This window comes from Salvia hispanica, chromosome 4, assembly GCF_029641045.1.
Source record: "Salvia hispanica isolate PSC_SH4W2 chromosome 4, Shi_PSC_v1, whole genome shotgun sequence".
NCBI lineage: Eukaryota > Viridiplantae > Streptophyta > Magnoliopsida > Lamiales > Lamiaceae > Salvia > Salvia hispanica.
The window spans coordinates 53064663-53136751 of NC_142695.1; the positions used below are offsets into that span (position 1 = coordinate 53064663).

The window sequence follows — 72089 nt, forward strand, 5'->3', positions numbered from 1 at the left end:
TTCTAATTACATTTTTACATAGAATATTTATTCTAATTATAGTACGCATCTTTGATTCTGGTTTCATTGATCTTTCCTTGTTTATTATGTATTGTAGAGAGTATCTTCTTTTAGTAGATAGATATCTTATTTTCACCACTATTGCCTTTAATTTAATTGATATCTTCTTTCAAATATTCGCACATAAATTTGAGTATCCGAAGTTCCAAAACTTGACTTGCAACCATCTTCAATTTCATAAATAGTTTATAATCTTATTTAGAAGTTCTTCCATCTCTATTGAAAATTTAGATTCAGTTCATGGAATTGTTTCATTATTCATGTATAGATCTAAGAGCTTTTCATTGGTCATGGAAAGTTTAAATTTGTTTCAAGAAGCTCTTTTCGATATAAAGATGGAAATATTGTGAGTTTGTCTCTGAGATGGAAATATAAAGATGAAGAAGAAGGGGCTTGAGATTTTGGGGAAGTGTGAGGGTATTATAAAAGTAAGTAAAGAGAAAAGTCTATAGCAGAGTCTATATAAATTCTAGTGGATGTTTTTGTTCAATTCCCTTTCTCAAATAGTACGAATTATTAATAGGACTACTCTTCTAATACAATTTCTAGGGAGTACTATTAATAAGTTCAATCCATTTCTATATTGCGCACTTCCTATTTAAATATAATACAATTACAAATTACAGTAGCTTTCATTTACAAACTCATATTTATTAAAATAAAATTATACATGTGCTTATTTTTTAATTAAGTCAATGATCAAATATTTAAGGGAGTGAACTGACGAGACTCGATATGTTATTTATTTATTCAATCTAAAATTGTGTAGAAGTACTTATTCATTATGATAGTGATATGTGAATTATAATTTAATTTATTATTTTAGAGTTAAGTAAGGCACTTAGTTTTAAATTTGTGAATATGAATTTGAGAGTGAAGAATTATTGGATTTTTGTTTATTATAGATGTTATCTGCTCTCTAAAAAATAGAAATTTTTGAAACAATATAGGAGTATGTTTTAATGCTAAATTGATGAAGTTGGAGAGAGATAGAAATAAAAGTGTGTTAGTGAAAAATGAGTCTCACCTTTATATAAAGAGAAATTTCCTAAAATGAAAAGTTTCTACTATTCGGGAACGAATCAAAAAGGAAAGAATTTGTATTTTTAAGAGACGGATGGAGTATAAATATATTATACGGAGTATAAAAAATTAAATATTTTATTAAATTACAATAATTATTTAAAATAAATCAACCCGACTCATTTCAGTTTCTGGTTCGGTCACTGTAAATTGCATACGGATGAAGTTATTCACTATTCACCACGAGTTCTTTCTCCATGGCACTTGTATATCTCTTCCATTTCACTTCTTATTTCTCTAACAACACAAAGATCTCGGACTTAATGTAATCTCAAAATACAAAAAAGTAAAGTTGAATGGTTGTTAGCATTGAAGAAACTTCTGAGTACGGTATTTTATTCTGGATTTTGACGTATCGCGCTTTGAGGCTGCATATTCAGTGCTGTTTTGACGTATTGTTAGAGCATCTACAATGGTCGGCGAGCGATCGGCTAGCCGATTCCCAGCGCTGGCCGGTCCGCTCGCCAAACCATTGCAATCGGCGAGCATGGAATCGGCTAGAGAATCGGCGAGCGCTCGCAGATTCCTGGGCGCTAGCCGAAGCGCTCGCAGATCCGCTTGCCGCCATTGTAGGCTGGTGAGCGGCAAGCGATCGGCCAGCGCGCATTTTTTATTTTTAATTTCCGAAACACTATATATACGCGATTTGAACGTCATTTTCATTTGCACTTCTTGTGTTAACGAGCTATCTCTCTCTCTTAATTTCTGTACAAGAGCAACAACACAAAATGAGTAACGCGGGTGGTAGTAGTGATAGTAGTGATGAGGAGTACGAACGAAAAATGGACGAAGCATTGGAGGCTTATACGTCCGGTGAGATAGACCGACTAATACAAAGTGCTTTGCAGCCGGCGGTGCCTCGACCTCGACCCATTGTACACCGCCGAGCAGTGATTGCTCGGGATCACGTAGCTGCACATCAGTGGCTATATGACGACTACTTCGCAGAGCAGCTGCGGTTTAATGCCAACCTGTTCAGGTGGCGTTTTAGGATGCGCAAGGAGTTGTTTATGCGTATCGTTGACGTTTTAGAGTGTTGATATCTGTGTTTCTGCTTCAGGCACGATGCAGCCGGTAGACCCGGCCACACCCCTATTCAAAAGTGCACTGCGGCAATCAGGCAGTTGGCCTACGGAGGCGCGGCAAACATGTGGGACGAGTACCTCCACATAGGTGAGACGACTGCCCTGCAGTGTCTGAAGAATTTTTGTGAGGGCGTCGTTGAAATATTTCGGGATGAGTATCTTCGAAGCCCTAACCCCCAAGACTGTCAGGATCTGATGCAGATGCACGGGGAGAAGCATGGGTTCTCGGGGATGTTAGGCAGCATAGATTGTATGCATTGGGAGTGGAAGAACTGTCCCGCTGCGTGGAAGGGGTTCTACACCACCGGCTACAAGGGAAAGAATCCCACGATGATCCTCGAGGCCATAGCTGATTACCGGCTGTGGATTTAGCATGCGTATTTTGGGGTAGCCGGGTCGAACAACGACCTAAACGTCCTCAACTCGTCGCCCCTTTTCAACGAGCAGTGCCAGGACGTCGGTCCGACCATCAGTTTTGTCGCCAACGGCAACCGGCATGATATGGGCTACTACTTGGCGGATGGGATATACCCTAGGTTCTCGTCTTTGTGAAGACGATCAGATGCGCAAATGAGGACAGGAAGGCCTACTTTGCGGAACGACAGGAGTCGGCGCGCAAGGACGTGGAGCGCGCATTTGGTGTGCTCCAGGCTCGATGGGCGGCAATTAAGGGTCCAACGCGTTTGTGGCATGTCGACTGCATTGCTTCTATAATGTACGCCTGTATTATCATGCACAACATGATAGTCGAAGATGAAGGTGTACAGCTGACTAGTTGGGCCAATGACGATGAAGCCGGTCCAAGCCATGGCGTAGCCACCCCCAACGTACGAAGGGGTGTACCTCACGATGAAACGGGCTGCCTCCAGGCACATGCTGACATGCGCCAAGTGGATGCCCATATCCAATTCCAAAAGGATTTAATTGAAGAGTTGTGGGCGCGGAGGACTGCACGGCGATAGTTGTTTTTTGTTTTATTATGTATTTTTTTTAATCATGTAATTCTTTTTTGGACGCACTTTTTTTTTATTTAAATGAAATTATTGCATTTTCCCGTAGATGTGTCGTACATTTAATTCCGTATTTTGTGTTTAATTCCGTAAATTTAGTTGTCTTTTTTAATAGTGTTGATGATGTGGCTAGTCTATTGCTTGTCCAGTTGCTTGTCATGATGATGTGGCAGAAAAATTTTTAGTGCTGATGATGTGACAGGAGGAGTTTGTGGCTAGTCTCTAGCTGGCCTATGACTGGCCTAAAGCCATTGTGGATACTCTAACTGCATATTTTATAGAAACACTCTCAACCATACTAAAATTCATAGGATGTGTCATAAAAATAGCTTTGAGAGGAACCTCATTATTTCTACTACTCCCTTAGTCACATTAACACTTTTCTTTCTATCTCTATTGTATTATTAATTTTATATTAAAATCTGTGTCATTTCAAAAGCTATTATTCTCTTTGTTTCATAATTGGAGTCCTATTTAATTATAGCACGAATTTTAAAAAATGTAAAGAAAAGTAGATTGAATAAGTTAGTTGATTATGTGTCACACTTGATGGAATGTGAAACCTACTTATTATTTATGATAAAAGTGAAATAAGACTTTTATTGTGGAACGGATCGAAATAGTAAAACAAGACTCTTATTATGAAATGAAGGGAGTATTTTTAGAAGGCATGGGGAATATTTCATATAGTTTCTGCGTGTGGGTTTAAGCCAAAAAAATATATTTAAAGAAATCTAATCACTATAACTACACTCTAAATGGAAAATGTTGAACATTCTCGATAATATACTCCACTAATTAATTGGGTGGTTCCATGACTTAACGACAAAAAATAGAATTGTCAAATTTGTCCGGATTAAATATCAATTTGAAAATTAATATAAATAATATTTTGATAAAATGAAACCTAATAAAAGAATTGATTCTAATACGTTAGATTAGAATTTACCCTACAAGGGTATCAGTTTTAAATTTGCCAAATATGGATTTTGCATATCAAACATGATTAGGGCACAATAGATCCTTGCTAGACGAGGCGCATGAGGCAGCAAAACAACAACAATCCTCCATCGCAACGCCCTATCCAGCGCCGCGCTACCTCTAATCAGGGACGGATGTACATGCATCCTACAAGGGGCAAATGCCCCACCTTAAAAAAATTCATTAGTGCTATTTTGATCATTATTTTTAAATTTTTTTTGAAATACCATTATAAATGCCCCCTCTAAAATCCTTGAAATGTCTTTGTATGGAATTTTACCCTACCTATACAGAATTTCTGGCTCCGTTCCTGCCTCCAATGTAACTAAATAATCGCCTCGGAATAGTCATTTTATATCTCCAGCTGCGCCGCTACTACCTTTTATTTATCGAAGTGTTGCTATTAAATTTTGTATCTCAAACACACGTAATATAACTACTTCATATTTGAGATGCATGTGAAACTAATTAATTCTATTATCACTGACAATGACTTCAGTTTTCACCAGCAAAACGTGCGAATACGCATATAACATTATGTACCGTAATTAATTACTATAAGCTTATAATGACTTTGGAGTTTAGTTTCCTCGAAATTAAATTTTATCATGAGGGATAGATAATGGAATTTTCCGATTAATTAAAGTTTAAGCAGAATGATATATGAACAGTGATGTGTTTTGCAATTTAGGCTCATGTCTAAATGAGTCTATGAGATGTTCAAGTAATTGAAGCATGCCAAACCAGCATGCATGCGTCTCTATGGCAGTTGAGTTTTTTATTGGATATGAATTGATTGTAAGCACGGGTGAACGTAGAAAAAGAGAGAGATAGAGGCTATGTTTAAAATTTTGTATTGCAATTTAAATTTTTTTAGGTGATTAAAATTATTAGCAAGAGCTTTACATGATAATTTGCATAAAATTTGGATAAAATTGATATCGCTATAAAAAAAGATTAAAATTTAAATATTGTAGGGGCTTAAGCCCCTCTATCACCAAGTCTTGTGTTCGGCACTGATTATAAAAATTCATATTTCAAACATGCACCCAATTTTCTTCGGGCATACAAATTAATATACGTGGTCTCATGCTACACAACAAACTATGGGCCATGTGAGACAATGCAGTAAGAGTGTAAGAGTATCAGCATCCCATTCTCATTTAAAAACGAACCGCATGGAGTCACGGTACGACTGTGTTGCATGACTATGGAAATGTGGTGCCCGAGGTTTGCACCGTGGATAAGGTGTAAAATTGGGCGCATGACACGGTTAGGTGGTTACACGAGGTTTGCGTTTCACACAAGTTTTATTTTTTTTTCAGGATTTTATATACTTTTGTTACAAAAAAAGTTATTTTAATTTTTCAAAAACGTACTAAAATTTTAAAAGGACTCATACTTAAAATTTAGTCCACAAATTGGTATAACTACTTTCTTGCATGTGTTGTTTTATTTATTTTTTCAGATGTGGGATATAAGTCATTTTATAACTATTACTCCCTCTGTCTCAAGATAATATTAGACCTTTATTCCTTTTTGGGGTGTTCCAACATATTTGAGTCATTTCTATTTATGGTAAAAATTTACTTTACTACCAACTCCATTTACACCACTTTACACTATCTCCTAAATTCCTGTGCCCAAAAGAAAGAGTTCTAATATTTTGGGACGGAGGGAGTACATTTTATAATATTTGATGGTAAGAATTTAAATTGGAGTTGCATAGATTGAATATTTAGAGTTGCAGATAAGACGAAAATAGAGTTGCAGATGAGACGAAAGAAGAGGACGATGGCCTACCCTTTTTATTCTCTTACTTTTGTTTTGATGCAGCAGATGAGACAAAAGAAAAGGCTAAAATGGTTTAAATGTTTTGATTTTGTAAAAATTCATTTAAATTATTAGATAATTTTAATGTATGTAATTGATCAGTTCAATTAATAATTAAATTTATTTAATCAACTAAGAAATTAGTCCAAACACTTGACCATAATCAACCCGATTAGCCAATTATCGACAAAACACATCGGTTAATCGGTTTAAATAAGTAAAGCAATAAAATTTTAATACTAATTCATTTTAATGGCATTTCTCCCCATCTATAATTTCTATCTTAATGTTTTCATGCCTTGGGATACATCATACATGCATAAAACTTTTAGAAATTTATTCTTTACCATCAACAAATTAAATCCTATACTAATTCCAATATTTGTCTAGTTATCTCAAGTCTCAAGTTTAAGGACAACAAATAAATGCATAGCCCAGTCCTTTTTGTCTGCACATATCTATTTCAAATTCCTAAAGTGAGATGTGCTGAATAAAATTACATAATCAGCACAATTAATATTTTAAACGCATCACAAAATGACTGCACAGACGAAAATGTGCGTTTGTATAACAAGAGTGTTTGTCTAATAGCCAATCCGTCTAAGAATGTCAATTTAATCTTAAATGTGCGGATTGTTCTGAATAACCATGTAATTTTATTGGGATGTTAGGATTAAAATTTTATAATATGAAAATCATTCACAACCCAAACAACTTTGGCTCAAAATTAACATGGCCACGTACCAAAATGAGGTCATTTCATTATTTAAATTTTAATTTTATTGCTTTTATCAAACTTTTAGAAATTAATTAAATTATTATGTCGTTTTCAAATGTACGTGAAAATATATTTTATTTTATTATTTGGCATTAATATTCAAATTAAAAAGGAAAGTGTGACATCTTTTGTGTGACGGGTGGAGTATATAGTTAAGAATAGATGTTTAATTACAATAAGTATTCACAATATTTATTAATAATAGGAGTAACAAAAAAAGAAATGTACTCCTCCTAACCCACTCTAAATGAAACATTCATATTCGACAAATGAGTTACTAGTTCGAAAGATATAGTAGTACAAATAAAAGAAAATGTGCGACTAAATTTCAAAAAGGAAAAATCCAAGCATTGAATTATATAACTGTATATTTTTCAAATAATGAGTATTTTTAAAAATATTTAGAGAATATCAACTAATATAGGACTTTAAAGAGTTATCATATCAGGAGTCTGGATATTCCCAGTTGAAGCCCAATCTAAATTGTTGGTGGATCAATTATTTCAGTAAAAGAACATCATCTCTCTCTCTCTCCTTAGTCCTTAGAGTGTCCACTATAGTTGGCTGGGCCAAGCCACAAAGTGTGGCCATGCCACAAAATTGTGGTCGGGCCACCAATGCTCATGTTTCCCACTATAAAGGACATGGCCAAGCCACCAAATAATTTATTTTTTTCATTTTGTGTATATTTTAATTAAAAACATGTATATTTATAGAATTTGTGTAGGAATGAGGTAAAAAATGTGTATACTTATAGAATTAAAAAAAAAAAATTCAAAAAATATGAAGAGCCGCGGCTCGTGGCCAATACAATAGGAGGGCCACGGCTCCCGCCCAAGAGCCGCGGCCGGGCCACGATTGTGGCGCGCCCACGTCCAACCCCCCCGCCCCAGTCACTATAGGGAGCCTCGCGGCTCTCCCGTGGCCCGGCCGCGGCTCCCCTACTGTGGACACTCTTACTAATTCCATCCCATCCTCCTCCCTCTTTCTTCTCAAAATCCATAAATCAGAGGCTAAATTTCTCTTTCCCTTCTCTCTCTCGACAATTTGTTACTGAAGTTAGAGAACCAAAATTCCTTCTCCATTTTTTTCTCTCTCTTACATCCCTCTTTCTCCCAAATTAAATCAAAATTCCTAGAACAGAAGACTCCATCTACTCTCTTCTTCTTTCTCACACCGACAACACGCAGCACCGCCGCCGGAGAGCGCTTCTCGCTCCCTTTCTCTCGGCGATATTCCCCCAAATCGAGCAGCCTCCCTACTTGCACCTCTCGACCGAGAAACAAATTTGTGATAGATGGGTTCACCGCCTGCGTCGCTGACCACAAATTGTAAATAATTAAAATAAAATATAAATATTTTACAAAGAAAAGTATAGTTCTCTAACCGAGGTAAAAGAATTTGTATTTGAAATATGGTTCTTATATTGCTAACTCACCTTTAAATTGCTAACTACAACTAAATGATAGGCATTAGATTTTGAAATTAAAGGTGAAGATCATTCAATCCTGAATATTAATATTATGCACAAAAAATATCAATAAAGGTATTAATGTCAATTATTTACAAAATTAGTTATAACTAATTTTTAAAAGAAATCCCAAAACTTTAAATTCATATAATATATATCAAATTAAAGATAATTTATAAGGATTTCAACGATATCCTACATGCATATGTTCCGACGTCAAAATTTGAAAAAAAAATCGAAATTTTTTAATTTTTTCGTACCACAGAAATGTCAACATACTATATAAAATATGTCAATATAATACATGTAGAATGTCAATATAAGCAATGAGTTAACATTCTTAAAGCATTGTGTTGACATTCTCAAAACATTGTATTGATATTTTCGAAACACTATATTAACATTTTCATCCAAAATCCTAATTTGAAGTTTTTTTTTTATCTTTTTCAATTTAATTAATAAAAACAAAAATTACACGTGGCAAATTGTAGACCACACATTTTCTAAAATCCTATGACCTTAAATTAGTTCCTATGACCTTAAATTAGTTATAGTTAATAATTAAATGATGAGTTAACAATTCATCATTCCCCTGATTCTATAAAATATAGATTTGTGAATTTAGTAGTGAATAATAAAGTATTCCCTCCGTTTCCTCATAGTTGAGGCGGAACTTTTCGGCACGGAGTTTAGGAAATGAATGTTGAGTGTGTTAAATAATAGATAAAAATGTAAGAAAGAGAAAAAGGTATAGAGAATAAAGTAAAAAGTGAATAAAGTAGAGAGAATAAAGTAAGAGATAGTAAATTAAGAGAGATGAAAAAGTTACTATATATGGAAATGACTCAACTATGAGGAAACTTCCCGAAATAGAAAAATGACTCAACTATGAAGGAATGGAGGGAGTAACACAATATAATGAGGAGATAATGATTTTTATATTTAAGAAATTATGTGTTATTTAAAAAATATACAAAATCAGGAAAATGATATTTGAGGACAAAATAATATTAGAGATACTCAATACAAAAAAAAAAGGATTGCCTCTTCTATACCTCTTTTCATTCTTTGCGGTCGCAGGCTTCGTCGGTCGGCGGCCGCTCACCTTCACAAAATTCTGCGAATTAATTCACTCACAAGAAAGTCTTAATTCCAGCCCAAAATATTATCATCCTTTAATCCAAGCTGGCCCAACTACTCCCTTCGTCCCGACTAAGATGACACATTGCTTAGTCGGCACGGGATTTTAGGAGTTACTCCCTCCTTCCCCGATAATTCAATCCAGTATTCCATTTCAGGCTGTCCCACATAATTTGTCCCACTTCACTTTTATCATTTTTGGTAGTGGACCCCATATTCCACTAACTCATTCATACTCACATTTTATTATAAAACTAATACTTTAAAAGTAGGATCCACATTCCATCAACCTTTTCAACTCACTTTCCCAAAGATTTTTTAAAATCCGTGCCGAGTCAAAGTGTCCCAAATTATCTGGGACGGAGGGAGTATTTGTTAAAGTGTTTAATTTGAGAGAGAGAAGATGGGTGTAAGTATTAAAGTAGAGAGATAAAGAAAGATGGATATTTTAATAGGAGCGAGAAAAAGTGGTTGAGTGTATTAATTGGAGAGAGAAAGTTACCAAAAAAGGAAATGTGTCATCTTAGTTGGAACAAACTAAAAAAGAAAACGTGTCATCTTAAGCGGAACGGAGGGAGTACTAATTAAAAGAAAGTGGCCTCCTCTGACTCCACCATTGCTGCCTCCGTTCCTGGTCGGCCAATTTAATATAAAAAAAATTGAAGATCAAATTATATTTCGAAAATTCGTCAAAATTATATTGTAAAGATATTTATAAAAAATATGAGTATATGATAAGTTTAGTAAAAATATATACCCTTTAAGGTATTGACTATTAAGGGTATTTTCGTCCAGAAAAACTTAGAAATAATAAAAAAAATACTTCAAATGATATTAACTCATAGTTGATGGACTTCAAATAATATTTTCAAAATTCACGGGATCTAAAATGATACTTGGCAAAATTAGTAGACAAAAAAAAAAATTTCCCTCTTTTCTAAATGGTTATACGGTCGTTCTATGGGAGTAATAGCAATATTAATTCAGAATATTGTAAGTAAAGATATTGTCATACGGCTGTTGGCTTGTTGCTACAATATCATATTAAAGATGGCTGCTACAATAGATATTCAAAATTTGTGTATTGATTTTTCACTTTTTTGGGAACTATAAAAATTGTAATGAATGCATGTATCTTTAATTCAAATTTGAAAATAAAATGATGAGGATGCAGATTCAAAAAAAACGAAAATAAGGCAGAGGGTAATAAAGTCTTTTTATTTTTTCCACTAACTACAATTAATATTTAATTATATAATTAACACGTAAATTTATTTTTATACCCTTGTATGATTGTATATAATGTGGTTGTTTAGCATCACCCATAAAACCATATATATCGGTAGGGAGTGGTCGACTTCCACGTCATTTAGGAATTAGAAAAGAAAAATGAAACCCACGGTCTCTCTCTCTCTCTTCGATCAAGGTCCCTTTGAGGCCAACTACAGACCGCCTGGTCTTCCTCCCCGTTTATTACATCAGCCAATGAGATTGTGCCATTTGACACAATCTCATTCGTTGATAAATATTTTATTTTAAATTTAAATATCTTTTATATATTATGTCCAAAAATTATAAAAGTTATACCAAATTTTATAATTGTTAATCATCCACAAATAGAGACCACATTTGCTATAATTTTGAATAACAAAATATTATCTTTTCTCCTCCCATAATCCTTCTTTGATACAATTTCATGGAGTATTTTTTTTAGCTTTCTTTGCTAGTTTAGCACTAATTATGTATTTTAAATTTCATTTTTTAATTATTGTAGTTTATATTTTTTATTTGTTTATTTTATAATTTCTAATTTTTTATTTATTGTGTTTTTATATAAATTTTATTATGTAATAATAAATATTTTATATGTTAATATTATTATTATTAAATAATATAAAAATGATTATATATTGATGTGGTTGGGTGGTCATTGATAAATCATAAAAAAAAATGTGTGGTTGGGTTGGATGAATATTACTGATGTGGAGGAAATAGAAATTAATTAAATATTAAAAAAATGGATGGTTGGGTCGGATTGAGTGGTTGTTGATAAACATGGTCTAATAGTACTTGGACACCTAAATTAATTAAATACAATTAGTTTGCAGAGTTATTATTATGACGACACGATAACCTACCTCTTCAATATTGAGCACCATATTTGTCACAACACTTATTTAGTTTACTATGACAGTTCTGTATAAAAATTGGCTATTCCGTAATATTCAATAAAAATTGGCTATTATTATGACGACACGATAACCTACCTCTTCAATGTTAAGCACCATATTTGTCGCAACACTTATTTAGTTTACTATAACAATTCTGTATAAAAATTGGCTATTTCAAAATTGACATAAAAATTGGCTATTCCATAATATTCCATAATCTTGAGTACGAAGGGAAGCATAGAAAAGGTCAAAAGGCACAACAAGGAGTACTTAATTGAATAACGATATCATGAAAACTTGTTTATTCTAAATTATGTTTTTATATTTATTAGAGGTATTTTATGAAGTTACATTTAAGATGCACATAATACCTTTTTCAAGGGTAAATTGTAAAAAAATCCACAAATTTTGTTAATTTTCAGTCAATCCTTCAATCCAAAAAATTCCGCATCATACACGTCTTCAGTTTTTTATGTATTATCGGACTTTAGGCATTTTTTTATCAGGTTACCCAAAAATAGACTTACAATGCAAAATAAAGACACAAAATATGAATAAATCTACGACGTCATATATTTTGGCCATTGTACACTTTAAAAAGCGTTAGTTTGCAGAGTTTATTATTATGACGGCCAACCTTCCTCTTCAATTTGGAGCACCATATTTGTCAAATCATTTATTAAGTTTATAATGACAGTTTTGTATACAGTTATGACAGATTACCAATCAATGATTAATCTTGAGTGTGATCACTCACAAATTGGCTATTAGTAATTCTTTTGAGATAATTGGCTAATCAAGATAAGAGAGCATCAAAAAGGGCACAACATGGAGTACTTAAATTAAATTTTACGATATCAAAACTAACTTTCTTATTCCAATCTTATAGAGGTGCATTGTGGTCAGTTAGTGAAATCCTGTAAAAAATCAAAGTAAATCTAAGATCTTGAATCCTCAGGTTGGATGATTGTGTTAGTAATATCCGAGCTACATTATTACACTAATATCATTATATTATTAACCGAGCTACCTTGTTAGTCTACACAATGTAATACCCCGTTCTAATTACATATTTGATGCACTAATCTAGATGCATAAAATAACAAGTGGTATTTGAATGTTTACAATGATAAAAGAAAGTCCGACATCGCGAGCGATTAGTAACTCCTGCTTCCATTTTAGAAAAACCTCCTACATAAGAAAATGACCACGGTAATTAGTAAAATAAATATATATCTACCTATGGGAAAAAGAATAGGAAGTGGGGAAGAGATGAATAGTACCTAGACTTGACCTTCTTTACCACCTGCACCATCCCGGGAGCTCCGCCATCAAACAAGCTCCTTGACTCTACTTCTGCAAACGTGATGAAATTAAATAAAACAATGATGATGTTGGGATAATTTACCGAGAAAGACGCACAGCCATAACTTGTGTAGAGAATTAGAGTATAAAGGAAGGTATCAGCTTCCATTACCGACGCCTACCCAAAATTCTCTTTCACTTCCAAACTTTTATTTTCGAGCAAGTAGACGAAGAAGTTCCCAAGTGTTCAAATCTCTTTAGGAAGGAGGATTCCAAGTCTCGTCATAGAAATCTCTTATCATCCTCTCGAGGTAATGATTATCAAACCACGAGCTAAATCCTTTCAAGTTGTTATAAACATGTCATGTTAGCATGAATTCATATAGAACATAGAATCACAACCAAGCATGCTCCTAGATAACCAATCTTCAAATTCATGTGCCAATTCATGCTGAGCCTAAGTTACGTACTACTTGTGCAAAGTCTTGGAATCACATAAAAAGTAGGAAAAACTCCTAAATGTTTGACCAGCACCTTCGGAAGTTTATAACGAAAAATCTAACCGTTCAAATGAAATTTCCTTCGGTCATAATGAAGTTAGATAAGTTTTTTACCTTCCTTTAAAATTTCAGAACGATCGGACTACGTTTGAACCCCCGATCGTATAGAAAATCGACGCTGCTACTGTAGAAACCGACAGCCACTTCCGAAATTATTTCTGGAAAATCTAACCGTTAAAATTTGATCTCCTTCGGTAAGAATGATCCTTTATGAGTCTTCTACCTTTGGTTAAAATTTCGTGACAATCGGATGTTGTTTGAATTCCCGATCGTGAAGAAACTCGAGGCTGCACCTTGTGTGGCGAAAATTTAGAAAAGAAAAAGAAAGAGAGAGAGAGAGTTAGGAAGAGAATAGAGATAAATGATGATAAGAAAGAAGTTACGTATAGCAGCTAGTTTGACTCAGTAGATAATTGAAATAATGATTTTGCTTCCTTGACTTTTGGGCCTTTCAAATATCAAATGAGTGTTAGACTAAAATTAATTAGTCCTTATTTGGAATTCATTATTTATGATTGAATTAATCGCTCGAGATAAAATTCTCTTGAATTAATTTTGAGTAAGTGGGTTTGTATGTAAATCCTCAAGTTTATTAAATTAATTAATCTCTCGATTAATTAATACCAATAATTAAATCTACGGGTTTAATTAAAGTGAATGAGTTTATGAAAGAGAGAAGGAAAATAGGATGCATATCCTAAGAGCATATCATCCGCTATTGTTATTTCTTTGAAGCTAAATAGTTTATTATCTTTTATTGGACAAGGTCCATCGCAAGGAATTTAACTCCAAGTGGGTTAATATTGTCATACGGAGTAAGAAGCATACGAGGTGCACTTTCTTATCCTACAATGGATAAAAGTATAAAGTATTGTTTTATGATGATTAATTATGAAAATAATGTTGTCATGCCTTAAATGTTTTGTTTTATGTATGATGCCTATCTGTTTGGTTATACCGAATGTGCTATGCCAAATAAAGTAAGAAATCGAATTCGGGTCCTAGCAAGGGGAGAGTCCCTACTCGGACTAGTGTACACATGGACTGTGTGTCATCGAGAGGGTTGGCCGGTCCGGTGCTCGTGGAAAGTGGCCACTTTCCCGGCACCAGAAGAAAAGTTCAGATATGGCGAATTACAGAAGGAACTAAGACTGATCAGTCAACTTTTAAAGTAAAAGAATTTAGTAAGCTTGGGTCATTTTCAGAAAAACCCCGAGTATTACTTGTATGATGGCTTGACAATATTTGTTTTTATATATTGTATTTTTCGGCAACGTGTGCACTGAGTACCCCTGTACTCAGCCCTGCATGTATTTCTAAATGTGCAGGTTGAGCTCTGATGGAGTGGAGTGTGCTGAATCAACTATCTTATCCTACTACTGTATGCCGAATAAAGAAATCTACCCTACTAGTGTGTACTACTCTCGGAGGTTCATGTCTTCATACATGTAACCGCGTTCCAGTCGCTTCCGCTGTTTTATTCCATAAATTGAGATCCCTATTTCTAAAGAAACTCTGATGTGTGCTATGTTGTATTGTAAGAACCTTAACTCGATTTTGCATAATCGAGTATTGATTAAGCGAGTATTGTGTGTGAAAATCCTTTTTATCTAAAGATTGTCCTTCTATTCCATCCCAAGTCATAATCCAATGAGCTTAGTTATACTTAGCAAAGTTGGGTCGTGACAGAGTGGTATCAGAGCATGGTTGATTCTGCTCTGGACCCGAGAGTCTTCCTTGAACCCTAAGTCTAGACTTGTATCACTAGACCAAAATCCGATCACGTAAGAGATTCAGCACCCCATCTCATCGCGCTCAACCTTGAACGAGGTAACTTTTTTGAAAGTACAGTACGAAAGATAACTTGCTCTTTATGGCTTAACAGAATAAAAGACTAATATCTTTCAAGGGTGGAACCTTTGAAAGAGAAAAATAATCCAAGCAATACGAACCTAAGTAGTGATACTACTGTGCAGATAAGTTCTGTCTAGGAGTCTGGGTTTTAAGTGGGACCGCTTGTGACCCCTCCAGTTCGTCCTGGGAATTTATTTGGAATGGTAATTCTTCAAGTGGATTGTTGCAATCACCTTAAGAATTACTGAATCAGTTACTTCACTATAAAGATAATCCTCGATAATGCACAACGATTTCCCTGCTCGCCTTGACGATTAATGAAAACTTGAAAGCACGCCCCTCTAAAATGTCTTCCTCGAATTAGGGCTTCGTGATATAGTCTGATCGATTACCATCTTCTTGTAGATGGCACGTAACCGATCTACAACCGGAAGGAACAATGCCCCAAGGAGGACTCCTGAAAATATAATACGAGAATACGAGATGCACGCCCGTAACTGTGGTGAAGACTTGGGAAGTTTTCTCGCTCAGTCCCGTATATTTTGGGAAAGGGCAACCCGATATGGGGTATCCCATTACGAAGCGATAATACGTCTGATTGGATTACTGCCCAACAAATGGAAGACGTGGGCCATTCAGATTTCCCGAAACTACATCAACGACGCTGTGAATGGATTTCCTCGATTCCTAGGAGAGGTCCACTTTTGCCTTATTGTGTACCGGAATGTACCTCAAGGAACGTATCCAATATTGGGCAATCTGACCCCAACAAGGAGAACTCTACTAGGAGAACCCTCAATATCACGCTACACACAGTGGCGACGCACTCAAAATAGGGCAGGAGACACACTTAAAACAACAAAGGTGGTTGCATCAACAAAGTCCCCACCTGAAAAGAAGACAGAAGAACATTCTGGCAAAATTCGAAAGAGGTACCGAAAGGATAAGGCCCCAATGCAGGAAGAAGGAAATACACGAGATCGTGTCTACGTGGTCCCAGAGAAGAATTCTTATGAAGAATGGGGAGCGCGTCGAACTAGTGGGATATCCGAAGATCGATACCAGCCGGGTGAGGGTTCTCGCCTAAAAATATATGTAGAGAGCGATTCTGAAAACGATTCAGAAGAAGAACCAGAAGAAGAAAATAAGGAGAAGTCCAAGGAAAATCGCAACTCTCCATCTGACGCTAGTACCTCGTCCAAGTACTTCTTATAGATAAACCCCATGTGAACGCTTTGTTCTATTTTATCTTTGATTGTATCGTAGCTCTTGAAGCGTGGAACCTAAGTATCTGTATTCTGTACCCCTTAGTATAGACGGCATAGGCGTACTATGCATAGTCTTGTGTGCATGTGATCTGTAATAAAAGTCTTTTTCAAAGACAACCTTATGAATGATATCTATTATGTTTGTTCCTACTATCTTTAAGACATACCAGAATATTGTTATGTATATATGATTATACCTTAGATTGTGTCCTTTAAATCTCGACCACCTATCGTAAGAGAAACTAGTGCTTAAACGACCTTCTTGAACTAGCAGAATGCCTCCTATGAGAGCCAGACGTGGAAGGCCTAGAGGACCCCGAAGAATGCCTAGAAGAGAGCCACGAACTGTCCAAGGAGAACGTCAAGAGTGGCAAGGCATCACACCACCTCCATCACCTCCCCCACCGCCCCCTCCTGCGGGGATACCGGAACGAAGGATCGAAGAAGTCTTCCTAAGACAAAACCCACCGGTATTCAACGGAATGGGAGATCCTTCTGAGGCTGAAGTATGGATACGTGCACTAGAACGTATTTTTGACCTCTTGCACTGTACCGACAAGGAGCGGATGACTTGTGTGACTTTCCAGTTGACTGGATCAGCGGATTTCTGGTGGGAAGCACGGAGGAAGGTTTTGACTCCCGACCAACTGGCAAACATGACCTGGGAGCAATTCAAGACCAGTGTGTATGATAAGTACATTCCAAAAAGCTACCGCAAGAAGAAGGAGATGGAGTTCTACAATCTGAAGCAGGGAAAAATGTCAGCGACTGAATACGATCGTGTTTTCTGTGAAATGTCAAGATACGTCCCTGATCAAGTGGATACAGAAGAGAAGATGGCTGAAAAATTTCGCACTGGATTAAGGTACGAGATAAGGATGGCGTTAGCAAGCCACAGGGGACTGACATACCCTGAGTCCCTTAGTCGAGCCCTGGACATTGAGGCAGCAATGCCCAGTGAAAAACCTATGGCAAATGTGGTCCCACCGCCATCTCAAGCCCAGCCTAACCCCTTCAAGGATAAGAGGAAATGGGAAGGGAACCAGAATGCTCAAGGACCGAAGAAACCATGGCAGACTCCCAACCAAGCTCCGGGATTGGGAAAACCGCCTACTTCCTATCCGGTAGGAGGTTACCAAGCCAAGCTCCCTCCTTGCCCTAAGTGCAACAGGATACACACGGGGATTTGCAAAGCAGGGACTGACACTTGCTTTGCATGTGGCAAGACTGGTCACTTTGCAAGGAACTGTCCCAACAAACCTCCAGAGATGGGAGCAAGGCCACAACTGAGAGCAATGCATGCCCTGGAAGGAAATAAGCAACACCTACATCGTCAGCCACAACGACCCAGCCTTCCATCACAAGCCAAAGCTTACGCACTAAGCCGGAACCAGTCTGAGAAGAACAAAGGGAACTTGGCAGGTATGGGAAAATTACTTGACATACCTATCATTCTTCTGTTTGATACTGGCGCCTCGCATTCATTCATATCAGCACTCTGCGTGAATACTTTAAAACTACCTACAAAACCAGCCGAACCTAGAATTATAGTAGTTTCGCCAATAGGAGGCATTGTGGAAATCAAATACCTATGCTCGAACGTAGAACTTTCTTTTGGAAATCATAAACTCATAGCCAACAACTTGAGTGTCATGTCAATGTCAGACGTTGACATAATCTTGGGGATGGATTGGCTAGCCGAAAACCATGCCACCATCTTATGCAATCAACGACAAATTTCTTTCCAGTCCCCTGGAAAAGAACCAACGAGCTTTCATGGGATTAGTATGGGGAAGCGAAAATCCGTAATCTCCGCCCTACAAGCCGCGACTCTCATGAGGAAGGGCCATCCTGCCTACCTTGTCTATCTGAAGGAAGAACGAGAAGCTGAGAGAAAAACTGAAGATGTGAAAGTTGTGCGCGAATATCTAGACGTGTTTCCTGAAACTCTTCCTGGATTACCACCAGATCGGAAACTAGAATTTACCATAGATCTTGAACCTGGATCTGCCCCAATCTCAAAAGCACCATATCGGATGGCTCCAAAGGAGTTAGAAGAACTCAAGGTCCAACTTCAGGAACTAATGGACCTAGGTTTTATCCGGCCTAGTGTCTCACCTTGGGGAGCACCCGTACTCTTTGTAAAGAAAAAGGACGGAACACTAAGGATGTGCATCGACTATCGAGAACTGAATAAGCTGACTCTCAAGAATAAATATCCTCTACCAAGGATAGATGATCTGTTCGATCAACTCAAGGGGGCCAGCGTATTCTCCAAGATAGATTTGAGATCCGGTTATCACCAGCTGAAGATCCGGCCAGAAGACATACCTAAGACGGCCTTTCGAACCAGATATGGCCACTACGAATCTGTAGTAATGCCATTCGGGTTAACAAATGCCCCAGCCGTTTTCATGGATTTAATGAACAGAACTTTCCACTCATACCTCGACAAATTTGTCTTGGTATTCATAGATGACGTACTCATCTACTCGAAGGATAGGGTGAAACACGAGGAACACCTAAGAGCTGTCTTGGACACGCTCAGACATGAGAAGTTTTATGCCAAGTTCAGCAAGTGTGAATTTTGGCTTGACGAAGTAAATTTTCTTGGACATATCGTAACCGCAGAGGGAGTCCGAGTAGACCCAGCCAAAATAGAAGCAGTACAAAATTGGAAGTCGCCAACCAACCCAAATGAAATTCGTAGCTTCTTAGGATTGGCTGGCTACTATAGGCGATTCATTGAAGGATTTTCCAAGATTGCAAGGCCAATGACGCAACAACTTCAAAAGAACATCAAATTCTCATGGACTCCAGAATGTGAGAAACGTTTCCAACTACTAAAAGAGAAGCTAACCACTGCTCCAGTACTAGCGGTCCCTGAACCGGGAACAGGCTACGTCGTCTACACTGATGCATCAAAGAATGGACTCGGCTGTGTCCTGATGCAGAATGGAAAAGTGATTGCATACGCATCACGACAACTCCGTCCCCACGAGCTAAACTATCCCACGCATGATCTAGAACTAGCTGCTGTAGTGCACGCACTAAAAATATGGAGACATCATCTCTATGGAGTTCGATGTGAAATCTTCACAGATCATAAGAGCCTCAAATACTTCTTCGAACAGAAGGATCTAAACATGCGACAGCGGAGATGGCTCGAGCTAGTAAAGGACTACGACTGTGGCATAAACTATCATCCTGGGAAGGCCAATGTTGTAGCCGACGCCTTGAGCAGGAAGACTCAGCCCTTAGCAGCCTTTTTCACCCAAAAAGAAGAACTGATAAAAGAATTCAGCAAGCTGAGTCTGGAAATGGTACGATCGCCCGAGACAGTACAAGGAATAATAGCTACTCTAGTAGTAGAACCAGACTTGAGAAACCGCATAGTGGAAACACAGAGAAGAGATGAGACACTGGAAAAGATACGGATGAAAGTGAGGATGGGCAATCAAGGGAATTTCCGTGAAGAAACAGATAGTGCACTTACCTTTGAAGGAAGGTTGTGTGTTCCTAACAATGAGAAGCTCCGAGACGAGATTTTGAGTGAGGCCCACGACACGCCATACACTGCCCACCCTGGGAGCACCAAAATGTACCATGACTTGAAGAAGAAATTTTGGTGGGAAGGAATGAAGAAAAGTATAGCATCATTTGTTGAACGATGCTTAACTTGTCAGCAAGTCAAGGCTCTGCATCAACGGCCCTATGGAAAACTACAACCGCTGGAAATTCCCGAATGGAAATGGGAACATATAACAATGGATTTTGTGACGGGACTACCCAACTCCAAGCGAGGAAATACCGCCATATGGGTAATTGTAGATCGTATTGAAGGAAATTTCATTTGAACGGTTAGAGTATTCCATGGAGACGTATGATTTCACGTACGTATAGTTGGGCTAGTTTATCTGAACCGTACGTAATGGAAATTGGTATAAAATGGGCACTCTTGGTGAGGCGATCTACAATTACCCATATGGCGGTATTTCCTCGCTTGGAGTTGGGTAGTCCCGTCACAAAATCCATTGTTATATGTTCCCATTTCCATTCGGGAATTTCCAGCGGTTGTAGTTTTCCTTAGGGCCGTTGATGCAGAGCCTTGACTTGCTGACAAGTTAAGCATCGTTCAACAAATGATGCTATACTTTTCTTCATTCCTTCCCACCAAAATTTCTTCTTCAAGTCATGGTACATTTTGGTGCTCCCAGGGTGGGCAGTGTATGGCGTGTCGTGGGCCTCACTCAAAATCTCGTCTCGGAGCTTCTCATTGTTAGGAACACACAACCTTCCTTCAAAGGTAAGTGCACTATCTGTTTCTTCACGGAAATTCCCTTGATTGCCCATCCTCACTTTCATCCGTATCTTTTCCAGTGTCTCATCTCTTCTCTGTGTTTCCACTATGCGGTTTCTCAAGTCTGGTTCTACTACTAGAGTAGCTATTATTCCTTGTACTGTCTCGGGCGATCGTACCATTTCCAGACTCAGCTTGCTGAATTCTTTTATCAGTTCTTCTTTTTGGGTGAAAAAGGCTGCTAAGGGCTGAGTCTTCCTGCTCAAGGCGTCGGCTACAACATTGGCCTTCCCAGGATGATAGTTTATGCCACAGTCGTAGTCCTTTACTAGCTCGAGCCATCTCCGCTGTCGCATGTTTAGATCCTTCTGTTCGAAGAAGTATTTGAGGCTCTTATGATCTGTGAAGATTTCACATCGAACTCCATAGAGATGATGTCTCCATATTTTTAGTGCGTGCACTACAGCAGCTAGTTCTAGATCATGCGTGGGATAGTTTAGCTCGTGGGGACGGAGTTGTCGTGATGCGTATGCAATCACTTTTCCATTCTGCATCAGGACACAGCCGAGTCCATTCTTTGATGCATCAGTGTAGACGACGTAGCCTGTTCCCGGTTCAGGGACCGCTAGTACTGGAGCAGTGGTTAGCTTCTCTTTTAGTAGTTGGAAACTTTTCTCACATTCTGGAGTCCATGAGAATTTGATGTTCTTTTGAAGTTGTTGCGTCATTGGCCTTGCAATCTTGGAAAATCCTTCAATGAATCGCCTATAGTAGCCAGCCAATCCTAAGAAGCTACGAATTTCATTTGGGTTGGTTGGCGACTTCCAATTTTGTACTGCTTCTATTTTGGCTGGGTCTACTCGGACTCCCTCTGCGGTTACGATATGTCCAAGAAAATTTACTTCGTCAAGCCAAAATTCACACTTGCTGAACTTGGCATAAAACTTCTCATGTCTGAGCGTGTCCAAGACAGCTCTTAGGTGTTCCTCGTGTTTCACCCTATCCTTCGAGTAGATGAGTACGTCATCTATGAATACCAAGACAAATTTGTCGAGGTATGAGTGGAAAGTTCTGTTCATTAAATCCATGAAAACGGCTGGGGCATTTGTTAACCCGAATGGCATTACTACAGATTCGTAGTGGCCATATCTGGTTCGAAAGGCCGTCTTAGGTATGTCTTCTGGCCGGATCTTCAGCTGGTGATAACCGGATCTCAAATCTATCTTGGAGAATACGCTGGCCCCCTTGAGTTGATCGAACAGATCATCTATCCTTGGTAGAGGATATTTATTCTTGAGAGTCAGCTTATTCAGTTCTCGATAGTCGATGCACATCCTTAGTGTTCCGTCCTTTTTCTTTACAAAGAGTACGGGTGCTCCCCAAGGTGAGACACTAGGCCGGATAAAACCTAGGTCCATTAGTTCCTGAAGTTGGACCTTGAGTTCTTCTAACTCCTTTGGAGCCATCCGATATGGTGCTTTTGAGATTGGGGCAGATCCAGGTTCAAGATCTATGGTAAATTCTAGTTTCCGATCTGGTGGTAATCCAGGAAGAGTTTCAGGAAACACGTCTAGATATTCGCGCACAACTTTCACATCTTCAGTTTTTCTCTCAGCTTCTCGTTCTTCCTTCAGATAGACAAGGTAGGCAGGATGGCCCTTCCTCATGAGAGTCGCGGCTTGTAGGGCGGAGATTACGGATTTTCGCTTCCCCATACTAATCCCATGAAAGCTCGTTGGTTCTTTTCCAGGGGACTGGAAAGAAATTTGTCGTTGATTGCATAAGATGGTGGCATGGTTTTCGGCTAGCCAATCCATCCCCAAGATTATGTCAACGTCTGACATTGACATGACACTCAAGTTGTTGGCTATGAGTTTATGATTTCCAAAAGAAAGTTCTACGTTCGAGCATAGGTATTTGATTTCCACAATGCCTCCTATTGGCGAAACTACTATAATTCTAGGTTCGGCTGGTTTTGTAGGTAGTTTTAAAGTATTCACGCAGAGTGCTGATATGAATGAATGCGAGGCGCCAGTATCAAACAGAAGAATGATAGGTATGTCAAGTAATTTTCCCATACCTGCCAAGTTCCCTTTGTTCTTCTCAGACTGGTTCCGGCTTAGTGCGTAAGCTTTGGCTTGTGATGGAAGGCTGGGTCGTTGTGGCTGACGATGTAGGTGTTGCTTATTTCCTTCCAGGGCATGCATTGCTCTCAGTTGTGGCCTTGCTCCCATCTCTGGAGGTTTGTTGGGACAGTTCCTTGCAAAGTGACCAGTCTTGCCACATGCAAAGCAAGTGTCAGTCCCTGCTTTGCAAATCCCCGTGTGTATCCTGTTGCACTTAGGGCAAGGAGGGAGCTTGGCTTGGTAACCTCCTACCGGATAGGAAGTAGGCGGTTTTCCCAATCCCGGAGCTTGGTTGGGAGTCTGCCATGGTTTCTTCGGTCCTTGAGCATTCTGGTTCCCTTCCCATTTCCTCTTATCCTTGAAGGGGTTAGGCTGGGCTTGAGATGGCGGTGGGACCACATTTGCCATAGGTTTTTCACTGGGCATTGCTGCCTCAATGTCCAGGGCTCGACTAAGGGACTCAGGGTATGTCAGTCCCCTGTGGCTTGCTAACGCCATCCTTATCTCGTACCTTAATCCAGTGCGAAATTTTTCAGCCATCTTCTCTTCTGTATCCACTTGATCAGGGACGTATCTTGACATTTCACAGAAAACACGATCGTATTCAGTCGCTGACATTTTTCCCTGCTTCAGATTGTAGAACTCCATCTCCTTCTTCTTGCGGTAGCTTTTTGGAATGTACTTATCATACACACTGGTCTTGAATTGCTCCCAGGTCATGTTTGCCAGTTGGTCGGGAGTCAAAACCTTCCTCCGTGCTTCCCACCAGAAATCCGCTGATCCAGTCAACTGGAAAGTCACACAAGTCATCCGCTCCTTGTCGGTACAGTGCAAGAAGTCAAAAATACGTTCTAGTGCACGTATCCATACTTCAGCCTCAGAAGGATCTCCCATTCCGTTGAATACCGGTGGGTTTTGTCTTAGGAAGACTTCTTCGATCCTTCGTTCCGGTATCCCCGCAGGAGGGGGCGGTGGGGGAGGTGATGGAGGTGGTGTGATGCCTTGCCACTCTTGACGTTCTCCTTGGACAGTTCGTGGCTCTCTTCTAGGCATTCTTCGGGGTCCTCTAGGCCTTCCACGTCTGGCTCTCATAGGAGGCATTCTGCTAGTTCAAGAAGGTCGTTTAAGCACTAGTTTCTCTTACGATAGGTGGTCGAGATTTAAAGGACACAATCTAAGGTATAATCATATATACATAACAATATTCTGGTATGTCTTAAAGATAGTAGAAACAAACATAATAGATATCATTCATAAGGTTGTCTTTGAAAAAGACTTTTATTACAGATCACATGCACACAAGACTATGCATAGTACGCCTATGCCGTCTATACTAAGGGGTACAGAATACAGATACTTAGGTTCCACGCTTCAAGAGCTACGATACAATCAAAGATAAAATAGAACAAAGCGTTCACATGGGGTTTATCTATAAGAAGTACTTGGACGAGGTACTAGCGTCAGATGGAGAGTTGCGATTTTCCTTGGACTTCTCCTTATTTTCTTCTTCTGGTTCTTCTTCTGAATCGTTTTCAGAATCGCTCTCTACATATATTTTTAGGCGAGAACCCTCACCCGGCTGGTATCGATCTTCGGATATCCCACTAGTTCGACGCGCTCCCCATTCTTCATAAGAATTCTTCTCTGGGACCACGTAGACACGATCTCGTGTATTTCCTTCTTCCTGCATTGGGGCCTTATCCTTTCGGTACCTCTTTCGAATTTTGCCAGAATGTTCTTCTGTCTTCTTTTCAGGTGGGGACTTTGTTGATGCAACCACCTTTGTTGTTTTAAGTGTGTCTCCTGCCCTATTTTGAGTGCGTCGCCACTGTGTGTAGCGTGATATTGAGGGTTCTCCTAGTAGAGTTCTCCTTGTTGGGGTCAGATTGCCCAATATTGGATACGTTCCTTGAGGTACATTCCGGTACACAATAAGGCAAAAGTGGACCTCTCCTAGGAATCGAGGAAATCCATTCACAGCGTCGTTGATGTAGTTTCGGGAAATCTGAATGGCCCACGTCTTCCATTTGTTGGGCAGTAATCCAATCAGACGTATTATCCCTTCGTAATGGGATACCCCATATCGGGTTGCCCTTTCCCAAAATATACGGGACTGAGCGAGAAAACTTCCCAAGTCTTCACCACAGTTACGGGCGTGCATCTCGTGTTCTCGTATTATATTTTCAGGAGTCCTCCTTGGGGCATTGTTCCTTCCGGTTGTAGATCGGTTACGTGCCATCTACAAGAAGATGGTAATCGATCAGACTATATCACGAAGCCCTAATTCGAGGAAGACATTTTAGAGGGGCGTGCTTTCAAGTTTTCTTTAATCGTCAAGGCGAGCAGGGAAATCGTTGTGCATTATCGAGGATTATCTTTATAGTGAAGTAACTGATTCAGTAATTCTTAAGGTGATTGCAACAATCCACTTGAATAATTACCATTCCAAATAAATTCCCAGGACGAACTGGAGGGGTCACAAGCGGTCCCACTTAAAACCCAGACTCCTAGACAGAACTTATCTGCACAGTAGTATCACTACTTAGGTTCGTATTGCTTGGATTATTTTTCTCTTTCAAAGGTTCCATCCTTGAAAGATATTAGTCTTTTATTCTGTTAAGCCATAAAGAGCAAGTTATCTTTCGTACTGTACTTTCAAAAAAGTTACCTCGTTCAAGGTTGAGCGCGATGAGATGGGGTGCTGAATCTCTTACGTGATCGGATTTTGGTCTAGTGATACAAGTCTAGACTTAGGGTTCAAGGAAGACTCTCGGGTCCAGAGCAGAATCAACCATGCTCTGATACCACTCTGTCACGACCCAACTTTGCTAAGTATAACTAAGCTCATTGGATTATGACTTGGGATGGAATAGAAGGACAATCTTTGGATAAAAAGGATTTTCACACACAATACTCGCTTAATCAATACTCGATTATGCAAAATCGAGTTAAGGTTCTTACAATACAACATAGCACACATCAGAGTTTCTTTAGAAATAGGGATCTCAATTTATGGAATAAAACAGCGGAAGCGACTGGAACGCGGTTACATGTATGAAGACATGAACCTCCGAGAGTAGTACACACTAGTAGGGTAGATTTCTTTATTCGGCATACAGTAGTAGGATAAGATAGTTGATTCAGCACACTCCACTCCATCAGAGCTCAACCTGCACATTTAGAAATACATGCAGGGCTGAGTACAGGGGTACTCAGTGCACACGTTGCCGAAAAATACAATATATAAAAACAAATATTGTCAAGCCATCATACAAGTAATACTCGGGGTTTTTCTGAAAATGACCCAAGCTTACTAAATTCTTTTACTTTAAAAGTTGACTGATCAGTCTTAGTTCCTTCTGTAATTCGCCATATCTGAACTTTTCTTCTAGTGCCGGGAAAGTGGCACTTTCCACGAGCACCGGACCGGCCAACCCTCTCGATGACACACAGTCCATGTGTACACTAGTCCGAGTAGGGACTCTCCCCTTACTAGGACCCGAATTCGATTTCTTACTTTATTTGGCATAGCACATTCGGTATAACCAAACAGATAGGCATCATACATAAAACAAAACATTTAAGGCATGACAACATTATTTTCATAATTAATCATCATAAAACAATACTTTATACTTTTATCCATTGTAGGATAAGAAAGTGTACCTCGTATGCTTCTTACTCCGTATGACAATATTAACCCACTTGGAGTTAAATTCCTTGCGATGGACCTTGTCCAATAAAAGATAATAAACTATTTAGCTTCAAAGAAATAACAATAGCGGATGATATGCTCTTAGGATATGCATCCTATTTTCCTTCTCTCTTTCATAAACTCATTCACTTTAATTAAACCCGTAGATTTAATTATTGGTATTAATTAATCGAGAGATTAATTAATTTAATAAACTTGAGGATTTACATACAAACCCACTTACTCAAAATTAATTCAAGAGAATTTTATCTCGAGCGATTAATTCAATCATAAATAATGAATTCCAAATAAGGACTAATTAATTTTAGTCTAACACTCATTTGATATTTGAAAGGCCCAAAAGTCAAGGGAGCAAAATCATTATTTCAATTATCTACTGAGTCAAACTAGCTGCTATACGTAACTTCTTTCTTATCATCATTTATCTCTATTCTCTTCCTAACTCTCTCTCTCTCTTTCTTTTTCTTTTCTAAATTTTCGCCACACAAGGTGCAGCCTCGAGTTTCTTCACGATCGGGAATTCAAACAACATCCGATTGTCACGAAATTTTAACCAAAGGTAGAAGACTCATAAAGGATCATTCTTACCGAAGGAGATCAAATTTTAACGGTTAGATTTTCCAGAAATAATTTCGGAAGTGGCTGTCGGTTTCTACAGTAGCAGCGTCGATGTTCTATACGATCGGGGGTTCAAACGTAGTCCGATCGTTCTGACATTTTAAAGGAAGGTAAACAACTTATCTAACTTCATTATGACCGAAGGAAATTTCATTTGAACGGTTAGAGTTTTCGTTATAAACTTCCGAAGGTGCTGGTCAAACATTTAGGAGTTTTTCCTACTTTTTATGTGATTCCAAGACTTTGCACAAGTAGTACGTAACTTAGGCTCAGCATGAATTGGCACATGAATTTGAAGATTGATTATCTAGGAGCATGCTTGGTTGTGATTCTATGTTCTATATGAATACATGCTAACATGACATGTTTATAACAACTTGAAAGGATTTAGCTCGTGGTTTGATAATCATTACCTCGAGAGGATGATAAGAGATTTCTATGACGAGACTTGGAATCCTCCTTCCTAAAGAGAGTTTGAACACTTGGTATCGGGAGGTTGGGAACTTCTTCGTCTACTTGCTCGAAAATAAAAGTTTGGAAGTGAAAGAGAATTTTGGGTAGGCGTCGGTAATGGAAGCTGATACCTTCCTTTATACTCTAATTCTCTACACAAGTTATGGCTGTGCGTCTTTCTCGGTAAATTATCCCAACATCATCATTGTTTTATTTAATTTCATCACGTTTGCAGAAGTAGAGTCAAGGAGCTTGTTTGATGGCGGAGCTCCCGGGATGGTGCAGGTGGTAAAGAAGGTCAAGTCTAGGTACTATTCATCTCTTCCCCACTTCCTATTCTTTTGCCCATAGGTAGATATATATTTATTTTACTAATTACCGTGGTCATTTTCTTATGTAGGAGGTTTTTCTAAAATGGAAGCAGGAGTTACTAATCGCTCGCGATGTCGGACTTTCTTTTATCATTGTAAACATTCAAATACCACTTGTTATTTTATGCATCTAGATTAGTGCATCAAATACCACTTAGTTATAAGAGAGCATCAAAAAGGGCACAACATGGAGTACTTAAATTAAATTTTACGATATCAAAACTAACTTTCTTATTCCAATCTTATAGGGATGCATTGTGGTCAGTTAGTGAAATCCTGTAAAAAATCAAAGTAAATCTAAGATCTTGAATCCTCAGGTTGGATGATTGTGATAGTAATATCCGAGCTATATTATTACACTAATATCATTATATTATTAACTGAGCTACCTTGTTAGTCTACACAATCTACATTATTAGACTAAAACACGTTACATTATTAGCCGAACTACATTATTAGATGACACGTGACATTGATCTAACGGTTACATCACAAGATCCAATGACTGAGATTTGCTTTGATTCTTGATATAATTTCACTTATTGACCATAGCGCGCTCTTATATATTCCATATTATGGATGTGATCAAATGAAGACTCTAAATATTGTACAAACTCAAAACTATGATTTGGACATTGAAAAATGTCAACAGATCACAAGAAAACATCAACAGGAAAATGTCAACAAAATTTCAACGTAGTCAATGATTTTGATGTTGTGTTGATACTGTGTTGACATTAAAATCTTGAATTTTACATTGTGTTGATATTGTATTGAAACTGTATTGAAGCTGTGTTGAGGAGTTTTGAGTTTATACAATATATAAGTTTGCATTTTATCACTACCCTTCCATGTTACATATAGTTTTATGAGATTATATGTAAGATACACATAATATTTTTTGAAAAGGATATATTGTCAGAAAAACAACAAAGTTTTGTCAATTCACTGTCATTTTTGTATTTAAAAAAAATGAATTGAAAACTTGTCAAAGTTATTATATACTTAATCGGTTATTGCAAAAAGTTGTGAGATTAACAAAATATTGTACTCCCGTCGTCCCACAAAAGATGTCACACTTGTGGGACGACACGAAATTTTAGGAGGTTTTGTTTTGTGTGTTAAATGAAGAGAGAAAATATAATTTTTATATTCATGTGAGAGAGAACTTTTTCCAAAAAGAGAAATGTGACATCTTTTGTGGGATAAACTAAAAAGGAAAGTGTGACATCTTTTATAGGACGGAGGGAGTAGAATTTTTTTCCAATTTGCCTAAATGTTGAAAATAACAGGAGATATATAGACTGTGATAAACTCAATGAGTAAAGTAACGAATCTATGTTTTATAATTTAAATAAATTATCTCATTCTTAATTAACGAATTTTTTTTATGAAACCGCTAGTTTCAATGAGGTTTTGATGACATGAATAACTACATATATCTATTGAAAAAAAATACTCCGTATTATACTTCATTCATTTATGAAAAATAATCTCATTCACTATTTTAGTATTTCCATAAAAAAATAGACCCACTTCTAACAATAGAAAATTTACATCTGATATGTTACTTACTTTTTCTCCTCTTTTACATAATTTACTTACTTTTTCTTTCTTCAAATATCTTTTACTTTACCTATTTTCTCTCTCATCACTCTTACTTTACCAATTTCTCACTAAAATTCGCGTCGTTCATAGAAATGGAACAATTTTTTTTGGAAGGAGGGAGTATAAGGACTTTTTAAAATCATGGATAAGCTTCTTTTTTGGATCATATCGTATAATATTTAAGTTAATAAGTGCAACGATAACTTTTTGGTGCAATTTTGAATTAGCGTTCAGTATATCCATTTCAAATTAAAATATAAATATTTTATTTCACTTTTTAAAAAGTAAAAGTACTCGGTGCGACGCGAGAATAATTAATTCTGGTGTAACATTTTTCAGAATTAGTAGAAAAAAAGATCATTGTCAAAATATTTCGTTTATTTTTACTACTATTTGATTGATTTATAATGACGGCCAACCTACCCCTCTTCAATTTTGAGCACCATATTTGTCACAGCATTTATTTAGTTTATTATGTTCCAATTAGTGATCAATTTGACTATCTGAGTGTGATTACTCATAAATTACGTGTGACTTATTAATCATTCGCTGTTCGTATAATTTTCTTTAGATAATTGTAGTAATATTTTTTGAGACAATTGGCTAATCAAATGCAAGGGAGTATGATTTATGAAGGAAGCGCAAAAAGAACACAGCCGGGAATACTACATTCAATTTGTGCAAAAAAGTCACACAAATAATTTCTCGATAGGTAAAACCCTGTCATTATCATTACTCAGCACGTTTCGTGTCAACCCTACTCGAATTGCGGGCTAATTAGACTGAAATTTTATCGGGTTAAAAATTTACAGCCCTAACCTTAAACATTCGGATTTCGGACTAGCCCAACGAATTAATTGAGTAAAAAAGAAATAATAAAAATTATTTTTAATCTTAAGAGCCTCATATGTATAGTAAATTAATATACAAAAATTTTAAGAAAATATCCTCTTCTTAAGCTTGAAATTATCTAAAACCTTCACTTTCTTACTGTTGCCACTATTCCGGGAAATATTCCCTTTTAGCAATAATAAGTCTATATTATGAAAAAAAATTAGAATAAAATCAATATATATAGGAATTTTAAACATATTATTCATAATAGTAGGATTTGTGAAAAGTGAAGCCGAATAACATAATTATTGTAATTGTGAATTTATGTTAAAGTCGAGAAATTGAGTGATAAAATATTAAAATTCTAATGTGAATTTAGATTTTGAAAAAAAAACTCAAATTAAAAGCATGTATTGTGATTGAAATGTTTTGAAACTATTATAAATTCATTATGTTGCATTTATGTAATTAATTAGAAGACACTGTGTGTAGAATATATTACGGTATATTTTGTTTTTGGTTGGTTTGCAAGTATACAAGAACTTATTAAAAAAAATTGTAAAAATTGTGAAATCTAATTAAGGACACTTGCAGAATTAATGACGCTAAAAGATTAGGTGTAGTATAATGAGAATTGGAATCTTGATTTCATGCAGTGGGTGAAGGATGTCAATCGAGGTCGGCCCAGCGGCTTCAGGCTAGCTCAATGGGTTAATCGGGCTACTGTCGACAATATTAACCTGCGATCAATCCAATAAATAATGATAAAAATTAGTTATATTTATAAAATGTAAAGCATTTAATTATGATAATTTTGATATATATGGTTAAACTCAAACATAAACATGATCAAATACAAATATTTGAGATTTGTGCAAAATAAAAATATAAACATAGAGAAATTTTAAAGCATGTTTTAGAAGTTTTAAATATTTTTATAGTGCATTTGAAGTTTCTAATTTATTTATCTATTATTATATTAATAAAAATTTAATATATTATTTTTATATTCAATACTCCCTCCGTCCCATAGTAGATGTCACACTTGAAGATCGACACGGTATATTAGGAGGTGTTGTTTTGTGTGTTAAGTGAAAAGAGAAAATAATATATTTATATTAATGTGAGGAAACTTTTTCTAAAAAAGGAAATGTGACATCTTTTGTGAGACAAAATAAAAAGAAAAGTGTAACATCATTATGGGACGGAGGGAGTATAAAATTAAAATTCATTTTTTTTAGTTATCTATATTATAAAAATAATCAATGAAGTGTCGAATTAAGAGTCAAACAAATAGAACAATAGAAATTTTATCGGATTTTCGAGCCAGCCCATCGGGTTATCGGGTCTGACTCTAACGGGTTGCGAATTTATCAGGTTCAGGCTAATCAGATTGTAATTTTATCGGGCTAGAAATTTTCAACCCAAACCCAATAATTTTGGCGGGCTATTCGGGCCAGCCCACGGGTTGCGGGCTACACTGACATCCCTCTGTGGGTGGCGGCCCAATCAATTGAAAATACAAACACAAAAGATTTAAAACCCTAATTTGGTGTATCCCGACGGGCTGGCCCGCTTAACCCGTCAGCCCATTAGGATTGACCCGATTAGCCCGTCTTCTTATCAGGTTACTATTGTCGGTCCTAACCCTCCAATTTTTATGGGTTATTCAGATCAATCCATTGGATTCGGGCTAAATTGGCATTTCTAGATGAAATAAACATCTCAAAACACAACAATATTCTTATTCTAAGCATTCTCTTGCTTTTGCTTAGAATAGGCATATCTAGAGATAGAAAAACAATCTTCATATTCATTTGCTTTATAATCTTCAAGTTAGGAGATGAGTAGCTTTTTGAGACTGTGCATTCAACGGTGTTCTTGTTTGATCACAATTCTATGTATAAGTGGAAGTTCATTTTTTACTAAGGTACATGTAACATTTGTTGGAGTGAAATACTAATTAATTAATGTAGAAGTAATGATAAAGTTTTTGTTTAATGAGTACTAAATGTTGTGGTGTTTACTTAAGTTCATAAAGGGATTGGTTGAGCAACCAAAACTGATATCCTCCTTTGGTCACACCAAATGACTAGTGTTGGTTGGCTTGTTTGTTCGTTTGAGACTTTGAGCTACATATAACTCGCTAAAGCAGTATGCGCTCGTTTAGACTAACTCTTTTTGATTTATGCGGGAAGTGAGAACTTGATGATGTTAATTCATCATTTTAAGGGATTGATTAAAAATAAAATAATTTTGTCTTTTTTAGAAATAATGGATATAATGATAAGTTTCAGGATACTAGAGCAACGTTTTGCATCATATCCTAATATTTAAGGCAATTCATGTCTCACCACCTGAAATAATTGTCAATTTCCTTCTTATGAAATACTCCAACGATAACTTTTTTTTTTGTACACATGTGAGTTGGCCTTCTTATTTCTTTTCAAGAAAGATGATGATAACTAAGGAATAAAGTATTAATTTTTAATTATAGTGTAGTAGTATTTCTGAAAAAAACGGAAACAAATGAAATAATTATCATTTAAATTAGAAATTTTCATTAACTTTTAACTAATTTAACAATTTTATAAAATTTGAATATCATATTATATTATTCAATTTTTCAGCATAGTTCCTGACAATCAAAAATAAAATTAATGATAAAATCAAATATGACATGGCAGTAAAATTACATCGTTTAGAACATCTTTTTACTTGGCATTCAAAATATAATAATATTGATACTCATATAATCACACAACACAAAAAATAATTTTTTAATTTTACATTCCAATTTTATAAATTGTTAAATTTACCAAGTCGTTGAATTAAATTACTCCCTCCGTCCCGCTTAAGATGACACGTTTTCCTTTTTAATTTGTCCCAACTAAGATGACACTGATAAGGCTCGTTTCATGTATTGGTTTTGGGTTAAAATTCTGTGCATTTGGGGCGCTGATCTGTGTTTATGAGTTCAGGTGCGTAGTAATCTGTCGGACCTAGGAGTTGTTGTTACCTGACCTGGCAGATGCAAAAGAGAAGAAATTGAAGTAAAAATCAGAAGTCGTCGTTCGGACCTGGGAGAATCAAAAGTTGGCAACAGGAGCAGAATGGTGCAAGAGTATATTATTTTAAAAGTCTTATTCAAGGGCAAGAGCGTCAAATCACCAGAGGGATACCCTAGGGATAAGAGCCTCACATATATAAAGAGCTCAACCTTGAAGAACAAGACAACCACTTCTACACACTTTAGTTAAAGCTCCCGTTCCATGCCTTAGTTAAAAACTTCAAAGTTCTCATGCTGCGTACTTAGAGATGGAGGATTCTGGCCACCGTGGTTCTCGTCGTTGTTTTGCTGCTGTGTAACACCGCCTTGTGAAGGCGAAAAAACAATATTTACTTTGCTTTGTTTAGTTTGTTTTCGGTTTCAAGTACTTGTTGATTTTTAAGTTTCATAACTCTAGTTCTTGCTTTGATCTACTGGATTCGAACCTATTTCTCTTTATTATGGAAGTTTATGTTGGCTTTTGTTGGATCTCGCTGAGTTGATGTTTATTTCTTGCTTTTAGCTTTCGTTATGGTTTATTGTTGGGTGTTCGGAGTTGAGATATGTTGGTTTGTTGTTGGAGGTTATGGATTGGCGTATGGGGATGTCTGGATTTGTTGAATCGTGGTGTATTTGAGTTAGAGTTTCGCGTATCTGATGTTTGTTGTTTACGTTTGCATGATTATGGCTATTTACTTTTTGTTTCTGCATCCTTTAGGTCCAGTAGCGTAGATCTGTTAGTTTAGGCTTTAATTTCTCGTTTTAAGTTTAGATCTGAAGTTTGCTCTGTTTTCATGGTGTTTAATACTCTGTTTTATCTGCTATTCTCGTTTGATTCCCGAAGAAGATGAAGTTGTGGGTAGTTAGAACCAGATCTGCTTTATGTCAGTACTTTTCTGCATGTACTTTACTTTTTTGCATTGTTCTCCAGACCCTGTCAGTACTATCTGCTTTGTCTTTTTACTTTTTTGCATGCTGTTCCAGACCCTGGTAGTTTAAGAAAACTTGTCTCTACTTTTCGTTTTATACTTGTCTGTCCAAATTAGGAAAGTCCGTCTAGTTAAGTTAACTCCAGTTGTCTTAGAATTTTAAAATATCTCGTTTCTCTAAAGCCATGCATGTTCCGTACGTTCTCATTTCTTAGACCCAGTAGGTAGAGTAAAGTTTTTCTGTCTCTCAGACCCAGTAGTTTTAAGTTTTCGACCCACAAAATTGCGTGGCAGCAGCCAACCCCCTTTTCCCAAAACATCTTCAAATGCAGTTTCGTAACACCTTCGTCCTCGTTGGATCAATCCTTTACTTCCCTGTGCTAGTTGTAGTATAGTGGGTTGAGGTTTTTGAAAAAATAGAGTGCACCCAACGACCCCTTTCTGATAGTTTCATGATCTTCTAGCCACTGAGACCTAGTCGAATCTTCTGGACCTGTTAGATCGAGTGATATCACACACAGCACGCACTGCACTTCTAAGTCCCTTCAGACACATTTCTTTTTTTGGTAACTTTCTCTCTCCAATTAATACACTCAACCACTTTTTCACACTCCTATTAAAATATTCATCTTTCTTCATCTCTCTACCTTAATACTTACACTCACCTTCTCTCTCTCCAATTAAACACTTTAACCAATAACTCCTAAAATCTCGTGCCGGCTAAGCAATGTGTCATCTTAGCCGGGACGGAGGGAGTAGTAAATAAACAAATAAACCACCGACCCTTCCCTCCTTCTCTCCTTCTCTCATTGATCTGAAAAATCTAGCAATCAAATGAGCGACACAAAGTCATCATCTCTAATGGAGGTAAAGGCGGTGCACCCCCTCCACCAGATCGCCGAAAACCCAAACCACAAACTCCTCCTCAAGCAATGGCTGAAAGAGGAGGAGCTCATCCTCAATTGCCTCTCCCATAATAGATGTCATAATTTCCTTTTTAGTTTGTCCTATAAAAGATGTCACATTTTTTTTTTGAATTTTTTTTTCTCTCATGGAGTATTAATATAAATATATTATTTTCTCTCTCCACCTAACCCACAAAACAATACTCCCTCCGTCCCAGATAATTCGACCCAGTATTTCATTTCGGGCCGTCCCACATAATTTGTCCCATTTCACTTTTACCATTTTTGGTAGTGGACCTCATATTCCACTAACTCATTCCTGCTCACATTTGCTTATAAAACTAATACTTTAAAAGTAGGACTCGCATTCCACCAACCTTTTCAACTCACTTTCCATTAGATTTCTTAAAATTCGTGCCGGGTCAAAGTGTTCCAAATTATGTGGGACGGAAGAAGTATTTCCTAAAATCCCATGTTATTTTCTAACTATGTCATCTATTATGGGACAGAGAGAGTTGTATTGTTTTGCTCTGAAAAACTTTTCATTTTAGTTAGGGACTAATTTTGGTAAATAGACTAAAATAAAAATATGAGACTATGGAAGAAGAGTATAAAAAACAATTCTTTTACAAACAACATGACACATGATTCTTGAATTCACATATTGTATATAGCATAACGAAAGACGATAACAGTACATATATGCATTACATTTATGAAGCTAAATAATTGGAAGTTTCATAATTCTATTAAGGGCTATTTGTCGGAAATTTAATGAAATTTTGTCAAATTCTTATCTGCTTCGTAACTTTATAAAATCGGTTGGAAAATTCATAAAGTTGGAAAAAATAATGTTGGTTTTGTGTAAAATATAATTGATGTTTTTCAACAAAGAACGTCATTTTCTTTATAATTAGACGGTATTGTTAACTCACTTCAGGTAATGTCCGCGCATGATTCATCGGATGTTATATCAGATATAATTTCAAAAAAAAAATCCACTAAATAAATACAAACAAATATATCCAACGTTTATGGTGTTTTTTGAGCTGATTTTAAAATATGCAAGGTAAATCATAATTTGATTAAATTGCATGATTTTTTGAAATTATGCAAGGTAAATTATAATTTGACTAAATTGCATGATTTTTTGAAATTTGTGCTTCTTTTAATGATAGCTTGATTTTCAATCAAATCATAGTAGTACGCATGTGTCCTTCTCTGCTCACAAATTGCTAAGATATTCAACAGTTACTTTGAAATTTTAATCACTTAATGCAAGGTAAACCATAATTTAACTAAATTGCATGCTTTTTTGAAATTTGTGCTTCTTTTAATGATAGCTTAATTTCCATTCAAATCATAGTACGCAAGTCTCCTTCTCTGCTAACAGATTGCTAAGATATTCAATAGTTACTTTATAATTTTAATCACTTAATAAATATGAGCGTCGGTGTCTTGTCTTTCAAATAAAATTCAACTAAATTTTTTTATCAAGCGAACATGACTCTGGTCGGGACAGAATAGCATTACTTTATTTAGTTAACCGAAATGTTGTCTCGATAACCATAAATGGGCAACTCATGCGCTACATGAACGAGATTTTGAACATTTTGTTGACAACCTTTTCTAGCGGTGTCTCATTTAAGCCCTTTCTCCCATCCCGAAATCATATACGATAGTAAAATCCATAGTGTTGCATCGCTCCTGAAAATAGATACATATTGTGTCGAACTGGATAAACAATTAATATGATCATTTATTTGATATTTGTGAATTGTGATCATCTATGTTTATTTCCAAACAACTAATATATAAAGCCTAGAGTATGAGACATAGAAATCATGAAGGAGATTAGCAGAAAGATTGTTGTGGAAAAGTTCAACCGATCTGATATCGGATTTTCAAATATTCAAATCGAGCAATTGAACCCAGTTGTTGATGAACGTGCCCTTATTTTGTTATCAGTTAATTCAGACTGTTGGGTCAGCATAGTGACATGAATCGGCGCCATAAATATATAAAAATAAGAAAAAAAAGACAAGAAAACAATAAACGATGTCATGACTAATAAAAATGGTATCGCGTTAATCTTGAGTGTTAGTAGTCTGACGAAATTGTATATATTGGATTCTAGAGCGTTTTTCTATTCAAGCATCAAGATATCATGGAATAACATGACATTTTCATGAAAATGACATTTTTCATGAAAATAACTGATTTCAACAATTTGTATATAATGAGGTCTATTTATTATAATGAACTATGCTGAATTCGATTTTCACAATGAAATGAAAAAATATTGTACGCGTATAGCAAAGTAAGTTCATTGCAAGTTGATATAATTTTCAGATATATACTCCCTTTAACATTTCCGAATTAATATATAATGACTTGCAATTTGGCAGAATCTCAATCATTCATAGTTTCAGCAAATAAAAAAAATGGAGTTAAAATTTAAAGTGAAAGTAAGGTCAAAATTCAAGAAATAAACAGAAATATCTGGTCTCATTCATACTTTTTGCCCATGATTAGAGAAAACTTATTAAAAGTATATTATACTCCATAATTTAAAAAATATTCGATGTCTTTCATAAATTTTATTTGCTTGTTTCAAAAAACCTTATTTCTTGTATCGAAATAAAATGCTTATAAAAACTAATTAATGAAAATATGAGTTGTATAATATTATTTCAAAGTAGGAAGTTTAATTTTCATACCAGTAATTATTATTTTTAATGTATCCATTTATGAGCGGGGCCAGGGAGTAGGAGTAAATGCTTTTAATATCGTATAATAATTGAACAAAAAGGCAGTGCCTACGCCTCAACTCGCTACTATTTGAGGGCTACGTTTCATTATAATCAATTAGTACAACAACATTTTGTATAATATAAAAGCATACATGAATTAAAAATGAAATATTATTTCAATGCCAATTATTTACATGTACGGATCTTTGGAAATTAATAATTTCTTTGCAGCTTTGCTCATTACATGAGTGTTTTAACTGTTTTTATTCAAAACGAACGTTCTTTTTAGCAGAGACATTTTTTTGTGTTTGGGTGTTCTTAGGAATTTGATACTACTATTTTCAATATGTATCGAATAAATGCAGTGGATAAATACATGTTATTTGCAATAGTCTACGAATCATAAATTTTAGCAATAGACTACAAACTACACACAGGACAATACACCATAATTTGAAAAAATTTATTTTGACATGAGGTGTATTCTAAATTTCAAGATTGAATTTTGAAAAATTGAGTAAATCATTTTCATATATTTTTTACAATAGTGACTTTTTCACATCAATGTACACCAAATATAAAAAATTCGACAATATTACATAAATAGAAAAGAAATCACTGAACCATGAGGTGTAAACCACATTTTGTAGTTACTAGGGGTGAGAATACAACCGAAAACCGAATATCCGAACCGAACCAAACTGAAATTTGGTTCGGTTTGGTTTTAAAAATAAAAAAGTTTCGGTTCGGGAAAAAAAATCGAAAAACCGAATTATATTTTAAATATAATACTATATATTTATTCTATTAATTTAATATATTATATACTCCCCCCGTCCCAGATAATTCGTCCCAGTTTTTTATTTCGGTCCGTCCCACATAATTTGTCCCATTTCACTTTTACCATTTTTGGTAGTGGACCTCATATTCCACTAACTCATTCATACTCACATTTTATTATAAAACTAATATATAAAGGTAGGACCCACATTCCACTAACTTTTTCAACCCACTTTTCATTATAATTCTTAAAACTCGTGCGCGGTCAAAGTGACCCGAATTATTCGAGACGGAGGGAGTAATATATATTCTCTTAATATATATTGTATAATATGTATTATATATATTCTATTAATTTTATATTATATATATATATTTATATTCTATTAGTATATATAAAATAAAATATATTATACATATATATTAATAGGGGTGTGTCAATTGCTAACTTTCTTAAGTTGCTAACTTGCTAATTTATCAATGCAGTGTATTAAAAATGTCAACAGATAATTTTGTTGAACTTCAATATAATGTGTTGATATTATGGGTTGACATTTTGATGTCACCGTGTTGACATTTTTAATACACTGTATTGATGAGTTAGCAGAGTTAGCAACTTAAATAGTTAGTAATATAACGCACCCCTTAATATATTAATATACAGTCCATAATTTTTTGGTTTTTCGGTTTTTATTGTAAATTTCGGGTTTTTCGGTTTTCGAAGTTCAGTTCGGTTTGGATTTTGAACTAAATTCAGTTTTTCGGTTTTGGTTCGGTTTTGCTCCCCCCCTAGTAGTTAGTAGAACTTACAAACTTATAATTTTACTGATGGTTTAGTTTATACTAATACATATTTTCGCTAATCGTGCAGTTCGGTATAACCTATTCTTCACCACTATTTTAAATTTTACTGATCTTTAAAAGTTAGAAAATTTTGATGAGAATTAACTCTTTTCTGGTTAACTCTATGAGGTTGGTTTAACTTCAAGCCAACCATTTTAAATTGCATGCTATTCGGTTTAGATCAATTGAATAGTAATCTACTCACTACTACCGAATCACATAATTTTATAAAAATGCTATTATATTTACCCTAAAAGCATTATACTATCGAGTATCGTTGATGACACATGATGTCATTAATTGTACCTAAACTCTGCCATAAGCCCATAACTAATTAATTCTTCTGATAAACTTTGGCACAAGTAATTAATTCTTGTGATTTCCCCTATCTATATTATACGATTACCCCAAACCAAAAACCATTATATATAGAGAGAGGCAAGCTAAAAAGCAAACATCACAAAAACACAACTCTCTCCCAAAATGTCTATATTACTCTTAATGATACCTCCTCTCATTCTTGCATGGTACCTGTCTCACAGAAGAGGCAAGCGACCACCGGAGCCGACGCTGTGGCCGTTGCTAGGCATGCTCCCGGCCGTCCTCCTCAATCTCCGCCGCGCACACGACTACGCGACGGAGGTTCTCATCGCCTGCGGCGGCACGTACCGACTCATCGGGCCTTGGCTCTCCAACATCGACATGCTCTTCACCTCCGACCCCGCCAACATCCACCACATCCTCAGCCGAAACTTCGCCAATTACCCGAAAGGCCCCGAGTTTCGTAAAATCTTCGACATCTTCGGCGATGGAATCTTCCCGACTTCGAGCTATGGGAGATTCACCGGAAGACCATCATGGCTCAGTTCAAGCGCGCTGATTTCAACGAATTTATCGAGAGGACCGTGTGGCAGAAGGTCGAGGACGGGCTATTCCCCGTCCTCGACCATTTCTGCGGGAAAAAAGAGGGTTTGGATTTGCAGGATGTTTTCCAGCGGTTGGCTTTTGACAACATATGCAAATTCGTGCTTGGGAGCGACCCTTGCTCTCTACGGGTGGATTTGAGGGTTTTACCTTGCGAGAAGGCGTTTAGTACGCTGGCGGAGCCGCTGCTGAGGCGGCATATACTGCCGGAGTGGATGTGGAAGGTGCAGAGGTGGCTCAACGTGGGCGACGAGAGGATCATTGCTGAGGCTGCTGCGGCGTTTGATGACTTCATCTACCCGCGTGCTGTTGTCGGTGGCGGTGGCGGTGATGCGAATGTGCTGAGAGCGTTTGAGAAGATGTATAATGAGAGGAAATCGGTTGCGGTTAGTACTGCTAGTCTTGGAGAGTTTCTCAAGGATTCTTCTCTGAGTTTGATGTTTGCCGGGAGGGACACGACCAGCACGTGCCTCACGTGGCTCTTCTGGCTCGTCGCGCAAGACCCAGTGTCGGAGAGGAAGATTCTAGAAGAATTAGAAGCAGAGCTCGGTCTCAATAAAAAATGGAGGTCTGATCGTTAAATATCTCATTTTACTTTTACTACATTCAACAAGTTTCAATTCCACAAACTCTTCATTCATACTCCTTGTACCAACTACTTTTTCTACTTTATTCATTCATACTTCCTCTATCACATAAAAATTGTCTTCTTTTCAATTTTGGGATGTCCAACAAAAATAGTATCTTCCTTTTTTGGCAAGTTTTCTTTCTCATGAAGTGGCCCCATTCTCAACTCACAATACTCCAATCACCTTTTCTTTCTACCGTTCTTTTTTTACCAAATTTGTATCTAAAGTCGTGTCATCCTAAAAGTCCATATTTCTATGAGACGGATGAAGTAATATTTACTTATATGCATGCTTACCAATAAATGTCTCATTTCACTTTAACTAAAATATTTTAGTACGTTAGAATTACTTATAAAACTACAAGTACATTAAATAAGGTCCACGTTACAAACTCACTAAGTGAAACAATTTCTTAAAACTCTAGAACATGTATGGGGATTAGAATAAGTATTTCTTAAAGCTCTTTGATTGGAATAAGCATTTCTCTATTTTTGTTTTATATAGATCCTTCACTGCGGAAGAGTCGCACGAGCTAGTGTACCTACACGGAGCTCTATGCGAGTCGTTGAGGCTATTCCCTCCGGCTGCACTGGAGCATAAAGCTCCAATGCAACCAGACATCCTCCCGAGTGGGCATCACCTGGCTCGCAACGGGAAGCTGATCTTATCATTCTACTCAGTGGGAAGAATGGAGAGCGTGTGGGGTAAAGACTGCCTCGAATTCAAGCCGGAGAGATGGATCTCTCCGAGCGGGAAGATCAAACACGAGTCGTCGTATAAGTTTCCGGCGTTTAATGCGGGGCCGAGGGCGTGCTTGGGGAAGGACATGGCGTTCATACAGATGAAGATGGTGGCGGCGGCGATATTGTACGGATACAAGGTGAAAGTGGTGGAGGGGCAAAGGGTTTCGCCTCGGGATTCGATCATTTTACATGCTAAGGAAGGATTGAAGGTGTTGTTGTGTAAGAGAAATTGATTGGACGGTTGCAATGATTGGAAGATAATGATGTCGTTTGTTTGTCTTTCTGTTTTAACGATATCACTCACTAGAATTCAACAAATGTTAATAATGTTGTGTTTTTCTTTTTCTTTTTGCACTTGCAGACAACGTGTGCAATATATGTATTTATCTTTTTCTTTCAACAATGTGAAATAATCTGTTTATGAAATAAATATATACTATTAAAAGTGTATACTTTCTCCGTCCACGAAAAATATGACACTTTTTGAATGACACGTGTTTTAATGGAGAATTGGTAAAGTAAGAGAGAAGAGAAAAAAGTAAGAGAAAAGGGGTCAAAGTAAGAGAGAAGTTGCCACGACTGCCCGTTTTAAAGTTAATAAATGTAGGTGGTCGCGACTAATGGGACTTTAAGAAAGGATAATTTTCTAAGATTTCAATAAAGAGTTTGACAACTATAATTAATATTCAAATGACGAGGGATAATCAGATTAAAAGCTTAGGTTTTAAACCAAAGTCAACCATTATCATAATTTACAATCCAAGACTGAAGAGGGGTTCAAAATATAATTACGAAAAATAGTATTATCTCAACGGAAGCATTCAAGAGTAAGAGTGACGTCGTGTATGAAGACACGACGACCCTCGAAGTTCAAGATAAAATCCAACAATAATTCAGGTTCGACTCAACACCACCTCAAGCTCATCGCCGCTCAACTTGCACATAGGGAAACACATGCAAGGCTGATACTATAAAATACTCAGAGGACTCATGCCGAAAACAAGTTATCAAAAATATTTATGTTTTATCATGCCATTGTTAGGTAACCATCGGGGTTTTAGCTTTTGAAAGGCCCGAGGCACCAAAAATTCCATTGACTGCACAGTCATTTTCCCATAGACGTTTACCATATCTGCTCATACATGACTTGGAATGTGGCCACAAACCAAGTCACTACACCGGCCAACCCGTACGCTGACACACGGTCTACCATAGGTGTACACAAATCCAAGTAAGGTTTGCGGCCCTACAAGGATCCGAATTCGATTTATATAATAAATGACAAAACCATTTCATATAGGCACGTTAAAACAAAATACGGCATGATAAATATTTTCACATTTCATTCCCATCGATAAAATAGTTAGGACATTGTCCTTATTTAAAAGAGAGTCCACCTCGTTCGCTTAATCCGAAATTATATTCATTCCCTCGCGTTCACGATTCACTCGTGAGACCTTTAGAATTTTGAAATAACACGACACAAAGAATCAAGAAGTAATTAAGATGCATGCATTTAGCCTAATGCTTCGATTATTTTTATCGGTAAGGTTACAATTTTTCCCAAAATTATTTTAACAACAGCCCAACGAATTTAACCCATCGGCCCAACTCCAAATTAAACAACAAGTCCCCTAGTTCACTTTAAACAAGCATTAGGATATTAAAAATTAAAAATAAAAGGAGATCAAATACTCCCATTCCAGAAACACACAAAAACACACGTAAACTCCCTTACATTCCAACATACATCAAATTATATATTCCCCGACGAACAACCCCGCAAGATATGTTGTTAATTTGGTTTCGGTTATTTCAAAGTTCAATCTTTTATTCGATTTGCTTTGATTTATAAAATTTCATTTGATTGGATGGAGAACTATATCAATTATGGTATGCAAATGGAGTAATTAAGAGAGGAAAGAAGAATACCGTTACGTTGTTGGACTTTGGTTGATAAAGGAATGCAGAAGAAAAACTCTTCTTGATTTGTTTGGCTCTTGCAAATTTAGTTGTTGGAGAGAATTTTCGCAGATGGTAGAGAACACAAGGATTGATAAGTAGCAGTATAACAAAATCGTGAAATCATTGGAAAGAATAGATTTTTGGAGGATTTGATCACCGTTAATGAGGATCGAATTTGGGAAGGAAGGAATCTTTATCTTCTCAGAAAGAATGTGTGAACGGCTAGAGGAGATTAGAAATTTTGGGTGATTGATTTACAACCAATTGGAAATTAAAGACCGATTGACTGATTTGGCGCATATTTTGTTGGAAGGGATCTTTTGGGCTTAAGAAAAAATTAGGATTTGGGCTAGAGATAGGATTTTATTTTAAATTAAATTAGGCTTAAGATCCTTTGTATTTTATTTAAATTGTGTAGCTCATAATTTATATTTCACATTATTTGACTTGTATTACTTATTTAAACTACTGTAACCAAAATCGAATTAAGTCTAGTAAAAATTCCTAAGGAAAGGAATTATTTAAAATCAATTCTGATTCCACCATCACCATTTCTAGCTCATATATTCACCAAGCACACATTGTTTAAAAACCACGTCATGTAATTAATGAAGTTGACTCAGTTGACGTACAGTCAAAATCCTAAATTCAATTAGGTCAAAAGAATATCAAATAATCATTTCACTTGTCATTTAATCCACGGACTTCACGACTTTAAAAGCATTAAATGCAAAAATTTTAGGGTTCGAAAATTAGGTTTCAAAAAGTAGGGCGTTACAGAAGTAATATTAGTGGAATGTGGGGTCCATATTATTAGGCCAATGTCTAAATGAGTCTATGAGATGTTCAAGTAATTGAAGCATGCCAAACCAGCATGCGTCTCTAAGGCAGTCGATTGTAAGCAGGGGTGAACGTAGAAAAAGAGATAGATAGAGGCTATGTTTAAAAAAAAATTATTGCAATTTAAATTTTTTTTAGGTGATTAAAATTATTAGCATGATCTTTACGTGATAATTTGCATAAAATTTGGATAAAATTGAGTTTGCTATAAAAAAATATTAAATATAAATATTGTAGGGGCTTAAGCCCCTCTATCACCAAGCCTTGTGTTCGGCACTGATTATAAAAATTCATATGTCAAACATGTACCCAATTTTCTTCTGGCTGACAAATTAATATACGTGGTCTCATATGCTACACCGCAAACTATGGGCCACATGAGACAATGCAGTAAGACTGTAAGAGTATCAGCATCCCAACCGCATTTAAGAACGAACCGCATGAAGCCATGGTACGACTGTGTTGCATGACTATGGAATGAAGTGCCCGAGGTTTGCACTGTGGATAAGGTGTAAAATTGGGAGCATGACACGGTTAGGTGGTTACACGAGGTTTGCGTTTCACACAAGTTTTATTTTTTTTTGCTGGATTTTATAAACTTTTGTTTTAAAAAAAATATTTTAATTTTTAAAAAATCAGTGTACTTAAATTTTAAAAGGACTCATACTTAAAATTTAGTCCACAAATTGGTATAACTACTTTCTTGCATGTATTGTTTTATTTATTTTTTCGGATCGATGTGGGATATAAGTCCTTTTATAACTACACATTTTATAATATTTTATGGTAAGAATTTAAAATGTGGAGTTGCATAGATTGAATAGTTAGAGTTGCAGATAAGATGAAAATAGAGTTGCAGATGAGACGAAAAAAGAGGACGGTGGCCTTCACATTTTATTCTCTTACTTTTGTTTTGATGCAGCAGATGAGACAAAAGAAAAGGCTAAAATGGTTTAAATGTTTCGATTTTGTAAAAATTCATTTAAATCATTAGACAATTTTAATGTATGTTAATTGATCAGTTCAATTTATAATTATATTTATTTAATCAACTAAGAAATTAGTCCAAACACTTAACCATAATCAAACCGATTAGTCAATTATCGACAAAACACATCGGTTAAATAAAATAAGTAAAGCAATAAAATTTTAATACTAATTCATTTTAATGGCATTTCTCCCCATCTATAATTTCTATCTTAATGTTTTCATGCCTTGGGATACATCATACATGCATAAAACTTTTAGAAATTTTTTCTTTACCATCAACAAATTAAAGCATATACTAATTCCAATATTTGTCTTGTTCTCTCAAGTCTCAAGTTTAAGGACAACAAATAAATGCATAGCCCAGTCCTTTTTGTCTGATATGGGATTGGTGTTGAGCTGAATTTAGGGCCCAATATGAGAGTTTCGTGAGGAGTGAATGACCTAATTATTGTCTCTATTTAATTAATTCATAACCAATCCCATTAATACATAATCAGCCCATTTTAAACACTAAAATTACATAATCAGCACAAGTAATATTTTAAATGCATCACAAATAACTGCGTTTGTATAACGAGAGTGTTTGTCTTATAGTCCATCCGTCTAAGAATTTCAATTTAATCTAAAATGTTCGGATTGTTCTTAATAACACTGCAATTTTATAGGGATGTTAGGATTAAAATTTTATAATATGAAAAACATTCACAGCCCAAACAACTATAAACTGAACAGCTCGCAACCCGATAGGATTGGCTCAAAATTAACATGAGCCACATACCGAAATGAGGTCATTTCATTATTTAATTTTTGATTTGATTACTTCTATCAAACTTTAGAAATTAATTAAATTATCATATTGTTTTCAAATGTACGTGAAATATATTTTATTTCATTATTTGGCATTTATATTCATTTATTTTGTTTTTGTTTTTACTTTTAGACCAATCATAAAAAACGATATTAATTATTTAGCAAAAAAATATTTTTTCATATCTCTATTAGTTATATATTAGTTCAAGTTGAAATATAGTCATTTTGTATGTGTATTCATATATTATGTATATATACTCCCTCCGTCCCACGTTATTTGAGTCACTTTTTTTTCGCACTCGTTTTAAAAAAAAATTAAGAAATAGTTAAAGTGGAGATAAAGTAAAGTAAGAAAGAGAATAATATAGTTAGGTATTTCTTACTTTACTTTATCTCCACTTTAACTATTTCTTATTATTTTTTTCAAAACGAGTGCGAAAAAGAAGTGACTCAAGTAACGTGGGACGGAGGGAGTATAAAACTATTAATAGAAATGTAGTTATAAAAGGAAATGAAAATTATAAAAAAAATATTTTGATTAGGCCACTAGATTGCATGTAATCCGGAAATTTAGGATTATGATTGAAAATTTATAAACCAAAAAATTATAACTCAAATAAGTTCTACCCAAATAGCCCGACAACATAAGCTGATTGGTTCGATTAACAATATATTGGAAAATAATTATTTTGGACATTGCAAAATACTAATAATAACTAGGCACCAAATATATTTTCACAATAAATAGCTAAAGTTGAAACAAATAAGCATAAATTTATTTTATTTAAGTCAAATTTATTTCTCTCAATTTTTATCATCTCTTCTTCCACTTTAACTCCTTTCGTCTGCATTGCCAGAAGGCGGCGCCTGGTGAAGGTGAGCCCTTCTTTGCTAGTTTAGGTATAAAGTGCTTTCCTAGAAGAGTAAAGACAATTTAACAAAAATTGTATAAATAAAATACCCTTGAATTTTAAATTGGTTTTTGTTTAAACCGGTTTTTTTATTAACCATTATTTCTTTACTACATTACCCCATTTTTTATATTTGTAAAGTCAAATTACTCTCAAATTACATAAATTGTGGAGTATATGGTATGAAATTCTTGCACAATACAAACCGTTCCATTATTAAAAGAAACTTCAAATTGAGGTAATCCAAATTTCAAATTTCAAATTGTGTCTTATGCATGTCTTAAGCAAATCAATTTAATATTTAGCAAGTCCCATAAAATTAAAAAATATAAGATTATTCAAAATTTTAAACTTATCTTAAAGTGCTTGAATCCTCAAATTTTTGAGTAATATTCATAGCTAACACCAATGATATTTTGTCCTAACATATTTGGATCTAATGATAAAGACGAAATACTGTGTATGAATGAGTTGAATAACGCTCCGAGGATGGATTTCAATTTCAAAATTTTGTATGAAGATGATACAAACAACTCACAAGACAAGATAATACGAGAAGGTTCACAAAACGAGATGATACGAGAAGGTATTGTTTGGATGGCAACATTAAGAAATTAGATGTGAATAATTTAATTGGATATGAATTATTATTATTATTATTATTATTTTATTAGATGATAACATTAAGAAATTAATTACATGTAGTCATTTTTATAACTAAGAATTTTAAGAATGCTTTAGTAATAAAAAATTAATTAAATGTTAATAACTATTATTCCATTGTTTTAATAATTTAGAATTTTAAGAATTATTTGGTAATATAAAATAAATGGATGTGAATGACTGCTAATATTCCATTGCATGATGACGTTTAGGAATAAAGTATATGGTTATGCACATGCTGTTATTTTTATAATTTAGAATTTAAAGTTTAATTAACAATAAAATAGTTGGATATGAATGAATATGATTATTTCATTAGATGATAACAATAAAAAAAATTAATTTAAAATTTTAAGAATGATTTCATAATTAAAAAACAATTGAAACTGTACGACTACTAATATTTTATTAGATGATAACGTTTAAAAATTAAGTGTATGCGCATAAAGTCTTTTAATAGCTTAGAATTTTAAAGATGAATTAATAATAAAATATTTGAATAATTATTTAGTAATAAAAAATTAATTGGATGTGAATGACTATTATTATTATTTCATGTGAATGGATATGATTATTTCGTATTTCTGTGGATGATAATACTAAGAAATTAATTATATATGCATGTAGTCGTTTTATAACTTGGAATTATAAAAATTATTTAGTACTCACTTTGTCCCTAAATAAGAGTCATGTTTTGCCATTTTCGTTCGTCCCTTAATAAGAGACATATTTCACGTTTACCATAAATGGTAAGTAGATCCCACATTGCACCAACTTATTTCCCTCATATTTTATTGTAAAACTAATATATATAAGTGAGACTCATATTCCACTAACTTATTCAACTCACTTTTATTTACATTTCTTAAAACTCGTGCCATAACCAAATTAGACTTATATTGCGGAACGGAAGGAGTAACAAAAAATTAGTTGGATGTGGATAACGGAGTATTATTTCATTGGATGATAACATTAAGAAATTAAATATATACACCTGCACTCGTTTTATAACTTAGAATTTTAAAGATGAATCAATAATTAATTAATTGAATGTGAATAGATATGATAATTTCATATTTCGTTGGATGATAGCACTAATTAAGAAATTAATTATATATGCATGTAGTTATTTTTATAATTAATAATTATTTAGTAATAAAAAATTAATTAATTGTAAATGACTATTATTATTCAATTGGATGATAACATTATAAGAAATTAAGTATATACATATACAATCGACTTTATAATTTAGAATTTTAAAGATGATTTAATAATAAAATAATTGGATGTAAATAATTATGATTATTTAATATTTTTGTTTGATAATAATAATACTAAGATATCATGTATACATACATGTAGTCATTTTTATTACTTATATATACATGTAGTCGTTTTTATTAATTACTCTCTTCGTCCCGCTTTAGCAGTCCTATTGACTTTTCTGCCATCTTTTTGTAAAAATGATCAAAAAAAGTTAAATTGGAGAAATGGTAAATTAAGAGAGAGAATAATATAGAGAAGAGTCTTATCTACATTATTGTCTCTCTTACTTTACCATTTCTCCACTTTAACTATTTTTTATTATTTTTACAGAAAAATGGTAGAAAAGTCAATGGAACTGCTAAAGCGGGACAGAGGGAGTATATAATACTCCTACACATGTAGTCATTTTCATCATCGAAAATTAAATATTGTAAAATATTGTATAGTAAAATATGTGAAATCAAATATTCATTCATTCTTGTTCGTCATCCGAAAATTATGCAATCAAAAATCATAGACTTCATTTCTTTTCCAAAAATTGGTACGTCTTTATAATCAAAGTGTATTTGACAAAAATAAAATAGTTGTATAGTTGGTAACTTTGATTCATAAGAAATATGAAAAACTTATCTTTTATATTTTAAAAAAATAATGTAATTTTATTGTAAAATATGTTTCAATTATTCACATTCATTATCCGAAATTGCGAAATTTATGAAATCATATATTGTGTACAATATATCCATTAATTTTAATTAAATTTTAATTTTGGAAATCTCATTTAGAGATATATGAAGTAATTAAATTATGCATATAGTTAAATAATCTATGATTTATTAAATTAATATATGTTGTCGATTTTCGCCCAACAAATTCGGAATCTAAAGAAGTCAATAGAAAACTAATTATGTTAGAAAAATCAATATTTGTTTTTCCGCTCGACAACTAGAGACGATTTTTGACCGGAAGACCTCGGGCCGGGAGATTTAGGACGCCATAGATAAAAGAAATATCATCATTTTTGGAAGAAAAATTATGCAAACATATAATATCATATGGATGTTACGTTAGTATGCATAATTAATTTCAATGATCTAATAAATCATTTCCTAAATGTATATATAGTGATTGCAAAACACTTGTTCTTTCCTAAATAATCATACAAGGGTAACTATGTATTACATTAGATTAATTAACAACTATAAATTTATATTGAATGTTAAATACCTAAAATGTCCAATTTTGTATATACAATTTTTGTTAGTTTATCACTATCCTTAATGTGCTAATTCATTTCAATTATTGATTGATGAAATAATGATGAAATTAATGGAAAGTCGAATGATTACAATATTTATTTGTTACTGGTTTATTGAAATAAACGAGTTATCGTACTTAGACATATACATAATTTTAATAAATTATTCAAAAATAATGCGTGTAAAATTTTACTGCTTCTTCCATTACAGTTTGAAACATTTATTTAGCTCACAGATATTAACGAATAGGGATGTGATTAAATTAAAACTCTAAATATTGTACAAACTCAAACTATAATCTGGATCATTGAAAAATGTCAACAGATCACAAAAAAAATCAACAGGAAAATGTCAACAGAATTTCAACGGTAGTCAATGATTGATGATGTGTTGCTATTGTGTTGATACTATGTTGACATTAAAATCTTGAAATTTTACACTCTGTTGATATTATATTGAAACTGTGTTGAGCTGTGTTGAAGAGTTTTGAGTTTATACAATATATAAGTTTGCATTTTATCACTATCCTTAAGAAATAAATGTTTATTAAGTTAAGTAGGTTGAAAATAAAATAAAAAAATAATAAAATAGATAAGGAAAAGAGAATAGTAAAATTGATGATAAAATAAATAATTGAAGAAATAGTAAAATAAGAGAGATTAAATTAAGTGTTTCAAATTTTGTTGAAATGGCTCAACTATAATGAAACGTTGAAATGACTCAACTATAATGATATGCGTAATATATTTTTGAATTAAAATGGCCACCATAAATCCTTCAAAAAATTTGCATATCCATCTTCTCCTTGGTCCGACGGTGTAACACGTACTTTTGTCGTGTAAATCTTTTGATCTCTCTTTTTTTTTTTTTAATTCAAATTTATTAAATAGTCCTATAGTGGTAGTAGAATAGTAGTCAAGACTTGTCTTTGGGATGCTAAATCTAACCCTCATTAACCCTCGGGGTGTCAACCCGACAACAGTAGCTTGTGCCCTTGTCTAGTCAAGTCTATGTAGTTAGCAAGTGTAACATTAATGAACATAAAAGCACCATGAGTTTGCACATTTAAATCGTTACCAAATATACCAACTTTCATTACTTTATATAATTTCCACCATCATTCTTTCTTAACCTAATTCAGCAAATATTCTTCCATCATACACTATAAGTATAACCAACAAACGATAAAAATATACTCACCACATAATATAAAAATGGCAATTCTTGAAAACTACCACTACTATATCCTCCTCCTCCTCCTCCCGCTCCTAGTCTACTTCTGCCGCCTGGCTGACAGGCGGCAGAAGAAGCCCCTAGAGCCAACTAACTGGCCACTTCTGGGATTTTTCCCAGAGGTGTTCCTAAACTTCCACCGCGCCCACGACCGCATCACCGAGGTCCTCAACGGCTGCGGCGGCGGCACCTACATGTTCCGGGGCCCATGGTTTAGCGGCACCGACATGCTCTTCACCTCCGACCCCACCAACATCCACCATGTTTTCAGCCGAAACTTCGCCAATTATCCAAAAGGCCCCGAGTTTCGCAAAATCTTCGACATCCTCGGCGATGGAATCTTCGGCGCCGACTTCCACCTCTGGGAGATTCACCGGAAAACGACAATGGCGTTGCTCACGCACGCGGATTTCAACGCCCGTCTTCAGAAGACGGTCTGGGAAAAGGCCGAAACCGGCCTTTTCCCGCTGCTCGACCGCTTCAGCCTCGATGGGGTTGATTTCGATTTGCAGGATGTTTTCCACAGGTTCAGCTTCGACAACATATGCAAAATTGTGTTGGATTATGACCCGTGCAGCTTGAGCTTTGAAATGCCTCACATTCCCTGTGAGAAGGCTTTCAGTGTGGTGGCGGAGCCGTTGCTCTACCGCCACGTCATCCCGCAGAGAATCTGGAAGCTTCTGAGGTGGCTCAATGTTGGCTCCGAGAGGAAGCTTCTGGAATGTTCCAAAGCATTTTCTGAGTTTATTTATCCGCGCATTGACGCCGCATGTAAAGAAGGTTCGGTTCTTGGAGTTTTTGAAGATGTTCATAGAGAGACGAGGAAGGATTCGTCGGCTAGTCTGAGGGATTTCCTCAAGGACACGGCGTTGAATCTCATGTTCGCGGGGAGAGACACGACGAGCACGTGCCTCACGTGGCTCTTCTGGCTCGTCGAGCAAAACCCTACCTCGGAGACAAAGATTCTAGAAGAATTGGAAGCAGAGCTTTGTCTCCAGAAAAAGTGGAGGTCTGATACGAATCTATTCCAATTATTTATTTTATGCATGAAAAAGTAACTTGATTATTTGAATATTTTGTCCTATCGATTTGAAGGTGTTTACTCGTAAATGTCTCATCAGTTTTAGATAATTAGGGATTACCATTTATGTCCAATCATTTTATTTATGAGAATAATTGTCTTGTACAAGATTTATGGCGATTGGAATATTAATGTGACAGTCGAAATTACACGTTGATTATCAAAAATTACACATCGATAATTACATAGTCGAGGTGTAATTTCGGTTGCCACATTGATATTCCAGTCACTAGAAATTTTTGCAGGGTATTTAATTCCAAAAATGAAATTGTGGATACAAAATGATAATTACATAAGTAGTGGGATGTTTTCCGATAAACGCTTTAAACGATGGGATAAAATGGGTCATTTACAATTTTTTATATCTATTTTTATTTGTATGAAGGCCCTTCACCGCAGAGGACTCTCACAAGCTGGTGTACTTGCACGCAGCTCTGTGCGAGTCCCTGCGGCTGTTCCCGCCGGTGGCGCTGGAGCACAAAGCTCCAGTGCGACCGGACATTCTCCCGAGTGGGCATCAGCTCCCGCCCAACGCGAAGCTGATCATATCATTCTACTCGGTGGGGAGAAACGAGAGCGTGTGGGGGAAAGACTGCCTTGAATTCAAGCCGGAGAGATGGATCTCTCCGAGCGGGAAGATCAAGCACGAGCCGTCGTACAAGTTTCCAGCGTTCAACGCAGGGCCGAGGACGTGCGTGGGGAAGGAGATGGCGTTCGTGCAGATGAAGATGGTGGCGGCGGCGATTCTATATAACTACCATGTCCGACTAGTTGAAGGGCATCCAGTTTCAACTCGTGACTCGATCGTATTGCAAGCCAAGGACGGATTGAAAGTGAAGTTGAGGAAAAGAAATTGGAAGGTCTAAGCATTTAGTATTGTTGTTTTCAATTCTCTGTGTAAGTGTGACAAGTCTTACATGCTAGTTCGTAATGTGGACATAATTCATGTGCAAACCGACCCTATTAATTGACTGTTGAAGTTGTCGCATGATGGTTAATAGTTGTTGCAGTAATGTTGCTCGAGAAATGAAGCTATTGGGATAGTATGCTAGTGGGAAAAGTCAAAATATTTTTTTCTCTCCCTTGAATAATAGTAGTTGGTAGTTATGGAGCCAGGACTTTAATGTTGGAGCTAGAGCCATTATTATTAATTGAGTAATGATAAACAATTAAATTTTGTACAACTAAAATAAAGTAATATTAATATTTGATGTATTAATTATATATTAAAATCATAAATATAGTAAGTGGATAAGTTAAAAAGACTTATTAGCATTTAACCTCATTTTTATTTTTATATTTGAATTTTTTTTCTATTATTTTTAAATTTTGAACTAAAGTATGCACTAAATAAAATTAATGGTTCCAAAAAATTTTAAAAAATATACATAAATCATAAATATATGACCATAATATTATACGCTTTCCATGTACTATATATGCATCCATATATTTTAATAAAATGCATAAATAAACTTATTTTTATACAAATAAACTAGTTTTTGATTGTACAAAATTTAGTCACGTATATTGTTGTTATTGAGTAAATAGTGGTGGGATGTTTTCAGTATCGGTGTTGACACTGTCGATTGTGACATAGAGTATTAGAAGTTGCGAGAGAGATAAATAGAAGATGGGTGATAAAACTAAAAGCCAAGTTGCCTCGAAAGAGACTGTAGTGGCAAGTGGTATTGTCATAACATATTCATTACTGTTATTATTAATGATTTAAAAATATTTATAAATACTCCTTTCGTCTCACTAAATATGAAGTACTTCCTCCGTCCGTCATTAAGAGTTCCATTTATGGGCGACAAGTGTTTTAATAAATGTTAAGAAAAATGAGTGGAAAAAATTAGTGAAATAAGAGTCCTATTTTGTATATAATATATTTTAAATGAAATGTGAGTGAAATGAGTTAGTGGAATATGAGTCTCTATTACCATTTATATTAAAAGTGAATCGGGCCTCTTATTCGCGGACGGACTAAAATTAAAAAACGAGACTCATATTCGCGCACAGAAGGAGTATTTGCATTTAGACATGAGATTTTATGTAGTGTTGTTTTGTAAGTTTAGTTAATATTAGATAAATTAAGATAGAAAAAAATAGAAATAGTATAGCATTTTTTTAGTAGAATCGGTACTGTTTTCATTATATGAAATGTGTTATTTTTGATAGAACAATATAAAAAGAAAAATGTAGTACTCCATCCGTCCCATTCAAGATGATTAACTTTTCTTTTTTGTTTGTCTCAATTAAGATGGTCATTTTACAGTTTTGGAAATAACTTTCTATCTTCTCTCTCCTCATTAAAATATTCAACTATTTTTTCCTCTTTACTTTATTATACCTAACAACACTTTCTAAAATCTTGTGTCGCTGAAGAATGTAGCCAGCTTGAATGGGACAGAGGAGTATATCTATGACAATTTAAATTCCAAGAATAAGTACTGAACCACCATCGCCATTATAGTTGGATGTATAGTATGAGTGCTACTGAAATTGTTGGGGTCCCCATATAGTGATGTTAATACTACATTTCTTTTCGGCATGATATTTAAATAAAATTATTTTAAAGTGAATTAAGTAAATAAATACTATTATTCTCTCCGCCTCATGTTATTTGAGGTGTTTCTATTCGGCACGGAATTTAAGAAATTTATGTTTAGTGAGTTAAATAAAGTAGATGATAGAATCAAGTAAGAGAAAGAAGAGATAGAAAGTAAAAGAAAAAGTAAAGTAGGTGAAATTACATGTTTTGTTTTTAGCCAAAAAAATGAAATGATTCAAGTAATTTGAGACAATCCAAAAAGGAATATGACTCAAATAACTTGGGACTGAGAGAGTAATAAAGTAGAAATTAAAAAGGTTGATTAATGAAGAAAGAGAAAAGAAGAATAAAGTAAGGGTGTCTCCGGCGGCGCCCCTCCCACTCGCCCCTCCCATGCCACGTCAGCACTAGCCCCTCCCATTCCACTGCCACATCACTCGCCCTTCCCACTGCACTAGCCCTTCCCACAATTAAATTAAAATGCACGGAATTAAAATTCGACACAAATACGAACGGGAAATACGAATATTTCAATAAATAAAAAAAAAACATACATCATTCGAAAAAAAAAATTACATAGTAGATAGAAAAAAAAAAAAACAACCACATCAGTGTCCACCCCTCCGCGTCCAAACCTCTTTGATGATATCCTCCTGAAGTCGAATATGGGCATTTTTTTGCCGCATGTCGGCAAATGCGCGCAACCGCTCAACTTCTCCGTGAGGTACCCCCATGTTCACATTCGCGGTGGCCACGTCGTGGCTTGGACCGGCACCCGTGTCATCTTCGCTGGTCCACTGAGTCAGTTCGTCCCCTTCACTTTCAACAATCATGTTGTGCAAAATGATACACGCGTACATGATGTCGCCGATGTTGGGAATATACCACTGTCGTGCCGGACCCCTCACCATCGCCCATCGACTTTGGAGCGCACCAAATGCGCGCTCAACATCCTTGTGCGCTGCCTCCTGCCGGGTCGCAAAGTAGGACTTCTTTGGCCCGATCGCATGCTTGATCGTCTTCACAAAGACGGGCCAGTTTGGGTATATCCCATCCGCCAGTATCCCATGTTGTGCTGGTTGCCGTTGGCGACGAAACTGATGGCGGGACCAACGCCATTGCACTGATCGTTGAACAGGGGTGACGACTGGAGGACGTTGATGTCGTTGTTCGACCCGGCCACTCCAAAATAAGCATGTCATATCCATAGCCGGTAGTCAGCTATAGCTTCAAGGATCAACGTGGGATGCTTCGCTTTGAAGCCGGAAGTGTGTATCCCCTTCCAGGCGGCGGGACAGTTCCTCCACTCCCAATGCATACAATCGATGCTGCCCAATATCCCAGGGAACCCGTGCACCGACCCGTGCATATTAATCAGCCGCTGGCAGTCTTCGGGGCTCGGACGCCGAAGATACTGATCCCCAAATATCGCTCTAACGCCCGCGCAAAACTCCAACAGACACTCGATGGCTGAAGACTCCCCAATGTGGAGGTATTCATCGAACATGTCGGTCGGGCCTCCGTACGCCAGTTGCTTGATTGCGGCCGTACACTTCTGTATTGGCGTGTGTCCGGGTTTGCCAGCCGCATCCTCCCTGATTCTGAAAAACTCGTACCTTCTCTCTAATGCACCAACGATATGCATAAACAGAGGACGATGCATCCTAAAACGTTGGCGGAATAAGGCATCCCCAAAACGCGACTCTGGAGCAAAGTAGTCCTCATACAACCGCTGATGTGCAGCAATGTGGTCCCGGGGTACATGCCGTCGGCGATGGATCGGCCGAGGCACGGCCGCCGCCGCCTGCTGCCGCCGCTGCTGCCTCTGCCGGATCCGTCGATCAATCGCCGCTTGTACAGCGAGATCCAATTCATCATCGCTAAAGCCATCACTATCACTAGCGCCTCCGCCACTACCACCCGCACGACTACTCGCCATTATAGATAATTGAAAAAAGAGGTTAGAGAGAGAAACTTGTCAACACAAGTGGTGTGAATGAAATGACGTTGGAGGAGCCCTATTTATAGAGTTTAAAAATAAAAAAATAAAAAAAAATAAAAAAAAATAAAAACTTAAAATGTCGGACGTCCGAGTGGGACGGGCGACCTTCGCCACAGTGGCGCCCGTCCCACTCGCCCGTCGACGGGAGGGGCGAGGCCATCGCAGGGGCACTCGGGACGGGCGTGGGCGCCCTTCCCGCCCACTATGGCGCCCGTCAGGTCGCCCGTCCCCGACGGGCGAACGGGAAGGGCGCCGTTGGAGACACCCTAAGAGAAAGGAAAAATTATTTTTTTTTTGCTTTTAAAAAAAAGGACTAAGCTTCAGTGGGACAATCCAATATCTAAGATCATCCTTAACGCACCTGGGCCGGGCCGCAACTCGTGAGTCCCGACCCGATTTCAGCGTCGGAGGCACGAGCGTCACGGCTCGGGACGGTCCCGAGGACGCAGTTGCGTCCCTGGGCTGCTCCCGAGTCGCGTCCCGGCCCGGCGTTATCCGTGCCCGTGCCGCATCGGTTGAGTCCCGGCCCGACGTTAGTTGTGTTCGGGCCGGACTGCAAGTCTCAAATTTTATTTTTTTTTGCATATTCTTGAAGAAATTGAGAAGAAGAAATGGAGAGGAAGAAAGAAGAAGAGAGGGAGAGAGAGGAACGTTACTTTATGTTGGAATTGGGAGTGTAAATATGATTAAATTTATATTGGGAATTGGAAAATGGAGTATAATTATAAATTTATATTGGGAATTGGGAGAATTAAAACAGAAATTTATAATTTATAGTTTATAATTTTTTTATTTTGATAATTTCTTTTTAATTTTTAGATTATAATTTATAATTTTTGAATTAAAAATGATATTTTGCATTATAATTACTCAATATTTTTAATTTTTAGGAGTAAAATAGGTTGGAGTTGTGAATAGTGTAATTTAATAGTTGTGGCCCGAGTTGTGGTCTGCGAGGTTAATGAAGTTGTGGTATGGGACCCCAAATTTAGGGGAATGATGACGTGGAGGGGACTTGCGGCCCAAATCCGGGATGTGGTTAAGGATGCCCTAATATAATTCAGCTACGGAGGAACTACGGAGTATTATATATTAATAGTACTGATAATTTCCGCTTTAGAGTCTTAATTACTAATCCTTCATGTTAATTGAACACTATATATTAATATCACTAATCCTTCACATTAATAGAGTAAAAAATAATATTGTTGATCATGACAATTTTTTTTACAACACGAAAATCTAATGCAAACACTAACGAAAGTAATGGGTTTGGTTTTGTGTCCTTATTCTTATTGGATTAATCTGTTAGAAATCTGATCACTTTGAATTAGGTTTAAGTACCCTATTAAAAATAACAATGCTCATTATTATTTTTATTCTTTTTTAAATAATACTCCGTATATATATGTTTTAGTAGTATTCTCTAGATACGTGTAAACCATGTTTAATCGTGGAATGTTAGGTTTTAATTATGTAAAACATGTTTTTATAGAGTAATATCATGTTATAATCATATAAATAAGGTGTTAATGTAAAATAGGTTTTTATCGAGTAATATCACGTTATAATCATATAAATCAGGTTTTAATCATGTAAATCAGGTCTAAGTTGTTATTGTATCATGTCAACCCATATTATATTGTGTTATTAACCGATTCGTGTCATGTACAGTTCGGATTCAGTTTATAGATAACATGTCAGGTTCGTTCGAGTTGGGAGTTTCTTTAATAGGCCGAGTTCATAATATATCTTAATTATTGAATAGGGACATTATCTGATTGACACTATAAAGATCCAACTCACACGCATTATCACCCATATATATTACTATCAGCTCCTTATCATAATGTAAACACTTTAGATAAGCTAATTAATTAGTTATCCAAGTCAACGAGTCCATTAACATTAAACTAAACAGAATTTGATCTCATTTTTAATAATGTGATTATAATTTGGTCAGCATTTTGTGAAATCTGAATCCCAACCATAATCAAATTTCATCTTAAACAAAACTATTTGTATAAATAAAAATTATAAACCCATACTTGAAGAAGGGTCTCAACTGCTCAACTGCTTATCTTTATTGCATTGCTGGGAGCTAAGAAAATGAAACAACCGAAATAAAAGCTACCATTAAAAATCAATAGTATTCCAGTCGCTCTTAACTTCCCACAACTATACTAGTACTAAATAATACTCCTTGTACACCTAAATTAACTAAATACAATTAGTTTGCAGAGTTATTATTATGATGGCAACCTGCCTCTTCAATATTGAGCACCATATTTGTCGCAACATTTATTTAGTTTACTATGTTAGTTCTGTATAATGTTTTGACATATCACCAATCAGCTAGGGGTGGCAAATCGTGCGTGTTGTGTCGTTATCGCGTCGACACGATAATGACACGACACAATAACAACAAACACGAACACGACCCGCTACCCTCAGACACGAACACGACAGGAACATATTAACGACACGAACCACTTCGGGTCAACACGACACGATAACAACAAATATATTACACGACACAATAACGACACTATAATAATAATATTATAATATATAAGTATTATTTCTTATATTAAATTTTAAATTTTAATTTTAAAATTTTAAAATTTTAAAATAAATAATAAAACTAATATATAAAAGTAGGACCCACGATCCACTAACTTTTTCAACTCACTTTCTATTACATTTCTTAAAACTCGTGCTGGGTCAAAGTGGGACAAATTTTGGTGGACGGAGGTAGTAATATTATTTCTTAACGTGTAACACGAACACGACACGAAGTTTTCGTGTCCTTATCATGTCGACACGAACCCAATAAGCCTTGACACATATCCATTAATTTTGTGCGAATTCGTGTCGTGTTATCGTGTCATGCCAAAAATTGTCAACCCTACAATCAGTGATCAATCTTGAGTGTGACCACTAATAAAAATTGGCTATCAATAATATTTTGAGATAATTGGCTAATCAAGAATATAGAGTACGAAGAGAAGCATGAAAAGGGCACAACAAGGAGTACTTAATTGAATAACGATATCAAAACTTAACTTATTTATTCTAAATTATGTTTTTATATTTTTTAGTGGTATTTTATGAAGTTACATTTAAGATGCACATAATACCTTTTCAAAGGGTAAATTGCCAAAAGAATCCATAATTTTTTGTTTGATATGCTGAGGGACAGAATGTGAGCGTTTGTGAGCGCCTCTTATTATTAGTATTTTTTTAATCAATTTTTCCAATGTGAAATTCTCTCATCTCTTCAATGAATTCGCGTCTTTTCCTTCATGCCGTTCTACTCTACGACAATCAAATTCACACCTGCACAATTCTCCGTTTTTTTTCTCGAATTGAATATATATCCAAATCCCCAGCCCTTGTATTCTTTCCCCTACAATTACTTCATCATCGTTCCCCACCCTCTCAAATTCAGGGCTTATAGATTTGAAATTTGGAGTCTGAATTTGGGATAAGTCCAGGGTAGGAGATTGCAGTAAAGAAATAGAAACAATCAGAATCATTGGAATTTTGAAAACAAAGCAAAACAAAACATACGGCCAGTTCAGTTCTTCATAAACCAAAACGAATTGGAGAAAACCGACAGAGAAATAATTTGAGTTTGTATGAGATAAAAGTTCTACTGGTGAGATTTGGATTGTGGTAGAAAAATCAGAATCGAAAAATTCATGGATAATTGGAATTGAGCAACAATGAAGAGAAAGATTTCAGATTGGAAAATGGGTGGGCCGAACAAAGGAACTGAGATCGAAAATATAGTTGTGCATAAATGAATTGATATGATAGAAAATTCAGTGGATTCATTAAATTGGGATTGTCAAAATCAAGAAGATGGGGAGGATTAAAAATAGATTTTGTTGAATAAGATTAAACTGCTTCGATTCTTGTAGTTAGAACTTGGAAACACAGCGGCAAGCAAGATATGTGAAAAGGAGTTGAGTAAACAAGGAAAAGAAGGGGGTGCTCATAGACGCTCCCATTCTGTCCCTTAAGTATCCGTTTGACAAGTTTGTAATGCCTAGATATATATACTCATATGACTATGTCTAAGTGTTTGATATCATAGTTAACCTATTATGTCAGTCCGTGGTTTTCTCTATGGCCATCCGAGCCAACAAATTTTTCCTTAATATACAAAGATATGTATCTCACAAATTTGGTCGGATAGTATTTCTACCTCATTTATTATGATTTATTAATACAAAATCTAGATAATTTCTTGTCTACCAAACAACAACGAAAAAACCTTTATCCGAGCTTATCTTGACACGAAGCCCGCATTTCTTATCTTATTTAACAAATATTGTCATATCTCATCGTTTTTATCAAACGAGCCCTTAGCATATCAAAAAATTGTTCAATTTTTATGTATTATCTGTATCCAAAAAATTCCGCATCATACGCGTCTTCAATTTATATGTATTATCTTTCTTTAGGCAGTTTATTTTATCAGGTTGCCCAAAAATAGACTTACAATGCAATAAAAAAATAAAGACACAAAATATGAAGAAACCTAGGACGTAGACATTTTGGTCATGGTACACTTTAAAAAATCGTTAGAGTTATGATATAAACGGCAAGTGGCGGACGCAGGAATTTTTATTGGCAGGGGCTTCATAGTAAACTTCATTCATTCAGATTTAAACTCTCCCTCATGAGTGGAAAAAGTACGTGGAGCATGTGTCTTACTTTTACATATAGAGTTTATAATAAAATAATACTTTAGTACGGGTTCACTTATCCAAAAAAAAAGTGAATCAGGCTATAAGTTGGTGACATATCAAAATAACAAAATGTGATATTATTTCATCAACGGAGTGAGTATTTTGTTTAAATAATAGTTGCACTGAACCTACAAGATAAAAATCAATTTTAATAAATCACTAATCTTATACTCCTTCCGTCCTACTTTAGGTGGAACACTTTTTATTTGGTATAAGATTTTATATAGTTATTCTACATAAATTGTGTAGAGAAAAAATAAAATAGAAATAATGATAGTTACATTTTAATAATGTGTCAACTAGAATGTGATGATGGAGTATAAATTTAAACCACCAACTCTAATTTTTATTGTGATTTTTTTTGTAATAAAATAATAAAAAGAATTGTTAAAAACCATTTTTTGTATAATAAAATTGAAAAGAAAAATATACAATTGAACCGTCAAAAAATTGTTATGTTAAAATAATGAAGAAATGGCTTTTTAAGCACATTTCCAATTTATTAAACTATATAAATTAAAATACTAATAGTAATTTCTAAACATAAATATTGTCACATTAACAAAAAAATACTGTATGGAGTATAAATTTAAAATATACTGTGCCTATTTAACTTAATGTGTGACGTCACATTTTAAAGTACTAATATTTTAATCATTTATGTACCTGCAACTATTTTTAATAATAATAATATTATATGTTACATAACTTTTTAGTCGTCTTCTTCCCGAGAGTTACGGCAACCATTTTTATCTTCTGCAACTTCCAATTTTCCAATTTTTTCAGCCCCTTCTTGTCATTAACATTTGGCAATTTACTCTTCTGTGGTAGAATCTTAGGAAGGGCTATTGATAAGTTTTTATTTTTTTCAAAAATTTTAGAAGAAGAAAAACATAAAAAAAAAAACTTTTGGGGAGGGCTTAAGCCCCTCACCACTCCTTACTGTGTCCGCTAAAACGGCTAATTGTGAACCAAAAACTGGAAAAAAAGAAAAAAAAAAACTAATTTGCCCTTTCGTAGTAATATACCTAAATTTATTAAATACAATTAGTTTGCAGAGTTTATTATTATGACGGCCAACCTTCCTCTTCAATATGGAGCACCATATTCGTCAAATCATTTATTAAGTTTATTGGAGTATGACAGTTTTGTATACAGTTATGACAAATTAACAATCAATGATTAATCTTGTCACTCACAAATTGCTATTAACTTTTTTGAGATAATTGGCTAGATCAAGATAAGAGAGCATCAAAAAGGCCACAACAAGGAGTGCTCAAATTAAATTTTACGATATCAAAAGTAACTTTCTTATTCAAACTTATGTATTTATATACTCATATTACAGATATTTTTATGAAGTTATATTAAAGATGCACATAATATTTTTTGAAAAGGATATATTGTCATAAAAACAACAAAGTTTTGTCAATTCACGGTCAATCATGTATTTAAAAAGAAAAAATGAATTGAAAATTTGTCAAAGTTATTATATACTCCATCCGTCCAAAAAAATAATCTCATTTATGGACGGCACATGTTATATTTTAGAGTGAACTACATAAACGGTACCTGATCTTTCACTTTCGCACATAAACGGTACCTGGTCTTTATTTTATATCATTTTTGGTACCTATTAATCACATTTTTGGTACCTGATGCAATTTTCACCTCAAAATACCCTCTAAACAAATTCATTTTTCCATTTGTGTCATAAAGGGTATTTTGGGCATTGACAAAACTAGTACCAAAAATGATATTATAATACCTTTTCTCATTCTCCCCACTCTTTATACTATTATTATTACTCAATATTAATATTATTATTTTGATGTTATAAATTAATAATTAATTTATTTTTTAATATCATTTAAATATTTTTAATCATAATCATAATTATAGTTATAATTATGTTTAAATATTATAATAATAATAATATTGTTATAATAGTAATAACTAGTAGTAATTAATAAATAATTATTATTTTATATTAAATTAATAACTAATTAATATAGTCTTAATCAAAATTTAAAATTGTGAATTGTATTCATAATGATAAAGAGTTGAGCATTTTTAGTTAGGTGTTTCAACCTTAAAATGAGTATAAATAATTAATTAAAAATATTCAATTGATTTAATTATTTTAAATAATTAATTTAATTAGGTGTTTTGTTATTGATTTATATTATCAATGCAATTAGATGAATGTATAAAACACTAAAAAAAAGAAGAAAAAAAAAAGAGAAGAAAAAAGAGAAAACATAAACTAAGGAAAAAAAAAGAAGAAGAAAAGAAGATAAAATACTAAAAAGAAAGAATAAAATGAAAAAAAAAAAGAATAAACTAAAGAAGAAAAACAGAAATAAGAAAGGAAGAAAAAAAAATCACATATTTGGTTCTATTTAATTGAAATTCCAAAAATATCCTCCATAACAAATAAATCACATGTTTGGTACCTAAGGTTATTTTTGTCATGGGGTACCAAAAACGATATAAAATAAAGATCAGGTACCATTTATGTGCGAAAGTGAAAAATCAGGTACCATTTATGTAGTTCACTCTATATTTTATAGTCAGAAATTTGGTGTAAAATAAGAGGGAATGAGAAAAAGTAGATAAAGGAAGAGAAATATAAAAAAAAATAGGTAAAGTAAGATAGATATACAGAAAGAGTAGATAAAGTAGAGAAAGACTTTCTATTTATAGAAATGAGATTATTTTTTGTAGACATTCCAAGCGACAAAATAAGACTATTTTCTGTGGACGAATGGAGATTATTATTGCAAAAAGTTGTGGGATTAACAAAATATTGTAGATTTGTTTTCCAATTTGCCCAAATGTTGAAAATAACAGGAAATATATAGACTGTAATAAACTCTAATCTTGAATCAATGCGTAAAGCATCGAATGTAGGATTTATAATTCAAATAAATTATCTCTAATCTTGAAGCCCGCTAGTTTTACATGAGGATTTGATGAAATGAATAACTACAAATATCTATTAAAATAATAAATTAAAAAAAGTATTATTCTCTATTCGTGCATGAAAAATAGTCTCATTTTGCCATTTTAGTATATCAAAAAAAATAGACTCATTTCTAAAAATATAAATTTTCTCTCTCATACTATACTCACTCTTTCTCCTCTTTTCCATAATTTACCTATTTTTTTTTTCATCAAATCTCTTTTACTTTACCTACTTTTTCTCCTCCGCTCTTACTTTATTAACTTATCGTTAAAAATCGCGCCGTCCATAAAATGGAACTATTTTTTTTTGGAAGGATTGAGTATAAGGACTTTTTAAAATCATGGATAAGCTTCTTTTTAGATCAATATTTAAGTTAATTCATGTCTCACCTCCTGAAATAAGTGTCTATTTTCTTGTAACGAAATAAATAAATGCTACGATAACTCTTTTGTACAATTTTGAATTAGCGTTTGATATATCCATTTCAAATTAAAAGATATTTATTTTATTTCACTTTATAGAAAGCAAAAGTACTTGGTGCGACGCGAGAATAATTAATTCTGGTGTAACATTTTTCAGAATTAGTAGAAAAAAAGAGATCGTTGTCAAAATATTTAGTTTATTTTTTATATTTGATTAATAATGACGGCCAACCTACCCTCTTCAATTTTGAGCACTTATTTAGTTTATTATGACAGTTTTGTATAATGTTTTGACTAATTAGTGATCAATCTGTGTGTGACTACTCAAAAATTACGTGTGACTTACTAATTATTCTCTATTCAATGGAGTAATTTTCTTGAGATAATTGGTAAAAAAAATTGATATAATTGGCTATAAACCAAATAAGAGAGTAGTATATGATTTATGAGGGAGCAGCAAAAAGGACACATCCGGGGGATAATATCAAAATTTGCGTATTTATTTCAAATCATTACTTATATATTTTAGATTAAATTAAACATATTTTTATATTGTTATACTACATCGTTTCATAAAAAAGACACAGTAGAACAACATAAGTTTTAACAAGCAATTAAAAAAGTACGAAAATAAGAAAAAATGATTGATGTACTATATTTAATAGTGAATGGAATCCTTGTTAGAAAATGTAATCTATATTTATGGAACGTCGAAAATAAAAATAATGTCTACAGTATTTAATATACACATAAATTGAACCGGTTTTTTGTTTGAACCGGTTTACTTAAGAACTATTATCCATTTACTTAATTATGCCTTTGTTATATTTGTAAAGTGAAATACTATCAAATTACATGGACTATACATGGAAATATGAAATTATGGATGATCACTGCAAATAACTATTTTAATAATCAGTATCTCATAAATTGAAGTAAAATAAATTCTGGTAGCTAGGGGTGCTTAAACGGTTCTCCGGTTCTCGGTTAACTGGAACCGGAACCGGAACCGACCGGTTAATTAAGGAACCGGAACCGGATTTTTCCGGTTCCGGTTCCGGTACCGGTTCCAACTTTTTAAATAAAACCGGTTTCGGTTCAGAACCGGTCGGTTCCGGTTCCTAACCGGGAACCGGATTATAATTCAATTTTATTTTTATATAATTTAATATACTAATAAATCTAATTTAATTGAATTGATTTTGAATTAAAATAAAATAATTTGAAATATTGAGTGATTTTTAGATTTAAAAAGTGTTAGATTTGCGAGCTCTGTTTCTGAAGTATTTAAAATGTTTAAACCATGATACTTTGAATCTACAATTATTTCCCCAATCAATTTTTGATGAACTAACTACAATGAGTAGGACATCATAAGTTTGTTTTTAATTTCCAAAAGAACTTATACAATTACAATATCATTTCATATGATAGAAATTTAACTTTATAACATATATATGTAACAATTCATTTAACATACGCTTTTAACATGTTTGTGAATAATTTATTAACTGTTGCGTTATAAACCAAAAAGTCACAACAAGATCAATTAGTAATATTAGAAATTCCATTGAATATTTGTTTAGCCAAAAAGGGGAATTGAAATTCAATTTTAAAACTTATTTTTTAAAAAAATTGCTAAAGTTTAGAACTCCTATTTTTTTATTAAAAAAATGCTAACATAAACTTGTCCGGCCTACTACACTTGACATCACTCTTATCCATATATGAATATTATTGTATTGTTGGTTTGTACTTTTGTGTATTTACTTGATTTTTTAGGTATTATTTGTTATATTTCTAGATGTTGGCTTATTATTTTTTTAGTATTGAACTATTTAAAATTATAAATAAATTCGGATTAAAATTACACATCGGTTCCGGTTCGGAACCGGAATCGACCGGTTCTTAACCGGTCGGTTCCAAACGGGAACCGATCGGTTCCGGTTCCAGTTTCAGTTCTAGGCTTTATGAAAATTTAAAACCGGTTAACCGATCAACCGGTCCGGTTAGAACCGGAACCGGCCGAATAAGCAGGCCTACTGGTGGCCGATTAGTAGAGTTGCATTATATAGTTTGCATAGTTATATTTTTTATTCCATTTACTTGGTGTTCTCATTTTATTCCATTACTTGCAATTATATCTTATTTAGGGTGTAATTATTTCTGATTTTTATATTGCACTCAAACAATCTTAAATTAATTTCTTATAGAAATTTATGATTAAAAAAATATATGATGCAAATAATTATGATTGTTTAAATTTAAAAATTGTTTAATTTAGAATTTAAAATTTTAAGTATATATATGCATGTAGTCATTTTAATTTAATAATTTAGAATTTTAAAAATTATTTAATAAAAAAATATTTGGATGTGAATGACTATGATGATTTTGTTCGATGATAACACTAAGAAATTAATAATAGTAGTGAACAATTAGAAATGAATGGCTATGATTATTTTGTTTGGCAATAACACTAACAAATTAAGTATATATATGTTGTAGTAATGTTTATAATTTAAAATTTTAAAATTATTTAATAATAAAATAAATCGATGTTAATGACTATGATTAAATTGTTAGATGATAACACTAAGAAATTAAGTATACATCCATGGAGTCGTATTTTTTACTTTGAATTTTAAAAATTATTTAACAATAAGAAAATTAGATGTGAAATACTAATATTATTTATTTGGATGATAAGACTAAAAATTTAAGTAAATATGATGTACAATATATATTATCATTATATCTTTGGATGATAACACTAAAAAATTAACACAAACTTTAAAAGTTATTTAAAATTAAAATAATTGGATGAGAATGACTATGATTATTTTATTTGATGATAACACTGAAAATTAAGTATATATGAATAGGGTCTAATAGTAGTTTATAACTTGAAATTTTAAAATTTTAAAATAGCTCCTATAAGAAGTCAGTGAAATGCGTAGCCTACTTAAATGGTAAAAAGTGAAAGTTTACTATGAATGGAAGAGGGGGGAAGTATTAATTAAATTTCGTGTATCATTTCAAATTGTATTTAATTTTCTAATTATTTATTTATTCTAAATAACACTTAAAATATTACATAATCTTCTCTACTAAATAAATTATTTGTCATATCACTTTAGATTTGTGATTAAAGAACTTGGATCTAATCAAACGAAAGTGAAAACTTTACAGTGGCAAACGAAAACATCGGTATGAATCCAGTGATAGAGAGGGTAGGAATAGTGGTTATGAAATATCCTCCAAAATTCAATCTTTACACATTGTTGTGTTGGAAGGGAGTGGTCTAATTCTAAACGCAATTGATAAACAAATCTTTTTTAATTCTAAACGGAATTGATAAACAAATCTTTTTAGAATATGGTAGAAGCACAATTTACTGGTAGCACCTAATGAATGTAGTTAGACAAATCAACAAGATAATAACGAGCGGCAAGAATAAAGATAGTAATGCCAAAATTTTACCTGGAAAATCAACTTCAATGTTACGAGATAAAAACCAAGAAATCCACAAGTCTAACATTCATCATCACCAAGGGAAGAGTACAATAAAAAAAGTTTACAAATGATATATAGTACAATGAAGGCACTAGCTAGATAATCAATACAATGCCAAAATAGATAAAATATAATTGTGGATGTCAATCAGGTTAGCCCGGCATGTATCGAATCAATCCTATTCGAATTGCGGGCTAATCGGATGTGGGCTAATCGGGCTGAAATTTTTGTCGGGTTAAAAATTTAAGCCCTAACCATAAACATTCAGGTTTCGGGCTAGCCCAATCAATTAGTCGTGTCAAAAAGAAATAATTAAAATTATTTTCAATCTTAAGAGCCCCATATATATAAACGGAGTTAATATACAAAAACTTTATGAAAATATTCTCTTCTTAAGCTTTAAATTATCTAAAACCTTCATTTTTCTTACTATTGTCACTATTCTTGGAAATATTCCATTTAAGCAATAATAAATCTATATTATGTAAAACCATTAGAATAAAGTCAATATAGGAATTTTAAATATATTATTCATAATTGGTAGGATTTGTGAAAAGTGAAAACGAATAGCATAGTTATTGTAATTGTGAATTTATGTTAAAGTCGAGAAATTGGGTGATATAATATTAAAACTCTAATGTGAATTTAGATAAAAAAAAGTCAAATTAAAAGCATGTATTGTGATTGAAATATTTTGAAATTAATATAAATTCATTATGTTGCATTATATAATTAATAAGAAGACACTGTGTGTAGAATATATTACGGTATATTTGTTTTTGGTTGGTTTGCAAGTATATATATAAGAAATTATAAAAAAATATTTGTAAAAATGTGAAATCTAAATGACACTTGCAGAATTAATGACACTAAAATCTAATTAATGGAGTATGCAATTAGTGTATAAAGTAGTATAATGAGAATTGAAATCTTATTTACTGTATCCCAGCGGGCTGGCCTGCTTAACCTGCCAGCCCATTAAGACTGACCCGATTAGTCCGACATCTTATCGGGTTATATTTTGTCGGCCCTATCCCTTCAATTTTCACAGGTTATTCAGGTCAACCCATCAGGTTCGGACTAAACTGATATTCCAAGATGAAATAAGCTCGTCTTGACCATATTTAATTTAATTTAGTATTATACGCTATCTGTCACGATTAGTCGACATCCATTTCATTTTTTTTGTCTGTCCACAATTAATTGACACCTTTTTTACTTTCTATCAAAGTCAACTCATTTTTTCTCTCTTATTTTACTTTCTCTTACTTTATTCTCTCATTATCTATTTACCTTTTCCATTTCCAACTTTATTCCTTCTTTACTTAACTCACTTACACAATATTTCTTAAATCGCGTGTCGAAAAGAAATGTCTCCATTACCGCAGAACGGAGGGAGTACTAATTATGATAGTGGATCTCACATTACACTAACTTATCACACTTATATTTTATTACTATAAAACTAATACTCCATATATCTCACTTTAGATCTACATTCTTAAGTGACATAAAAATTTAGGAGAAGTTAGGTTGAATAAGTAGAAAGAAAAAGATAATTGAATATTTTAATAAAAAATAACAGAGAGATATTTATCCAAATATAAAAAATGAATATCTTAAATGACATAAAATAAAAAAGAAAAAATGGACATTTTAAATGAGATGGATGAGGTATATAAAAGTAGAATTCAATTTTCACTAAATTTTTTAACTCAATTTCCAATATACTTATTTCTTAAAATCGAGCGAAGGGAGTAATTATTAAATTTGTACTGTCACTTCAAGTTTTAACTTTAAACTTGAAGAGAGAAGGTCATACACGATTTTATAATTTAACTCCTGTTGACATAATCATCATTTTGCTTTAATAATTGGTAATTAAATTCGATTGCTGCATGACATCAATTTAATTTGTTACTCTTCTGGTTTTAATTTTGAGTAAAGGCCAAAATTGATCTTAAATGAATATATAGTTATTTTATCTTTTTGGTTCTAAACATTATTTTATGGATTTTTTGATCCTACATATATGGAAATTTGATATTTTGGTCATCCGTCAATATTTCCGTTAAACACTAAAGGTCAACAGGTTTAATCCTGATTTTGACCAATTAATGTAATTATGATTACTTACTCCATAATTATATTCTTAATTATTTTAATAAATCACTGTCATTTAAGTATGGTAATTTAATAATTTAATAAACCCACGCGTCTCCCTCGCCACTGCGCCGATGATTGAGTTCCAGCTGCACCACCGCCACCACCCGCCCCTTCCCGCAGCGGCTCCAACCTAACAATTACCCGTCTCCACCGCCGATCTCCTCCTCCTACTACCCCCCCGCGCCCTCAGCCACGGCTTCTCCGCGCCGCCCTCCGACGTCAGCCACCACCACACCTCCCCAATCTCCTCCTCCTTCTTCTACAGCGCCCCCACCAGCCCCACCGCCGCCACCCCCCGGCACCCCCAAATCCAACCTCGACGACGCCAACTTCGCGTTCGACTTCAGCGGCCACCTCTCCTCTGCCCCCTCCCCGCTGATGAGCTCTACCATGCCGGCAAAATCAAGCCCCTCAAACCCCCTCCCCGCCACCTCAACCCCCCCCCCCCCCCTCCAATTCCCCCACCAAATCCTACCCCAAATCCCCACGCTCGCTGCGGAA

At 34.8% G+C, this 72089-nt stretch overlaps 1 protein-coding gene, 5 long non-coding RNA genes and 1 pseudogene across 10 annotated transcripts; 4 read left to right on the forward strand and 3 right to left on the reverse strand.

The window, feature by feature from the left end:
• Nucleotides 1–12545: 12545 nt before the first annotated feature.
• Nucleotides 12546–13855, reverse strand: LOC125196437 (uncharacterized). 4 transcript variants are annotated; one of them, XR_007171893.2, is made up of 4 exons: nucleotides 13532–13855; nucleotides 13044–13257; nucleotides 12896–12968; nucleotides 12546–12803 (listed from the first exon to the last, which is right to left on the reverse strand). It is a non-coding gene; the product is annotated as an uncharacterized LOC125196437 (long non-coding RNA). The 4 variants fall into 4 exon arrangements; XR_007171892.2 differs by having other exon boundaries at nucleotides 13100–13250; nucleotides 13532–13854; XR_007171891.2 differs by having other exon boundaries at nucleotides 13090–13257; nucleotides 13532–13854.
• An 89-nt stretch (nucleotides 13856–13944) lies between these two features.
• LOC125191655 (uncharacterized) lies at nucleotides 13945–15110 on the forward strand. Its single transcript, XR_007171198.2, has 2 exons — nucleotides 13945–14308; nucleotides 14806–15110. It is a non-coding gene; the product is annotated as an uncharacterized LOC125191655 (long non-coding RNA).
• Nucleotides 15111–25908: 10798 nt separating this feature from the next.
• Nucleotides 25909–27910, reverse strand: LOC148929422 (uncharacterized). Its single transcript, XR_016128657.1, has 3 exons — nucleotides 27772–27910; nucleotides 26692–26756; nucleotides 25909–26195 (listed from the first exon to the last, which is right to left on the reverse strand). It is a non-coding gene; the product is annotated as an uncharacterized LOC148929422 (long non-coding RNA).
• On the forward strand, nucleotides 27144–28508 carry LOC125196661 (uncharacterized). Of its 2 annotated transcripts, none has more exons than XR_016128656.1 (4): nucleotides 27144–27468; nucleotides 27743–27925; nucleotides 28047–28119; nucleotides 28212–28508. It is a non-coding gene; the product is annotated as an uncharacterized LOC125196661 (long non-coding RNA). The 2 variants fall into 2 exon arrangements; XR_007171916.2 differs by having other exon boundaries at nucleotides 27147–27468; nucleotides 27743–27915.
• Nucleotides 28509–40366: 11858 nt separating this feature from the next.
• Nucleotides 40367–42592, forward strand: LOC125195386 (alkane hydroxylase MAH1-like; annotated as a pseudogene).
• Nucleotides 42593–42945: 353 nt separating this feature from the next.
• Nucleotides 42946–44418, reverse strand: LOC125192102 (uncharacterized). The gene is made up of 2 exons (XR_007171303.2): nucleotides 44112–44418; nucleotides 42946–43425 (listed from the first exon to the last, which is right to left on the reverse strand). It is a non-coding gene; the product is annotated as an uncharacterized LOC125192102 (long non-coding RNA).
• A 7626-nt stretch (nucleotides 44419–52044) lies between these two features.
• LOC125192819 (alkane hydroxylase MAH1-like) lies at nucleotides 52045–54198 on the forward strand. Its single transcript, XM_048090479.2, has 2 exons — nucleotides 52045–53128; nucleotides 53586–54198. Exons 1-2 carry the CDS (start codon nucleotides 52101–52103, stop codon nucleotides 54064–54066), a joined length of 1509 nt encoding a protein of 502 aa, XP_047946436.1. The 5' UTR covers nucleotides 52045–52100; the 3' UTR covers nucleotides 54067–54198.
• Nucleotides 54199–72089: the final 17891 nt, after the last annotated feature.

What these genes read in the sequence shown, in the direction of transcription:
- LOC125192819 (XM_048090479.2), top strand. Translation starts at nt 52,101, where the DNA reads ATGGCAATTCTTGAAAACTACCACTACTATATCCTCCTCCTCCTCCTC. An exon ending in TGTCTCCAGAAAAAGTGGAG is followed by an intron (nt 53,129 to 53,585) that starts GTCTGATACGAA and finishes ATTTGTATGAAG; the next exon opens with GCCCTTCACCGCAGAGGACT.